The 72,089-nt window shown below is 37.9% G+C and overlaps 1 protein-coding gene and 2 pseudogenes across 1 annotated transcript; all 3 read left to right on the forward strand.

The window, feature by feature from the left end:
- The first annotated feature begins 2,148 nt into the window (after positions 1-2,148).
- On the forward strand, positions 2,149-13,245 carry LOC113838614 (annotated as a pseudogene).
- Positions 13,246-21,277: 8,032 nt separating this feature from the next.
- On the forward strand, positions 21,278-34,525 carry LOC113838613 (annotated as a pseudogene).
- A 33,623-nt stretch (positions 34,526-68,148) lies between these two features.
- Positions 68,149-69,354, forward strand: LOC113838615 (gastrula zinc finger protein XlCGF52.1-like). The gene has a single exon (XM_035453712.1). The coding sequence runs from the start codon at positions 68,149-68,151 to the stop codon at positions 69,352-69,354; it is 1,206 nt and encodes a 401-aa protein (XP_035309603.1).
- Positions 69,355-72,089: the final 2,735 nt, after the last annotated feature.

The following is a 72,089-nucleotide window of genomic DNA, read 5'->3' on the forward strand; positions in this document are numbered from 1 at the left end:
GTAGCCAGTGATGTCTCGTGAAAAGAAACCCAATACAATTTCAATAAATTTCACCCTAAGAACTTGCAAGTAAATGGCCATAGAATTTATTGATGATCCTTTCATCAATGTGTGCTTGTGTGAGGACCACACATATTTGTGCTACACATAACTGTAGAGATATTTCACAAAGATTTTAAATTACTCTCTCAAATTCCTTGCATATGGTCACACGAATTTCTGAAGTAGATTGAAATAGAAGTAGGAGACCTCTTTATTGTGAACTCCATGTGTGTTTCTGTTCCTCCATACTTCACGTGTATACCCACACAACCAGTGGCTTTCAAGTATTGTAAAGTCCAGTTCCCCACTCTCCCTTTTCAATAAGGACAGAATATATGGATTATAAATGGTATCTTTGTATTCTTTGATAAGTGATGCCACAACTAATAGTAATGGCTGGTTACTTCCCCTGTCACTTGCCTGAGTGACAGGTTTTACATGTGAGCATTGGCAACACTTGAGTACAGGGATAGAAGAGATAAGTACCAGCTCATTTTGACCTTATTTAGTCATCATGTGTCTTTTCTCTTTATGTCCTAGTTGTTTATTCTTGGACAATTATTTCACACTTACCTCTTATGCTTTTCTTTCAATAATTTTACTAATTATAGCTGCATATTTTTCCAATGTAGACAGTATACACATGTTGATTTTGTGCAATGCAGGCAGTTGTTTTAAAACACAGCACTTTAGTTCATCAGGCAAATATGACAGCTCAAGTGACTGTTGTTTCTTAAATTTAGTGTGGTGAAGTTAGAGTTTTAGTCACACAAGTTCTAGTCTCAAATTCCCTTGCATTTTACTGAAAATTTCAATGGTACTTTTTCTTTTGGTGATAAGGAATATTTTAAAAGTGACTCCTTCTTTATATATGAGACAGGTACAATTTCTAAATGGAAAAGAGATTGAAATTAACTCTGAGTAAAATATTCAGAATAAGGCAGTGTGTTTGATGTAAGTTGGCCAGATTATATGAAATGACTAAGAACAACTATGAGTTATTAGTTTTTCCCACACATGTGAAGCTAATGTGCTCTTCCAACTGAATTGTTGCTCATTTTTATTACAAAATAGGCAAACATTTCTACACATTTTACACTTTATATTATTCTATTTTACAAACACATAGTAGTGACAATATAAATGTCAGTAGGATGCTAGTGTTGTGTTAATATAACTGTAATGGTAGGCAAAATAAGTTATCTAGTTATCTAGTAGAAAAATATGTTGGTCAGATATACCCAGTGTCAAAATATGACAAGCCTCTGTAAACATGAATAGTTTAACAATACCATAGTGCTTCATGCACTTAATCTCTGCACTCAGGACATACAGCAGGTGTATTCTTGTGCATTTGACACCAGTCTAAACTATAGTAAATTGAAATTCAAAACCATGAGATCTGTGCTCTTGTGTGGGCATTAACATTAATCCTATCATACAGGCAGATGGATGCAGACATTCACATCTTTTACCAAATATGTCTTTGGTGCTTGAATTTATTTAAAAAATAAATATTTAAAAAATATTATTTGCCTGAAATAAATAAACCTGAACTAAAAAAGTGAGCAAGATGAAGATAGACAAAAGGGGATGTGTTAGTTATGTTGCCCACTAATAACAATGAACTGTCAGTCCATAGCCAAATGTTGCCTCATAAAGACCATTGTGTAATCATCAGTCATTCTTTGACATCCTTTTCCAGTTCATTAGTTTTCAGAAGAAAATTATATAAACTGTTTTGCTAACACATCATGTGAATTTTTATGTTACTATACACTTTCAAATCAAAGATGGTCATGTTTACTGTTGGGGCAAAGCCTGTGCCTTTGTCTTTACATTCTGAGGAAGCACTCACAAACCAGAGATGGAAAATGTTTTATTAGGATGACGCAAGGTGAACATATCATTTATAGGTGACCCAGTCTGATGTAATTTGAAGCTTTTTTAGTCTTACAAGTTATTATGTATTTCCAATATGACAACACATTTGTTTCAATATGTGAGGAAGGTCGTGTATACTTTTCAGTACACAACATTCATTGTATTGATTAAAACAATCATCTATTGATCTCTGTCCATATTAAACACTTTACACTTTTACAGAACACCCACTGAGAACTACAACTATGCACTAGCTTTGGCTTATACCATGGATGAGGTCAACAGGAATCCTGATCTATTACCAAATAGATCTTTAGTGTTTGATTTCTCAGAAATTAATTGCATCACTGTGACCAAATTGTACCATATCGAAAGACATTTGGAAAAACATAATGATGATTTCCATAATTATTCCTGTAAGAAAAATATCTCATGTGTTGTGGTGTTTACAGGACCAAACTGGGAAACATCTGTGATAACTGAGTCATTTCTACAACTCCTCAAATCACAACAGGTAAGATTTTTAATGGGTGGCATTTGACTGAAACAAGGTCCCCATTAGTACCATTCCCAGATACTAAAAAGTGTGTTAGCATTGGACTAGCTCTAGATTTATATCAATCATGACTACTATTCAGAGAATGATGTGCATTCCACATTAACCTGTTTGAAATAGAGATGAGGGAGGAAGTAATAGCTAAGGGCATTGGCAAAGGGGTTTTCTAGAACTCTTTGCAGAAAAAAATGTGTTTACGAATTTTTAGGAGTGCATGGTACCTCATGATGCTTCCTGTGTCCTAGACCATACAGCTTACCTATGGACCCTTCCATCAAATCCTGAGTGACCATGAAAGATTTCCCCATCTGTATCAGATGGCCTCCAAGGATACATCTCTAGCCTTGGCCATGGTCTCCGTTATACTTCACTTCAGCTGGAACTGGGTAGGGCTGGTCATCTCAGAAAATGATCAGGGTACCCAATTTCTCTCATATTTGCGAAGAGAGTTGGAAAAAAGTACAGTCTGTTTTGCCTTTGTAAATATGATTCCAATCAACATGCAGTTATACATGTCAAGAGCTGAATTGTATTATAACCAAATCAAGGCGTCATCCACAAATGTTGTTATTATTTATGGTGATTCAGTCAGTACTCTTGCTGTGAGCTTTCAAATGTGGCAATCCAGAGGTTTGAAGAGAATATGGATCATCACTTCCCAGTGGGATGTGACTACAAGTAAAAGAGACTTCATGCTTGACTCATCACATATGACTCTAGCCTTTGCACACCATCATGGTGAGATTTCTGGCTTTAAAAAGTTTGTCCAGACGATGAACCCTCTCAAGTACACAGATGAATACCTTGCAAGGATGGAGTGGATGAACTTTAACTGTGAAGTCTCCACATCCAATTGCACGATACTGAGGAACTACTCATCCAAAGTCTCTATGGAATGGCTATTGTTTCGGACTTTTGAGATGGCCTTTAGTGATGGCCTTTATGACATCTACAATGCTGTGTATGCTCTGGCCCATGCACTGAATGAAATGGTTATTCAACAAGTAGATACTCAGTCAATGGACAATTGGAAAGAACACAATTCTCCCTGCTGGAAGGTAGTATGCTTCTATTGGATTATATTTGTTGATATCAATAACATATATTTAGGAGTCTTTCAGATGCCCAAATTCAGTGGACTTAGAAGTATTTACCTAAATAAAAAGTTATCTGAGCATATTTTTCTGCTGAGGAAGTAATTCTAGAAGTTGGTCAAATTCTCTAATGCAAAGCCAATGGAGCAGGAGACACAATGCTTCAAAGAAATCAGTGATTTAGTTACTGAGCATCTGAATACTATCACCACTATTCTCATACTGTAAACATATCAGTCCATTCTCATGAATCCTCTCCAAGATTAGATGAGATTTTTGTATATTTTTGTTAAATAGGTGGTAATCAATGTAGGGAATGATTTTCATAAGTGTTCTCAATTGAGTCTTTTCCCAACGTCAGCTCTTTAGAACTCATTCAGCATGCTGAGAGTAATTACCCAAGCAATAGTACTATGATTAAGATCTGTGCATATAGGTGTACTCATCATTGTGAAAGTATGTTTGTCACTCTATATGTGTGCATGTTTGTGTTTTTCTGTGCATTTTTATGTGTATATTCCTTCATATGTATGATTTTATAAGTATCTGTCTGCTATCCTGTGGTAGTGAGTATACATTTGTGTTACTGTATGGGTGTTTTCTTTTTCTCTGTGTATCTTTATTTATATATTTGGCAGTGAATATGTCTGTATGTGTCTATGTGTGTATTTATGTGTGCTTACACATATTTATATGTGTATTGTTGTATCTGTGAATATTTGTGTGTCTGTCTGTCTGTTTTTTGATATGGGCACACACTTTTCTGTTTCTTAATGCATCTGTTGGTGTGTGTGTGTGTGTGTGTGTGTGTGTTTGTGTGTGTGTGTGTTTCCCTGTATGTATGTGTCAATATGTGTGTTCCTGTGTATGTGTTTTCTGTGTTTCTGAATGTATGTTTGAATGCATATGCCTGTTTATGTTTGCCTGCTATATGTAAGAATTTCAAGGTGTGTGTGTGTGTGTGTGTGTGTGTGTAAATAAGTTTGTGGCTGTATTTAGAGTGTTATCTCTGGATGGATGTGAGTCTCTCTATCTATATGGGGGTGTATGTGTGTGTATGTTTGAGAGAGTGTTGCATATCTATGTTTGGTGTTTTCATATATGTCTTTGTATTTTGGAGTTTCTTCTGAAGGGACTAAAATTTTAGGAATGTCATGATAGTCTTATTTAGCCATTTGATTTCAACAAGATTTCTTCCCTGGGCACCTTCAATAATGTTGCATTTAATGTAAAATCAAAATGTGTTTTGATTCAAGGAAGGGCACAAACATGCTAGGATTCTGCCTGTCTTTCAGCTGAACTCATTTCTGAAGAAGACCCACTTCACAAATCCTGTTGGGGACAGACTAAATTTGAACCAAAAGGAAAAAATTCAGGAAGAGGTTGACATTTTCCAGATGTGGAATTTCCCACATGGTCTTAGACTTAAGGTGAAGATAGGAAAGTATAGCCCATATTTTCCACATGGTCAACAGCTCCATATATATCAAGACATGATAGAGTTTGCCACAGGAAATATACAGGTGGGTTTGATAAAATTGTATGGATTTCCATTACATGGCAGCAATACTGGCAATTGGGAACATTTGTGCTTCTTTGTAATTTAATGTAATAAGATGTCATATTATGAATTTGGGGAGGCCCTGTGGAGGGCCCTACCCTTTATGGGGAACAGAGGGGGGAAGGGGAGAAGTTAGGTGGAGGACTGGGGGGAGGAGGGATGGGGGAGAAGGGATTGACGTGTGAAATTATAATTTTGTAAAAATTAAATAAAAAATCAGAAAAAGATGTCACATTATAAACCAATATCTAACCCCTTCCTTTATTATTTTTCTTGACTTCTTTTTATGTGACAATTAAGCATTTGAGGATTTCCAACTTGCATAGAATGCATTTTTTCTCATATCAAAACCTGTTTCTGGTTTTAATATGACTATAAGCAAGTTGTAAAAATAATTTAACAATATTTCTAGTTAAGGAAGCAATATTGTTTTGTTATCAGACTGATAATATTACAGGGATTTCCTATGTTGTGCTGAATATTGATGTTGAAAATTAAGATTTTGCAAGGATTAGGTAAAATAAAAATACACAAGTCATGAATTTTACTTATTTAAGTTTTAAACCTTTTTACACAAAGATCCTAATTTGTCAACACATTTAACCATAAATTATCATTTTCATTACCCATATTAGCTATTCTATGAATTGTTTTCTTCTTTTTCTTTCTTTCTTTTGGATGTGACTGTTTTGTTCTAATGTATGCTTGCAAGTGTTATGAGTGTGTTTTATATGGATGACAGTGGAGTTATTTGGGTCCTTTGGAACTGGAGAAAGCTCAGATCCACACAGTGTTTACAGGAAATAAATTGTGAGTGTTATTCATAACCAGGAATTGTTACAAAATTCTCAGCATTATCTCCAGCTCTGAATCATACACTGGAAAGGAAATTTCTCACTGGAGATATCTTGTTAGCTCCCATTAATTACATCATAGTTCATTCAAATAAGGGAGTGCCTAGTTTTCTTCTTTGTAATTGGAGAATTGGTAGTAATAAAAGTGCATTTTGTGGAAATTTGTAAAAGAAACATCCCATTATTGTTCACGGGTATTTTATAAGGATTAAATCTGATGTGGGTGATTTTAAGGTATCCAATTCAAACTTCCTTGTACAAAACAGGTTAATTTGAATGAGTGTAACTACAGGAATGTCATCTAGAATGATCTGAAGGGATATCTCAGGTTTCCTAGATGGTATGAAATTTAGTTTTTTTGCTCTTTCTCAGATTTTGAGGAGAGTGATTCTCAGGAAAAAGAATATATGAGCTGAATATGTATCTACTGAGCTACATATCTATTCAGAGGACAGCAGTGGAATTGCATGTCTATTCTAACTACACCACAGTTGAACATTACAGAAACATCAACTGGAAGAATACTGGGGATTAAAAACAATACAACCAGTGCTCTGCTCCCAGAAATGCAAATTGCAACGCAGAAAAAAACAACAAACAAATATACAGGAAGATATCAAAGCAACAGTATCCCAAATCTTACAGTCATAGCTTTATAGGAGAGTAGGTTCACTGACATATGAACAAGGAATTAAAAGAATTAAAAGAATGATTACAAGAGAGTTCCATATATTAAAAAGGACTCAAATCAATTCTTCAAAAGACAATGAGATCATGAAAACTCTCATGCAATTAGACAGTTAATAATCATTTGACAAAGGATTTCTAGAAAGGCACAAGATAATAAAAAAAGTTCAGAATAAATTATATAAATGTAAAGCAAAAAAATCAAATAGCAACCAGTAAAATTGTCACCAAGAGAATACTTTATGTTAAAGGTAAGATGGAAGACTTTAAGAACAGGAGTAAGAATTAGAAAATTCAAGCTATAACAGAAATAATGCAAAAGGAATAAAGAAAAACATTTGAAATCTTGGCAATATGATTAAAGATCAACTTTACAAACCATGGGCCCGAGAGTAGAAGGGGAGACTTAATTCATCAACATTAAATCAAGTAAATGTAGGTGTAAATTTCCAAAATGCAACATTACATTGTCCATCTAGATGCAATAGTCTCTTAATTACCAAAGATTCGACATCAGAAAAGAAGAAGCCATTGAATTATTTTATTTAAAATTGCTTTTGTGAAAATTGGAGGCTGCATGAGAGAAGCCCCAGTCATAAGAAAGACATCATCTGGATTACAGAATATTATACTGAGAATACTTAAAGGAGGAGAATAAAAGTGATATACTTCAAATAATTAGAGACATACGCTGTAAACCCTGATTATTATACCAAGAAAAATTATCCCTAATAGTAGGAGAGAGAACAAAGTTCAATATGAAAAATATTACATTATGTGTAGCCAATGTGTGAACACTATGAATAATATTAAAATAATAGAAGTACTACTTCAGACTAAAATGCAAGATAATCACAAGAAGTCAAAGGAACATATACCCAGGACGGGAACATCAATCAGAAAATCAGAAACTATTATAAAAGTATCAAATCTTGCAATAACAATAAAAGTACAATAATTTACAAAATTTTCAGTAAGAATTGCATATTACAGGTCACATTTTTGTTTAAAAAACCCCAAACATACCTTTGTTACCTTCATGGGGAAAATATGTGAGAAACCTTCTAAAAAATATTGAAAAGTTTGCAATGGAAGGAAGTTGAAAAAATAAAAACTAGAGAAGAATCTCTTGGACTGACTTGGACGTAATATATCTAAACTAATTACCACCCAAGAAATCTCATCAACAGAACAGAAAGATCAGTCTCAGTAACCAAGATTTCTTCATTCTGAGGAAGTAAGCATGGAAGTTAGGAATAATGTACCACATGAAAAAACTCAAGGACAGAAATCAATTATTATCTACAATTGTGCAGAAAGGACTCTTAATAAAGCACAACATCCATATAGATTGAAAATAAAACCACCAAAGAAACAAAGCCCAACATAGTAGAATGAAAAATCTTGACACATTAAGTTTTCCTGTGGCATAAATATTGACAGTATTGTACTACATGGAATGAAAATCAAAGAATATCCAATAAAGTCAGATGGAGTCACATGTGTGTTGTGGTGCAATTTTATTTCAAGCTCTTTGGACACAGGAACAGGAAACTGTTTTTGTAGGAGGCCTGAAATAAAGAGGGAGTACAGTAAGACAGAGATCCATATGGAACACATAACTTAAGTGAAATGAGCAAAAAAATGGACAAGAACATGCACCGTCTCCACTCTTATTCAAAATAGTCCTGGAAACACTTCAAATTAAAAAAATAAAGGAAAAGATATACAAAAATGAAGGAAAGAAATATAGACTGGTCTAACGAGTTTACATAAACCAAGGCTACACACTGAGACCCTGTTTCAACAACAACAAAAAGACAAAAGGAAGCATTGTAGTTCTCAATATTCATAGAGAACTTGGGATGATTCTGCGCTTAGGGCATGTTTTTTTGACATAGATTTTAACACAAAACAAATGATCCAAAGTGAGCAATCAAGAATTGGGACCCTTCTAATGCAACTTATAGTTGTCCATCACCAGGTTCAAGGTAATCACAGATACTGTATACTTTCTTTTAGTTTAAGAAAACCTTCAATTAAATTTAAACAATATAACTTTTATTATGGTTCCCCTGCATTTGTATTCTGTGTAGGACTTTTTACATTTGGAAACATTCCACCTTCCAGCTCACTAAATATCAAGTCACCACTTTCTCACCGTAAAACAGAGTGGGCTCTGTCCATTCAACTCTTTGCTCTTCACCCTCTGTGTGTCATGCTTTGCAGTAGTATTTTATTGGAGTTGATATGTGTTGTCTGAGATTTTAGGAGATATTCCAGTGTTTCAAATGTTGATGCTTCCTAATTTTGCTATTCAGCTGTTGTGATCAAACAATGACCACAAGTTTATTGAGGTTTTGTCAACATGGCTTATGAGTTACAGTCAATGGAATACTAGGCAGGAATCTGAACACTGCAACCAAAGCATAGACCCTGAAGGAACACTGGTATTTGGCTTTCTGTCCTGGAGTTTATAATAAAGCCCTGCTTATGGACAACACTGCACAATACCCATTAATAAAATGCTTCACGGATAATCCGAGAAAGAGAATTTTTTATTTAAGCTTCTCCATGTCATTTGAAAACTGTACTTTTTGTATTGTGGTCGTGCAGTTGGTGTATATGAAATTATCTTATTAGTATCTAAACATGCTATATAATATAGGTATGAAAATGGTAGATAAATCGTCTGATATCACCATATGTCTAATTTTCCTTAGATGCCACCCTCTGTGTGCAGTGCTGATTGTGGCCCTGGATTCAGAAAATCGTGGCAGGAAGGAATGGCAGTCTGCTGTTTTGAATGCATCCCCTGCCCAGAAAATGAAATCTCTAATGATACAAGTGAGTAATTGAGGCAGTTATAAATCCTTCATATTGATCATTCCCCCCACCCCCCACACTAGGAAGCCGAAGGGGTCTTAAAGGGAATGGCAAAATTCAGTATAATATTTTCCTAAGCTAAGCGTTATAAGACTATGATCATTACCTGTATCCCTGTATAAAATACCTCATGCCTTGACTCACATCTCAACTCTTTGTAAATCAATTTAGGAGGCTTTTTCATAAAGAGACCATTTTTATTATCATTATGCACTGTGGGAGGATTTTACACAAGTTACTTCCTAGTAATTAATGTCCTCAAAATTACATATATATTACATCTTGGTCTTGAATCTTTCAAGACTGTTTAATCATTTTGCCTGTATTCATACCTACATATGTTGAATGCAAACTGATTTCTCTGAGGGGCCCTCAGAAAGCAGAATAGGTCAATGGCTCTGCTTTACTATGTAATTTGGGTGTGAATAATCAAACACAAGTACTCTGTAAAATTAATTGGAAGTAAATTTTTACTTATTCTATTTTCATGAACTTCTTCAAAGAGAAAGTAGAGTACATTCAATATCCAGAGAATTCTGAACAAAACTTCTATTTGATTGAGAATTTACAAAAGTCGGGATAAGTATTGACATAATCTGTAAATTATACTCAATATTTTCATGAACATCACACGGTAATAATTAGCTACAATTATTCAAACAATATTATCACCTAAATACCCCATAGTGGTCAAATGATTATTTATTCAGTATTGACTAAATACAAATTAGGTTATTAGGTTTTCACTGCTTATGCCTGTTATCCTAAATAATGAAAGGAAAGTCCATAAGGGATATGCATGGCCAGTGAGATGACTCAGGAGTTAAATTCATTACCAGTCTCACTGATGACCTTAGCTCATCCTCGGGATCCATATAATAGTAGTAACTCCATGCAGTCTCACAATAATATATTCCAAAGCAATTGAAAATTACCATTAAATGTTTTAAATGTAAAAACACATATGAATAATGAATACTTATGAAAAGCTATCAAAACATCTTTATTATTACTATGATTATGTGCATGTTTATGTGAGATTTGTGGTTATGTGCACATAAGAGACAGTGCTGGTGACAGACATCCAATACCTCTGTAGTTACTTTCACAAGTTTGTGAGACTCCTGAGTTTATAATGAGAATGGAATTCAGGTCTTCTGCGAGAGCAGTACATTATCTCACATTTGAATAAGATTCCAAGTATATAAAAATTACTAAACAAAAAAGTGCATAAAAACATCACTCTAGATAAACCCCTTAAAATACTGGAAGCCCACTATCCCAGTATGCAGTTATCTAGTGATTCGTAGCAAATAGGTTACCGTTTCCCACACTTACTATCATGGTTATTGCAACTTATAAACAGGGTAGTATTAAGCAACACAATGATCTGTGTTAACACTCCTTCTTAATTGCTTTTGTGTTGTCTTTGTCGTGTTGTTTATCAGTATCTAACTCACAATTGGGTCTGTGTCTCACAGCAATCCAAATTAGGAAAGAAGGAAGGTGTTGTCTGTTCTGAAATGAAAATGAATAAAATGTAGGGGCAATTTAGTGCCAAGTATTTACAGATGCTTCTACTTTAAGTGACAGGCTACAAATTCTTCTGAATATGACTTGGGAGTATCTTGTTGTTACTGCCAGAAGAAGACAGAACTAAGCCTGAGTTTATGATATTTATTATATTTGAACATCTCAGGTATCTCTCATCTCTCACTTTCATCCTCCTACTTACCACATATAATACAAATCACTTTCAAATTCCTCAGATCTTCTGTTACTTTTATATGAATATACACCTATAAATATAAACAAGCTCATAAAGTATGCTGATTCATTTTCAGGTACTTTTATTTAAATGTGTCTAAGCCAGATAATTTGACATAGAAAACATAGCAGAGGTCTGGTCTCAATATTTCATAGGGATAGCATTCATAAAAGTAGCAAAGACCTCAGGAAGCACTGAATCCATGGGATCTTAGATTTTAAAAACACTCAGAAAAACTGTGGTTAAAGAATATCATCTGTCAATTCACCAATATAAGTAATTTCTTCATAGCCCCAGAATGTACAACAAAATCTGTGCCTCAGATGTCATGTCACATGATTGCATCAATACAGCTAATAGAAAAAAATCTGTTGCTTTTGTTCAACTCAGTGCTTAGCTGTGGATCTCTGCTTCACTTTCCATAAGCTACTCGATGAAGGCTCTACGATGGTGTTTAATGTAGTCATCAATCTCACTTAATGGGAAGGATATTTAAGGTAACCTCTCCACTATTGCTTAGAATCCTTGTTGTGATAATCCTTGTGGATGGATCGCTGTACAATACCCTCAGGCCATAATTGCTCTTTAAAATTATGATTGCTCCCTCTATTGATGAGTCTCTTTTCTTGCTCTCCTGTATTCATCTCCCTACACAATCTTCCTGATTCCCCATGTTCTTCTCCCCCTCCTCTACTCTCCTGGTCTCTCTGCTACCAGCCTCCCTCCATAACACAATTCATTCAGGAGTTCCCCATTTAGATAATGAGCATTAGAAAATGGAAATGTGTCTATGCAGCAAAACTCTTCAATGGCATCCTCCTCATCAAAATGCAGTAATTATAATTCTTCTTATGTACATGTAATTGAAATGCTCTGTCAAAACATTTATTGAAGGGGAGCTAAGAATACATTACTCTTTCACTCAGATGTGGATCAGTGTGTGAAGTGCCCAGAGGACCAGTTTGCCAACAGAGAGCAGAACCAGTGCATTCCCAAAGCAGTGATATTTCTGAGCTATGAAGACCCTTTGGGAATGGCTCTTGCCTTAATGGCCTTGTGCTTCTCTGCATTCACAGCTCTGGTTCTTGGAGTCTTTGTCAAGCACCATGACACTCCCATTGTGAATGCCAATAACAGGAAGCTCAGTTACATATTGCTCGTCTCACTCTTCTTTTGTTTCCTCTGCCCCTTGCTCTTCATTGGCCATCCAAGCTCAGCTACATGTATGTTGCAGCAAATCACATTTGGAGTTGTATTCACTGTGGCTGTTTCCACTGTGCTGGCCAAAACAGTTACTGTACTTCTGGCTTTCAAAGTCACAGCCCCTGGAAGAAGAATGAGATACTTTCTGGTTTCAGGGGCCCCTAACTACATCATTGCCATCTGTACTCTCATCCAAGTTATTATCTGTTCAGTCTGGTTGGGAGCTTCTCCTCCCTCTGTTAGTATCGATGCCCACTCTGAGCATGGCCACATCATCATTGTGTGCAGCAAGGGTTCAGTTACTGCCTTCTACTGTGTCCTGGGATACCTGGCCTGCCTGGCTCAAGCAAGCTTCACTATGGCTTTCTTGTCCAGGAATTTGCCTAACACATTCAATGAAGCCAAGTTCCTGACATTCAGCATGCTCTTGTTCTGCTGTGTCTGGATCACTTTCCTCCCTGTGTATCATAGTACCAAGGGTAAGGTCATGGTAGCTGTGGAATTTTTCTCCATCTTGGCTTCCAGTGCTGGGATGTTGGGATGCATCTTTGTTCCTAAATGCTACATAATTTTGTTAAGACCAGCAACAAAAATCTCTTCAAAACATCAGGGAAAAATTGCATTCCAGAACTGATATTTCATTAATTCTTTCTAACAAATATATATCGAATTCAAATGTTGATTTACAATGCAATACCTACCTGTTTTAGCATTACTGTCATGGTTTCCTCTAATGATATTGACTTGCTGTATCATGTCTACTTATTCTCTTCTTTGTCTCCTATAATATTTCACTCACTAACTCATTTCATGAGACCTAACAAATTGACCAGGGTGCAGATTAGAATTATTCTTTTCTGCTTTAAAATAAATATGTTCAAAATATATGCAATGTTATTTTTTAAATATAAGAGTGAATAAATAATAAATAACTTTGATGTCAGTAGAGTTTTGACAAAAATATACGAGATATTGGTGATATAGCAAACTTCACTTTTTAGACACAGTTAAAACAGTATTCTGCCTAGTGTGGGTAACAGAAGAAGATACTGATGCATCCTAGGAGTTAGAAGAGTAGAACATAGAAGAGAGAGGATGTTTTGGTAACAGATAGAAAGAATATCAGAGAAGCTTATTAATGCCTCAGCTGTTAATAGTGCTGTTCTTGCAGAGGACCTTAATCAATATGAATGTTCAAAATATTCTTCAGAAACACTTAGAGCAATATATCCAAAGGATTATATGATTATATGGCCTCTTCTGGGATTCAAGGTTACCTGGACTCACAAGTACATGTAAACACACACACACACACACACACACACACACACACACACACACACACACACACACACACACACACACACACACACACACACACACGCCCACACCAAAAATTATATAAGTTTTTAAATATGGAAAATATTTTAATGACTCTGCAGTGGGTTTTGACTTTTCATTCTGTTCTTAAGATCCTGAATTAGAAATATTCTATAGATAAATGATGGGATATGAGAGGAGATGCCTGTGTCTCTGTTCATGCATTTGACATAAGAAACTTCAACTTTTAGTGTACCATAAGAGACACAGCTAGGGATGTCATAAGGGAAGAGCTGCTTGTTAAACTGATGTCTTATCCTATGTATGAATTTTAGATGACACTGACCATCAACATTATCTGCATCTTTCACATTTCTGTTAAAGAAAAACATGGGTCACAATGTATCTTTGTTCTATTAGGAACTACCAAAGACATTTTGTGTAGCATAATTGTTCATGGTTCCCTTAATTGCTACTCATATATACATATCCATCCCCCATTCCCTCGCCCTCCCATTCCCCCATGTTCCCCACCAACACCCACTAACCCACCCCCCAACATCTCCCCAGGTATAGTGAGGCCTCCCACCAGGTAATTTCAAAGTCTGTCAAATCATTTGGGGGGAGGGCCTAGGCCCTCCTTAGAGTATCTGGGCTACAATAGTATCCCTCCATAGGGAATGGGCTCCCAAAGTCCATTGTGCTCTAGGGATAAACACTGGCTCCACCGTTAGAGGTCCTATAGACTGTCTTGGCCTCCTAGCTGGCACCCACATTCAGAGGGCTTGGTTCATCTCAACGCTGTGTTCCCCAGCTTTATAACAAGGGTCTTCATGCTATCAGTAGGTCAGGTCCACTGTTTCTTCAGGTCTCTCCAGTCCCGTCTTGGTCTCTTTGCTCATCCCTCCTTCCTCTCCACAATTGAATTCCAGTAGTGTGGTTCAGTGCTTACCTGTGAGTGTTTGTTTCTGCTTTGAACAGCAACAGGCTGAAGGCTCTCCTTCTTCCTGCCCACAGGCTCCCATTTGGTCAGGGGTCCTTGTCCCCATTACCTTCTTCGAGGGACTATGCAACAGAAATACAAATTACAGAAAACCTACAAACTCATGGAAATCAATAACACCCATTTACACAATTCCTGGTTCGAGGAAGATATAAAAAAAAAGAAATTAAAGATTTCCTAGAATTCAATGAGAATGTGGACAGACACAACATAACCAAACCTATGGGACACTTTGAAAGCAGTGCTAATAGGAAAGTTCATAGCGTTAAGTGCCCATATGAAGGAACAGAATAATCACACTAGAGAACACCACAACTGAAAGCTTTAGAACACAAAGAAGCCAATAGAGCCTGGAGGAGAAGACACCAGGAAATAATCAAATTGAGGGCTGAAGTCAATAAAATGGAAACTAGGAGAACAATACAAAGAATCAATATAACAGAGAGTTGGTTCTTCGAGAAAATCAACAGGATAGACAAACCTTTATCCAAACTTTTACCAACAGCAGAAAGTGAACATAGAAATTAATAAAATCAGGATGAAAACAGTGACATAACAACAGACACAGAAGAAATGCAGAGAATCATCAGGTCATACTTTGAAAACCTATATTCCTTAAAATTCAAAAATCTAAAGGAAATGGACAATTTTCTGGACAAATTTCACTTACCAAAATTAAATCCAGCACAGATAAGCAACTTTTTCTTTCAAGGCAGGGTTTCTCTGTGTAGCTTTGGAGCCTATCCTGGCACTCGATCTGGAGATCAGGCTGGCCTTGAACTCACAGAGATCTGCCTGCCTCTGCCTCCTGAGTGCTGGGATTAAAGGCATGCACCACCAATGCCCAGCTGTAAGCAACTTAAATAGACCTATAAACCCTAATGAAATAGAAGCAGTCATCAGAAATCTCCCAACCAAAAAAAGCCCAGGGCCAGATGGCTTCACTGCAGAATTCTACCAGAAATTCAAGGAACAGCTAATACCAATTTTCCTCAAAGTATTCCACACAATAGAAGCAGAAGGGTCATTGCCAAACTCTTTTTATGAAGCTTCAATAACTTTGATACCCAAGTCTCATAAAGACACAACTAAGGAAGAGAACTACAGACCTGTATCCCTCATGAACATTGATGCAAAAATTCTCAATAAAATATTGGCAAATCCAATCCAAGAACACATTCGAGAAATCATCCATCCCGATCAAGTAGGCTTCATCTCAGGGATGCAAAGAGGTTCAACATACGATAATCCATCAATGTAATCCACCATATAAACAGACTGAGGAAAATTCCACATGATTACCTCACTAGATGCTGAAAAGGCCTTTGACAAAATCCAACACCCCTTTATGATAAAGGTCTTGGAGAAATCAGGGATAACAGGAACATACATCAACATAATAAAAAACAATATACAGCAAGCTGACAGCTAACATCAAATTAAATGGAGAGAAACTCAATGCAATTCCTCTAAAATCAGGGACAAGACAAGGCTGCCCATTCTCTCCATACCTCTTCAATATTGTCCTTGAAGTTCTAGCTAGAATAATGAGACAACAAAAGGAGATCAAGGGAATACAAATTGGAAAGGAAGAAGTCAAAATCTCACTATTTGCAGATGATATGATAGTCTACATAAGTGACCCGAAAAACTCAACCAGGGAACTCCTACAGCTGATAAACACCTTCAGCAAAGTGTCTGGATACAAGATTAACTAAAAAAAAATCTGTAACCCTACTATATACCAATGACACATTGGTGGAGAAAGAAATCAGTCAAACATCACTCTTTACAATTGCCACAAACAACATAAAATACCTTGGGGTAACACTAACCAAAAAAGTGAAAGACCTGTACCATAGGATTTTGACTCTCTAAAGAAAGAAATTAAAGAAGATACCAGAAAATGGAAAGATCTCCCACGGTCTTGGAAAGGTAGGATTAACATAGTAAAAATGGCAATCTTGGCAAAAGCAATCTACAGATTCAATGCAATCCCCATCAAAATCCCAACACAATTCTTCACAGACCTTGAAAGAACAATTCTCAGCTTTATATGAAGAAACAAAAGACCCAGGATAGCCAAACAACCCTGTACAATAGAGGAACTTCTGGAGGTATCACCATCCCCAACTTCAAGCTCCATTACAGAGCTACAGTCCTGAAAACAGCTTGGTATTGACACTAAAATAGACAGGTAGACCAATGGAATAGAGCTGAACACCCTGATATTTACCCACACACCCACAAACACCTGATTTTTGAAAACAATTCAAATTTATATGCTGGAACAAAGAGAACATCTTCACCAAATGTTGCTGGCCAACTGCATGCAGATATGTAGAAGACTAGATATAGACCCAAGCTTATTGACACGCACAAAACTTAAGTCAAAATGGATCAATGACTTCAACATAAACCCACCCACACTAACTCTATTAGAAGACAAAGTGGGAAATACACTTGAATTAATTGGTACAGGAGAGTGCTTCCTGAACATTACACCAGTAGAACAGATACTGAGAACAACAACTGATAAATGGGACCTACTGAAACTGAGAAGCTTCTGTAAGGCAGAGGACACAGTCCACAAGACAAAACTGAAGCCCACAGACTGGGAAAAGATATTCACCAACCCCACATCTGACAGAGGGCTGATCTGCAAAATATTCAAAGAACTCAAGAAGCTAGTCTCTAAAACATGAAACAATCCAATTAAAATGTGGGGTACAGAACTAAATAGACAATTCTCAATAGAGGAATCTAAAATGGCTGAAAGACACATAACAAAGTGTTCAACATCCTTAGCCATCAGGGAAATGAAAATCAAAACAACTCTGAGATACCATCTTACTCCTGTCAGAATGGCAAATATCAAAACCACCAATGACAGTTTATGCTGGAGAGGATGTGGAGAAAAAGGAACACGTCTCCACTGCTGGTGGGAGTGCCAACTTGTACAGCCACTTTGGAAATCAGTATGGTGACTCCTAAAGAAAATGGTAATGAGTCTATTACAAGATCCATTAGATTCTTAGGCACGTATCCCAAAAAAGCACATTCATACAAGGACATCTTTTCAACCATGTTCATAGCAGCACTATTTGTAATAGCCAGAAACTGGAAGCAGCCTAGATGCCCCTCAACTGAAGAATGGATACAGAAAATGTGGTACATTTATACAATGGAGTACTACTCAGCAGAAAAAAATAATGGAATCTTGAAATTTGCAGGAAAATGGATGGAACTAGAAGAAACCAGTCTGAGCAAGGTGACCCAATAACACAAAGACAAATGATATGTACTCACTCATATGTTGATTTTAGACATAGATTAAAGGATTACCAGCCTACAATCCACACTGCAGAGAAACTAGTAAACAAGGAGGACCCTAAGAGAGGCATACATGGTCCCCTGCAGGGGAAAAGGTCAAGATCCCCTGAGCAAATTGAGAGCAAGGGAAGAGGGGGGAGGGAGCTAGGAGAATGAGAAGAGTAGGAGAGGAGGGGTGAGGAGGACTAGTGGGAGCAGAAAGGTTGAGTCAGGGGAAGAATAGAAGATAACAAGAATGGAGATACCATAGTAGAGGGAGACATTTTAGGTTTACAGAGAAATCAAGCACCAGGGAAACGTCTGGGGATCTAAAAAGATGACACCTACTAACAATCTAAGCAACAGAGGAGAGGCTACCTTAAATGCCCTCCCCTGATAATGAGATTGATGACTGACTTATATGCCACCCAATAGCCCTCATCCAGCAGCTGGTGGCAGTAGAAGCCAGCACCCACAACTTATCACTGAACTGAACTGGAATCCAGGTGCAGACAGGATGAGTTAAGAGAAAAGGTGTCCAGACCAGGCTGTGAAACCCAGGGAAACAACTGACCTGAACATCGGGGACTCTTGCCCCAGACTGATAGCTGGGATACCAGCATGGGACTGATCCAGACCCAAGGAACATGGATTTCATTGAAGAATCCTCAGAAATCTACAGGACCTCCTGTAGTAGTTCAATACTTATCCCTAGCATAGGTGTGGACTTTGGGAGCCCATTCCACATAGAGGAATTCTCCCTGAGCCAAGACACATGGGGGTGGGCCTAGGCCCTATCCCAAAGGATATGATAGACCCTGATGACACCCCATGGAAGGCCTCACCATCCATGGGGAGCAGAAAGGATGTGTGATAGGTAGGGTTTTATTTGGGGTGGTGGTGGTAGGGAAGGAAGAGAGGGAGAAAGGAACTGGGGTTGTCATGTAAAACAATTTTGTTTCTAATTCAAATAAAAAATCTAAAAGAAAAAAAGAATTCTTTAAGAAATATTCGACTAACCAAAAAATGATAATTTTTTAGGTCCATCTCTTCTTCATCCTCCGCTTTGGGCTTTTTAGATTTTGCTGCTGTAGAGTCCCTAGATTCTTCTTGTGTCACATAATGGTCTTTCTGTTGTTGAGTGTGTTCTTATTCTGTTGTCTTCCCATCCCTTTTTCCATTGGGTGCAAGCGGGGTGTCTCCCTTTCTCAGGCGGCAGGCGGAGGACAGAGAGCAGTGGGAAACCAAGAATGATGTGCATCTGGACTCAGGGTGGGTCTTCCAGTCTGGGCAGAGGTTTTAAACTGTCATTCACCAATTATATTGAAGATTAAATGAAGAGCTTCTATGTGACTCAGAGATGATTAAAACTAAATATAAAGTTAAATGGATAATATTACTGGGTTCATGGTACAATTAGACAAAATAAAAGTCAGATAAAAGGCATGCAGATTTTGTATGTACACAACAAAATTGCCCTCAGCCTGGAAGAATTAAATGATATCACTAGAGGAATAGGGGATGGAACAGGATATAATCATGTCAAACTCAAAAGTCAGCTTTTGGAAATTAAGATTTTCACCAACTCTAGATGTAGCGCTGTGTGTCTGTGAGTCATTCAGATTGCTTGTCCATCTGTTTGCATCTGTGTATCTCTCTCTCACACCCTCTTTCCCTCTCTCCCTCCTGTCTCTCTCTCTCCCTCTCTCTCTCTCTCCCTCTCTCTCTCTCTCTCTCTCTCTCTCTCTCTCTCTATATATATATATATATATATATATATATATATACACATATGTTTACACACACACACACAATCTGTGTGTGCCTGTGTGTGTGTGACATAAAAATATTTTAGATAAAGAAAAGCAGGTATTATGTGAGTATTGAATAGTCTTGATATAATTGTGGATGGGACTCCTTATGAAGATAATGGGAAGAAAAATACATGAGAAAATATCATCAGTACACTCTCCCACCAACAATAAAGATTCTAGATTGCAAAATAGAGTAGTTGAATATGAAAAGGAAATAAGATTTTACACATTCAAAACATGGTTATTTAACAGTTATTATTTGCTACTAAGACACTTAAGGTCACTCCTGGAATGTAAATTAGCAAAACAATGTAGGAAACGGAATGAAGTAGAAGAATTCGGTCATCACAAGATATCTATGAAAACTGAGGCTCAGAGAGGGATATGGTTGTTTGGAACTCAAATTCTCAATTTATCTTTAATAAATTAATAAAGATTAATAAATTTTAATAAAGATTGTTAATAAAGATCATTAATAAAGATTGTTTGGGAGGCAGAGTGATAGGTTGGATGTAGTGTTTGAAACAAGGCAAAAAGATCTGGTTTTCTCTCTGGATATTTTTCAATATTTAAGAATCAACATTGAACATGCAAATGAATTGTGATTCTGTAATGAGATGGGTGCCCTGTAATTTTGTGATTTGAACTGATTATAGGTTCTCTGGACAATGGAAGTAGAGGTTTTGGTTGGATAGTGTTAACCTGTCACTGGTGTAACTTAGGCCATACAGTGCATATTCTGTGGATGTCAGATGCTCCACAAATTAGGCTGCCTAGCCATGGCAAAGAATTGTTGATGTAATGCCCCATGTGTCACCATGAATTGTGACCTATGTGTCGTTCTTGAATTATTAATTTATGGATTCCCTGTTTGTCATCTGAGAAAATACATTCACCTCATTTTTAATGGTGTTACCAAAAAGTAAGGTAGTCTTGGGACCATATTTTCTAAATATGTGTTCCTCCCAGGGCCCTTATAATCACAAACATGAGTCATGTCATGGAATGAGAGACTGAATATATATATATATATATATATATATATATATATATATATCAACTCATGTTTTCCACATACACTGTGCACCCCAGATGCAGTGCCCCAGGGAAGAGAGTGTTTATTATTCCTCCAGGGGTGAAGAAACACCTGTTAGAAAAAAGAATCACAGATTTGAAAATAGCCTCTCCTTTGGCCTAGAAATAAAAGCAAGTAGGAAAAGTGGTGCCCATTTAATGTGCCTCTCAACATGACACTTCACAATTCATGCTGCCCTGGTGTAGCACAGGACAGAGATGTTCAATTTGACTTTCCTCTTGCTGCTCCTCAACATTCAAATTCATATTGGCAGTTTCATGCAGTCCAGGTGTTTTTGGAAAATGAAGCAGAAGGAAGGCAAGCATGGAGACTTGAAGAAAGGTTGTTTCTTCTCCCCTAGAACAGTGCAGTGGCCAGTGGATAAAGAGTATTTCAACCAAATTTTAAATATACAGTAAGTATTTTTGCATTTCCCACATAAATGCTATCATCAATATTTCAAGGTGGGTCTTAAATCTTCTGCCTTCTTCTATGAAACTCCATACCAACCCATGACCCCAAGCTCTTTTAGAGACTCATTGCTATTTTACTCTTTTTGTTAGCCCAGTGTGTGTTCTGTTTTTCTTCAAGTTAGCCTCCCACTTACAAGTCTGGAAGTAGAAAGAAGGAAGCTGGATCTGCCATTAACCATCACAAAGAGCCCTCCTTTTAACATTGTAGATAGCAAGTAGCCAGTAATGTCTCATCTAAAGAAATCAGATACTATTTCAATGAATTTCATCCTAAGAACATGAAAGTAATTGACTGTAGCTTCTGCTGATGGTTGTTATAACAGTGTGTGCTTGTGTGAAGACCAAAATTGTTTGTGCCATACATAGCTGCAAAGAGATTTCACATAGATATTAAGTAATCCCTCAAATTCCTTGCATGTGGCCACTCTGCTTCCTGAAATTGACTTGAGAATATACTTTTTTTGGAGACAGGGTTTCTCTGTGTAGCTTTGGAGCCTATCCTGGCACTCACTCTGGAGACCAGGCTGGCCTTGAACTTATAGAGATCCACCTGTTTCTGCCTCCCAAGTGCTGGGATTAAAGGTATGTGTCACCAACACCCCGCTGGAGAAAATACTTAAGGGACCTGTCTGTTGTGAGCTCCATTTTCCTTCCTTTTTCCCCATACTTCACTTACACACATGAACAACCACTTGATTTGAAGTATTGCAAAGTCTAGTTCTCTGCTCTCCCTTTACAGTAAAGAAGGAATGAATGTATTTTTAATGATGTTTTGTAGTCTTTACAAACTGAGGCTACAACTTACAGTGATGGCTGTTTACTTTCCTTGTCAATTGCCTCAATAACAGCTGTGACATAGGATATTTGACAACACTTGAGAACAGGGAGCGGAGTTACCTACTAGTTCATCTTTGACCTTATTTAAAAATCATGTGTCTTTTCTCTTTAGGTATAAGTTGTTTAATCTCTGACACTTATATCACTCTTACCTCTTATGTTTCACTTTCAGCACTTTTCTAATTGTAGATGCTTATTTTACCAATGTAGGCACTATACAGATATTGATTTTCTAGAATGCGGGTAGTTGGTTTAAAATACAGCACTTTCTTTCAGTAGGCAAATATGAGAGGTCAAGGCACTGATGTTTGTTGAATTCAGTATAGTGAAGTTGGTGTTTCAGTTGCATAAGTTCTAGTCTCAAATTCCTGTGTTTTTACTGAAAATTTTAATGACACTTTTTTTGGTAATAAGGAGCATTTATAAAGTGACTCTTTTATATACAGAGACATAAGAAAGTTACAATTTTAAATGGAAAACATATTGCATTTAACTCTAAGTAAATCATTTAAAATAAAGTAGTGTGTTTGGTGTATATTAATCATAGTATATAAAATGACTATGAAAATGCATGAGCTATCATTCTTCCCATAAACATTAAAAAAACATGCTATTGTTCTCTTCCAACTGTCTTGTTGTGCATTTTTATTACATAACAATTAAACATTCCCAAACATTTTCTACTTTATATTGTTCTAGTTTATAAAAATGTAATGCTGACAATAAATTCGCAGTGGGATTCCAGTGTTATGTTAGTGTAAATGCAAAGGTAATCAAATGATATTCTGTAGTAGAAAACTATGGTGGTCATATGTGCCCAATTTGAGTCTATGACGTGCCTGTGTAAAAATGACATAGTTGAACAATACCATAGGGAGCATACATACTTTTAATATCTGCGTTCTGGACCTAGAGAATGTGTATCTTGTACATGTGAGACCAAACTACAGTATAGGAAATTGTAATTCAAACCAAGTTTTTTGTGCCCTTCTGTGGCCAAATTTAGTATTAATCTTGTCAAACACACATATTGATGCAGAATATGTATCTTTTATCAAATATGTCTTTGTTGCTTGAGTTTATTTAAAAATAAGTATTAAGGCCGAGGGGTGGTGGTGTACACCTTTAATCCCAGCACTTGGGAGGCCGATGCAGGTGGAACTATGTGAGTTGGAGACCAGCCTTGTCTACAGGAGCCAATTCAGGACTGCCTCCAAAGCCACAGGGAAACCCTGTCTCGAAAAACCAAAATAAATAAATAAGTATTAAAAAGGAATTTGTGCCTGCAGCAGTTAACCTTGAAAGAAAAGCATGAGAGAGGACATGGGACGATATATTAGCTCTATTGTCCACTAATTATCATGAACTGAAAGTCCATAGACAAATGTCACCCCAAAAAGATTATGGTGTACTCTTCTGTGATTCTTTCTCAACCTTAGCCATTTCATTAATTTTTGTAAGAAAATATAAACTCTTTAGCTTACACATCATGTGCATTTTTATATTACTCAATGAGTTCAATAGGAAGATGGCTATGTTTACTATTTGGTCAATGACTATGCCTGGTCTATACCTTCTAAGCAAGCAGTCAAAAGCCAGAGATGGAAGAGGCTTTCTGTGTAAGATGCAAAAGAAACATCTCATTCATGGGAGATGGATCCCCATGGACTTCAAAGCTTTTGCAAGCTTCTAAGTCCTTATGTGTTTCCAACCTCAAAACAGAAGGTATTTGTTTCAGTATTTGAAGGAGGGTAGTCCTTGTATTGACTACAAATGATTGTGTATTTTCTCTGTCCAATTTAAACACATTACCTTTTACAGAACACCAACTGAGAACTACAAGTATGCACTGGCATTGGCTTTTACCCTGGATGAGGTCAACAGGAACCCTGATCTATTACCAAATAAATCCTTAGTATTTGGTTTCTATAACGATAATTGTTTTGGTCTGTCTCAGTTGTACAGTATGAGTCAAATTTTGCGACAAGACCCTGTTTTTTTCCCTAATTATAACTGGGAGGAAGATATCGTGTGTTCTGTGATGCTTACAGGACCAAACTGGGAAACCTCTGCGATACTTCTGGCATACATGGACCTATGGAAATCTCAACAGGTAAGAATTTTATGGGTTGGATTTGATTGAAATGATGACCCCATGGATACCAGTCCCAGATATTAAAAACTGTTAGGAGGTGACTAGACTTGCATTTATGTCAATATATGTAGCTGATGAGTACTATTCAGAGAATGATGGTCTGTCCCCATTTCCTTGTCTGTAATACAAAGAAGGGAAGATGTAATAGCTAAGGGGGTGTTCTAGAACTCTTTGTAAAAATGTTTTTACAAGTTCTTAGGAGTGCATGTTACCTCATGCTGCTCCCTGCATCCTAGGTTATTCATCTTACCTATGGATCCTACCATCCAATCCTAAGTGATCATGAAAAATTTCCCTATCTATACCAAATGGCGCCCAAGCACACATCTCTAGCCTTGGCCATGGTCTCCGTCATACTTCACTTCAGCTGGAACTGGGTAGGGCTGGTCATCTCAGACAATGATCAGGGCACCCAATTTCTCTCATTTTTGAGAAGAGAGTTGGAAAAAAATACAGTCTGTTTTGCCTTTGTCAATATGATTCCAATCAACATGCAGTTATACATATCCAGAGCTGAATTATATTATAATCAAATCAACACATCATCCACAAATGTTGTTATCATTTATGGTGACACAGAAAGTACTCTTGCTTTGAGCTTTCAAATGTGGGAATCCCGAGGTTTACAGAAAATATGGGTCATCACCTCACACTGGGATGTGACTACAAGTATAAGAGACTCCATGATGGACTCATCACATATGACTTTAGCTTTTGTACACCATCATGGTGAGATTTCTGGCTTTAAAGATTTTGTCCAGACAATGAACCCTCTCAAATACACAGATGAATACCTTACAAGGATGGAGTGGATGAAATTTAACTGTGAAGTGTTCACATCTAAATGTAAGACACTGAAAAACTGCTCATTGAATTACCCCATGGAATGGCTAGTGGTTCGGAGTATTGACTTGTCCTTTAGTGATGGAATTTATGACATATACAATGCTGTGTATGCTCTGGCCCATGCACTGCATGAGATGTTTCTTCAGCAAGTAGAATATACAACCATGGACAATGGGAAAGGACATAGTTCTATCTGCTTGAAGGTAATATTTCTTCTATTGTATAATATTTGGTGTCATCAATGTCATATCTTTAGGAGTCTTTCAGATGACCAAACTCAGTGGACTAGGAATTATTTCCCACAAAAGAAAGATGTCTAAGCATTTTTTTTCTGCTTAGAATTTGGTAGAAACCTCTAGTGCAAAGGCAATGCAGCAGAAGATAAAATGCATCAAGGACAAGTAGTGATTTTGTTACAGAGTATCATAACCCCTGTTCTAATATTGTAAACTTTATCAGTCCTTTCTCAAGAACACTCAGTGTTAGTAGATGATGTCTGTGTACATTAATCATAGCAATGTTGTAAATAGTGTAGGGAATGATATTCTTAAGTGTTCTCAACTGAATCTTTCCCCACAATCAGCCTTGGGGATCACAGTTGACATTATGATACTTATTACACAGGCAATATTCCTGTGATTCAGTTCAGTACATACATGTGCATGAATGACTGAAGGTTTCTCACTCTATATGTGTGCATGTTTGTGTGTTTCTGCTCGTGTGTGTGTGTGTGTGTGTGTGTGTGTGTGTGTGTGTGTGCCTCTATCAGTATTGACTATCTTCCTTTGTAATTGATAATAAATTTGTCTGTGTCTTTCTGCATGGGTATTTTTTCCTGTGTGTATATACCTGTGTATACTTGGCAATGAATTTGTCTGCATGAGACTTTTGTATATGTGTGCATTCCCTTATATGTGCTAACACATATGAATATATGCATTATTCTCTCTCTCTCTCTCTCTCTCTCTCTCTCTCTCTCTCTCTCTCTCAATGCTTCTCTCTATTGTGCTTTTCCCTGTATGTATTTGGGTATATATGCATCCCTGTCTATGTTTTTTCAGTGTGTTTGTATGTATGTTTGGATGAATATGCCTATATATTTTTGCCTGCATCTGTATAGGAATTCAAGGCATATATGTATGTGTATGTTTGACAAAAATCTTTGTGGCTGTATATTGTGGTGTCTCTGGATAGACATGAGTCTCTCTTTCTCATATGTGTCTGCGTGTATGAATATATTGCATATTTTGTATGGTGTCTGCATATATGTCTCTTTATGTGTTTGGCAGGTTCTCCTGAGGGAGAACATTATTATATTCATTTAATCCATTTACTTTCACTGAGATGGCTCCCCTGGGCACCTGTAATAATGTTGCCTTTAAGATAAAATCAGAAATTTTTCTTCAAAAAGTGGCAAACAGAATTTAGGATGACGTCTGTCTTACAGCTGAATACATTTCTGAAGAAGACCCAATTCACAAATCCTGTTGGGGACAGAGTGAATATGAACCAAAAAGAAGAACATCAGGAAGAGTATGACATTCTCCATATTTGGAATTTCCCACATGGTCTTAGATTTAAGATTAAGATAGGACAGTTTAGCCCATATTTTCCAACTGGTGAACAGCTCCACGTATATGAGGAAATGATAAAATGGGCCACAGGAAATACACAGGTGGGTCTCACCAAATTGTACTAATTTCCATTACAGAGCAATAACACTGTCAAGTGGGAACATGTGTGCTTCCTTGATACTTAATGTAATAAATTGTCACATATGAGGCAATATCAAGCCTTCTACTTTATGCTTCTTCTTTTCTCCTTTTTGATATGACACTTTATTAATCTTTTGAGGATTTCCAACATGCATATAGTGCATTTTTATGATTTTCAATCCTGATTGTTGTTATAAATATGAATACAAACCAGTTATAAAAATTATTTAATATAAATTCCTGTAAAGTGAGCAATATTCTCTTGGATCATACTGATTAACATACAGCAATTTCTTCCCTTGTTCTGAATCTTGGGTACAGATGTTGAAAAATTAGACTGTTGTAGGATAAAGTAATTAAAATTACACAAATCATACATTTTTATTATTTAATTTTGTTTAATACTTTAAAAAAGAGTTTCTAAATTGTCAACACCTCTAGTCATAGATTAACATTTTCAGGATGTATATTAGATGTTCTATGGATTATTAAGTTGCTTCTTCTTTCTTTTTTCTTTTTTTTTCTGTGGGTATGTGTTTTTGTCCTCAGGTATGCTTGCAACTGCTGTGACTTTGGTTCATATCCAGGACAGAAGAGTTATTTGAGTTATTTGAGTCCCTAGGAAATGATCCACACAGTGACTGCTAACAATCAGTTTTGAGTCCTATTCATGAGCTGGATTTAACTACCTAACACTGAGTCCTGTCTCCAGCTCTGAATCATACACTATAGAAGAATTTTATCACTGGAGATATCTTGCTTGCTCAGATTAATTATTTCATAGTTCATCCAAGATAATAAGGGAGTGTCTAGTTTTCTTCTCTTTATTTGAAACATTGTTAGTAAAAAATGGATTTTGATGAAATTTGTAAATGAAATATTGAATTATTGGTCATGGATATTTTATATGGATGAAGTCAGATGTGTCTTGGTTTAAGTTTTCCAATTCAAACAGCCAAGTACAATTTAGGTTGATTTTTAAAGACTGCAATTTCAGCAAAGTCTTCAAGAAAAATCTGAAGTGATATATCAGGTTACCTGGATATTATGAATTGTAGAGTTTTTGTTCTTTCCCCAAGTGTAAGAAGGGTCATACACAGGGAAAATACCATAAGCTGAAGGTATAGATACTGATCTATATATCCATGTAAAGGGCAGCAATGAAATTGCGTATGTATTCTACCCATACCATGCTTGAGCCTTGCTAAAACATCCACTGGAAAAACACTAGGAATTAAAAACAATTAAACCAGTGCTCTGCTTTCAGAAATGCAAAATAAAATGTAGAAACCAAACAGAAAACAAATATTCAGGATGGTATCAAAGCAACATGGCTCAAAATCTTACAGTCATAAACTTAAAGGAGAGTATGTTCAATGACATACTGAACAAGGAAATAAAAGAATGATCACAAGAGTGTTCCAGAAAAATGAAAGAAACACAAATCACTTCTTGGAAAAGCAATGGGACCATGAAAACTTGTATACAATTAGACAGTTAATGGTAATGTGACAAAGGATTTCTCTAAAGGTACAAAATATTTAAAAAGTTTAAACTAAATTATATAAAGGTAAAGCAAAGAATCAAATAAAAAATCTCAGTTAAAATACTCAGCAAGAGAATATTTTAAGTTGAACACAGGATGGAAAACTTGGAAAACAGGACTAGAACAGAAAATTCAAAATATGACAAAAATATTACAAAAGGGATGAAAATCATAGGACATAAAAGCAATATGAATAAAGATCAAATTTAGAAACCACAGGCACAAGAGGAGAAGGAAACACTAAATTCATCAACATTATATCCAGCAAAATGAGATTTAAATATCCAAAACTACAGCATGATATGTAGCCATATAGATTTGATAGTCATTTAAATACCAAAGATTCAACATCAGAAGGAACCCTTGATTTTTTATTTAAATTTTTATTCTAAAAAAGAATGAAATTTGAATACTGCAGGAGATAAGATCCAGTTGTAAACAGCAGATTCTACTGAGAATACTGTTTTTTAACTTTAGAAGCACTCTTATTTACATATGCATTTCTGCATTCCCTCAAACCCTCCCCACCAACCCACCAACACCCTGCCACCTCCTCCGCAGGGATAGTGAGGCCCTCCATGGGGGACAATGAAACTCCATCATATAATTTGGTGATGGGTCCCGGCCCCTCTTCCTGTATCTGGGCTGCAATAGTATCCCTCCATAGTGAATGGGCACCCAAGGTCCATTTGTGCTCTGGGGATAAATACTAGATCCACTGTTAGAGGTCCCATAGACTGCCCTGTCCTCCTACCTGGCACCCACATTCTGAGGGTTTGGTTCAGTCCAATTCTGGTTCCCCAGCTTTATGACTAGGGTCTCTGTGCTCTCACAAGGTCAGGTCAACTGTTTCTGTGGGTTTTTCCAGCACGGTCTTTGCTCCTTTGCACATCCCACCTCCCTCTCTGGAACTGGATTCCAGGAGTATGTCTCAGTGTTTAGCTTTGGGTACATGTTTCTGCTTTGATCAGCTACTGAATAAAGGCTCCAGGAATGAAGACCAAAGTAGTCATCAATCTAAGAATCCTCTTAAAGTAGGACAGTAATATATTTCAAATACTTAGAGACATATGCTGCCAATCCTGGTTACTACAGCAAGTAATATTACCCCTGATTATAGAAAGAGACAGAACAAAGTTCTTTAATGCAAACAATTACAGAACGCATAACCAATGAAGCAACACTGTGAAAGTACTTAAAGAACTCTTTCAGACAAAGCAACAAGATGTCAAAGGAACATATAGCCATCACTGGAACAACAGTCAGACAACCAGCTATTGGAAAAATACAAAATATTGTGACAGATTATTTTGAAAAAGAGAACTTTTAGCAATAAAAGACAATAATTTACAAGAAGTTTTCAATAACAATTAAATGTTAATGGTCACATTTTCTAATCAAACTGCACAGACAATAATATTGGTTAAAAAAACATTCCTTTGTTGCCTTCATGGGGAAAATAGGTTAGACACCTTCTAAAAAAGTAAATCCAGAGAACAATATCTTAGATGGGCATGCATGTAATAATTCTGGACAAAACACCTCCCAAGAGATCTCAACAGCACAGCCGGAAGATTAGTCTCTACAACCAAGATGACTTCATTTCAAGGATGCAAACATGCTTCAACATATGCAGAAATTAAGAGTAAAACACCACATAAATAAACTCAAGGATAGAATTCAATGATTATCCCCAATTATGCAGAAAGCTCTCTTAGGTAAATCCAAACTTCATTCAGATTTAAAAAAAAAAAACATGAAAGAAAAAATCCTGACAGAATACAATGAGGACAACTTGACATATTAAGGTTTTCTGTGGCAAACATACTGACAACATTGTACCACGTGGAGAGTAAAGTCAAAGAATATCCATTACAGTGATATGGAGTAATGTGTGTCTTGTGGTGCATGTCTTTATTCAGACTCCTGGACAAAGATTCAGGGAGCTCTTTCTTTTTGTAGTAAGTCTCAAATACATGGGGAGCTCAAGCCAAACTGAGATCTGTCAGTAAAATGAGAAGAAAATGGAAAATGGTGTGTATTTTCTCCACTCTTGTTCAAAATAGTCCATAAAAATTATCAAATTAAACAATAAATGAAAAGAAGAGAAATACAAAAATGAAGGAATGAAATTTGTCATGGATAAAGGAGTTTACAAAACAATAGCTAAACAATGAGAATTTGCTTCAACAAAAACAACAGAAAGGGAAGCATTGTAGTTCTCCACACTTGTGGAAAACATGAGATGATTCTGTTCTTAGGAGATGCTTTTCTTTTGACATAGAAGTTAGCACAAAACAAGAGATGCAAAATGAGCAAACAAGAATCAGGAACCTTCTAATTAACATATGGATGACAATCACCAGCATCATGATAATCAAAGATAATACATACATTTTTAAAATTAGGAAATCCTTCAATTAACTTTAAACAAGGTAACTTTTATTGGGGTTCCCCCACATCCCTAGTCTTTGTAGGACTTTTCACATTGGGAAACAATTTACTTCCAGCTCAATAAATATCAAGTCAGCACCTCCTTATGACTGAATACACTGAGCTCTGTCTAAACAGCTCTTTGCTCTCCACACTCTGTATGTCATTATTTGCAGTACTATTTTATTGGAGTTAATTTGTGTTGTCTGAGATTTTAGGAGGTATTTACCTTGTTTCAGATTCCCACTCATCCTATTTCACTTTTCAGTTATTGTCAAGTGATCATAAGTAAAAGGAAGGGGAATGGTTGGCATAGCTCATGATTACAGTCAATGGAAGACCAGGCAGGAATCAGGAGACTGCAGCTAAAGCATAGACCCTGAATGAACAGGGAAAATGGCTTGCTGTCCTTGCATTTATCATAAAACCCTTCGAGGGACCACACCACCAATTAACAATTAATAAAAAGCTCCACATATAGGGTCTCAGACTACTCTGAAAATGAGAATTTTTTATTTAAACTTCTCTGTGTCTTTTAAATCCTGTACTTTTTGTAATGTGGTCACACATTTGGTGTATATAAAATTACCTTATTAATGTCTACACAGGCTACATAACATAGGTATGAAAGGAATAGGTGAAACTTTTGTTATCACCATGTGTCTCATTTTCCTCAGATGCCACCCTCTGTGTGCAGTGCTGATTGTGATCCTGGATTCAGAAAATTCTGGCAGGAGGGAATGGCAGTCTGCTGTTTCAAATGCCAACCCTGCCCAGAAAATGAAATCTCTAATGAGACAAGTGAGTATTCAGGCAGTTATAAAGCATTCATTTTGATCATTCCTCTCAGCCTCCACACTGGGAAGCCAAAGGGGTCTGAAAGGGAATTGCACAAACACAATGTAATATTTGCCTATTTAAGCTTTATAAAAATATGAGCATTAGCTCTGTCCCTGTGTCAAAATTCCTGTGCCTTGAACCACTTCTTGACTCGTTGTAAATTCACGGCAGGTGGCCTTTTCTCAAAGATGCTCTTTTGTTAAACAATGTGCAGTCAGAGAGAATTTTACAAAAGGCCCTTCCACAACTTATAAATAGGGAACTACTAATCAACACAACATTATGTGTAAACACTCTGTCTTAAGGGCTCTTGTATCATCTACTTAATGCTGTTTTTCAGTATCTGCTTCACAACTGAGTACATCCACTGAGTCTGGGTCTCACAGAGATTGAAACTAGGGGAGGAGGAAGGTGTTTTCTATTCTCTAATGGAACAGAATCAAGATGTAGGGGCATTTTAGTGCTAAGTATGGACAGATGGTTCTACTTTGAGTGACAGGCTACAGCTTCTTCTGGATAAGACTCAGGAAGTTTCTGCTGATACTGCCAGAAGACTGAACTAAGGCCGCATTTATGATAACTTTTATTTTTGCACTTCCCAAACATTATTCATCCCTCACTTTCATGCTGCTACTTGCCCCATGTAATCCCAATAAGTTTTAAATCATCAGATATTTTGATAATTATATATGAATACACCTATGACTACATACACAATCATACAAAGTGCTGATTTCATTTAAAGGTGCTTTTATTTAAATGTGTTTGAGCCTGAAAATGTAAAATTGATAATGTATCAGAGGTCAGGTCCCAGTATAACACACAGTCTTCATATCTCCTGGGGACAGCATTCATAGAAATGACGAAGACAAGGCCTCAGGAGGCACTGAATCCATGGGATGTTGGCTTTTAAAAACACTCAGAAAAGGTGTGGTTACAGAAACAGCTAACCTGAACAACGGGGAGCTTACAGACACCAGACTGATAGCTGGGAAACCAGCATAGGATGAACACAGACCCCTTGAATATGGGTGTCAGTTAGGAGGCCTGGACAGGGGAACAGTATTTATCCCTAGTACATGAATGGACTTTGGGAGCCCATTCTACATAGAGGGAAACTCTCTCAGCCTAGACATATAAGGGTGGGGGGCTAGGCCCTGTTCAAAATGATATGACAGACTTTGAATATCCCACAAGAAAAGCCTAACCCTCCCTGCGGAGCGGAAAGAGGATGGGATACGGGATTGGATGGGGGTAGAGGAGGAGTGGAGGGAGAGGGAACTGGGATTGACATGTAAAATAAGCTTGTTCCTACTTTAAACTTAAACAAAGGAAAAAAATGCTGTGGTTAATGAATTTAGCATGTGTGAATTCACCAATATATGTCATTTCTTCATAGCTCCCAGAATGCAGTAAAAATCCTGTGCTTCTTGATATCATGTGACATGATGGCATCAATACACCTAAATAGACAAAATAATTACTTTTGCTATGGTTCCCACAGATATAAAGAAAATTATGAAATGAGAGAATTTCTATGCAACAAGGTCTTTCTATGACATTCTTGGCAACAAAATATAAACGTTGCAAAGTTTCTTATGTACATGTAATTGAAATGCCCTATCAATAAAAATGCTGAAGGTGAATTAATGGTACACTACTCTTGTCCTCAGACATGGATCAGTGTGTGAAGTGCCCAGATGACCAGTATGCCAATATAGAGCAGAACCAATGTATGCACAAAGAAGTGATATTTCTGTCCTATGAAGATCATTTGGGGATCACTCTTGGCTTAATTGCCTCGTGCTTCTCTGCATTCACAACTATGGTGCTTGGAGTCTTTGTCAAGCACCATGACACTCCCATTGTGAAGGCAAATAATCAGAAGCTTAGTTACATCTTGCTCATCTCACTCTTCTTTTGTTTCCTCTGCTCCTTCCTCTTCATTGGCCATCCAAACACAGCTACATGCATCTTTCAGCAAATCACATTTGGAGTTGTATTCACTGTGGCTGTTTCCACTGTGTTGGCCAAAACAGTTACTGTGATTCTGGCTTTCAAAGTCACAGCCCCTGATAGAAGAATGAGATATTTCCTGATTTCAGGGGCCCCTAACTACATCATTGCCATCTGTACTCTCATCCAAGTTATTATCTGTTCAGTCTGGTTGGGAGTTTCTCCTCCTTCTGTTAGTATTGATGCCCACTCTGAGCATGGCCAGATCATCATTGTGTGCAGCAAGGGTTCTGTCACTGCCTTCTACTGTGTCCTGGGATACCTGGCCTGCCTGGCTCAGGTGAGCTTCATTGTGGCTTTCTTGTCCAGGAATTTGCCTAATACATTCAATGAAGCCAAGTTCTTGACATTCAGCATGCTCTTGTTCTGCTGTGTCCGGGTCACTTTCCTCCCTGTGTACCATAGTACCAAGGGTAAAGTCATGGTAGCTGTGGAAATTTTCTCCATCTTGGCTTCCAGTGCTGGGATGCTGGGATGCATTTTTGTTCCCAAGTGCTTCATAATTTTGTTTAGACCAGCAAGAAAAATCTCTTCCAAATATCAGGGGAAAATCACCTTCCAGAACTGAATATTTTATTAGTTCTAACTCACAAGTATATATTTAGCTCATATCTAGCAAATATTCAATCATAATGCAAGACCTATCTCTTTTAGAATGATTCTCACTGTTTCCTCTTATAATATAGGCTAGTGGTATCATGTCTACTACTGTTGTCTACATTGTTTCCTATACTCTTTCACTCAGTTAATGATTTCTGAAATCTTAGGCATTGGGCAATAATGCAGATTTGAAATATTATTTTCTACTTAAAATACAAAACTGTTCGAAATATTTGCTATGTTCTTATAAAATATCTGAGTGGATGAATAACTTTTTTGGCAGCAGAGTGCTATTGGCACAATACAAGATATTTTTGAGACAGAGATCCTTGATTTGCAGACATATTTAGAACAATGTTCCTTCTTGTGGGGGGAAAGGAGGAAGATCCTGATGCCCCCAAGGCGTTAGAAAAGTAGTACATGGAAGAAAAAGTGACATTTTGATAAACATATAGAAAGACTTTTACAGAAGCTTGAGTGATGCCTCAGCAGTTAATACCATGTGATGTTCTTGTTGAGAATACTAATCAATCTGTATCTTCAAAATTCTCTTTAGGACTTCATAGAGCAATATATCCAAAGGATCAGATAGTCTCTTCTGGGCTTCAAGTTTACCTTTGCATGTAAACACACACACACACACACACACACACACACACACACACACACACACACACAATTATATAAGTTTTCAAATATTGGAAAAACATTAAAGACTCTGATTTGTGTTTTACCTTTTCAAATTGCTCTTAATATATCAGAATTAGATATAATCTACAGATGAAGGATGGAATTTAGAAGAGATGTCCGGGTCTATTTACATGCATTTGACATAAGAACCTTCAATTTTTAGTGCTCCATAAGATGCACAGTGAGAACCAATAGGGGAAAGACAGCTTGATATATTGATGTCTTGTAGGTATGAATTTTACATGACACTAATCATCAAAATTCTAAGCATCTGTCACATTTCTATTAAAGAAAAACATGGGTTTTAATACAGCTCTGTTATACCAGGAACTACCAAAGTCATTTTTTAGTAGCATAAATATCCCTGGTTCCAGGTTATAAGAGTTTATTTCTGTTACAAAAATAGTTTTACTTTCATTTTCAACTTAAGGTGTGTTCTAATACACATGCAATAGGTACAGGGACCAGAATATTGCCTTTACTCCTAAAAACTGGCATTTCGAATATTACTAGTATACGTTTGGTTACTGAGATGTGAATCTAGGAACTCCAGAATAACAGGCACGGCTATTAAGTGATTTTATTAGATTTCAGTTGGTTATTGATGTTTAACAGTTTCAGGCTTACTTCTTTTCATGAGTGTTAAAGTGTTGGGGTCATTAGAGTTACCGATGAAGGACCAAAAATTCAAATGAATAAAGGTTTAATAACTTAGCCCCTGAAAAGTGAACTTCTAATGCCTGGGAATGTCATGGCTGGTACCTGAGTTAACCCTCCACCAGTTAGGTCAAACTTCCTTTCTGCTAATTGCTGGTCATAAGTTTGTAAATATCCACGGCCCAGGGGATAACGGACAGACCCTGTGACACCATAACCCTTGCAATCCAGTATACTGTCTTATCTTGCTCAAATGTATCTTGCTTAAAATATATAGGCACTGCTTTACTCTGTACTTTGAATGACCTTAAGTAACCATGGAGACTCTGAAATTTGTGGTCTTCAACCTTATGATCTGACCCTTTAAAGACTACTGATTTTGGCCTGTTGGCATCTCATTTCCCTGCCATGGAGAGTGAACCAAGATGGCCACCTTGAACAATAAAAAGAAAACTTTTGCATATTCATTAGAATTGTTGACTCTTTGGGTTGGTGTCTTTGGATCTGAGAACCTGGCACAACAATTGATAGTAAGGGAATGTGACCCTGCCTTTCAATTAGGGTGAGTCCTATCTGTAAACATTGTAAACCAATATATATTCATATCATGAGGAAGCTATACATCATGAAATTTGTCATGAAAATTTATTAAATTCTATTTTTGCTTCCAAATTTTTAAACTGCTAGGTTAGTGATAGAAACATGGCTTAGCTTTGAAGAACTTGGGCTGGTTTTTGCATTGGGCTTATATTAGGTTTCTAGTAGCCATATCATTGCTCACAAGTGAGTGTATCTCATATTATAGAAAATTTGAATTGCATAGGCACAATGATTGTATGTGGTACGTACATATGTATGCAGGAAAGAAACTCATACATAAACCTATAGAGAGAGGAAGGGCACAGTTGATCATTGCAATACCTGTTTAAAATGCTTAATAATCAGTAAAAAAATTCTGGTGTGTGCAGCATCAAAAGATCTAGTAATATTTTAAATCTGGTCTATTAAACTTTCCACTGACCCTTTCTCAGATATCACATGTAGGTCAAAATTTAACTATTAAACAATTGATATTGTTTGAACCCCACAAATCCCTATCCCTTCCCTTTTCTGCTTCCCAGGGAGTGTGAGGCCTTCCATGGGAGATCTTCAAAGTTTGTCATAGCATTTGTAGCAGAGCCTAGACCCCACCTGGTGTGTCTAGGCTGAGAGAGTATCCCTGTATATGGAGTGGGCTCTTAGACTCCATTTGTGTATTAAGGATAAATACTGATCCACTACCAGAGGCCCCATAGATTAACCAGGTTACCAAGTCCCATGTGCAGATGTTGGAGTGACATGCCAGCAGGAACATTTCCTGGTGACTTTCTAGAGTGGCTGACAAAATAAGAAGCAAAAATGAGGACAAAACAACAGACACCTGATGGGGGAAGTCCTTCTCTGTCGATGTTTGTCATACTGGTTGAAAAATAAAGCCTTGTTGGATGATAGGGAAGCAATATACTTGGGACTAGGAGTCTAGGAGGATTCTGGGAAATGTAGGAAAGAGACAGTCACCATGTGATTCTGGGAAGAGAGGCTGCATGTAGCTGACATCCTGTATAAGATAAGTCTTTATAAAATATATAGATTAATGACTATGGTTGATACTTAAGACAGATATAGCTAGTAAGAAATCCTCATCATTGGTCAGCAGCACTGTAACTCTTATTAATCTCTGTGTGTTATTTGAGGGGCCCTTTTATGGTGGCGGAACTCAGGCAGCTGCCAAAAAGAGTTATCATTACAGACACCTAGAAAATACAAAGAAGCATTAGAACACAATTAAGCCTATACTTTACCTACCTAGAAAATCTAAAACAATGGATAATTTCCTCAACACATACCACTTACCAAAGATAAATGAAGATCAGATAAACAGTTTACATTGATCTAAAACCAGTAGTAAAATAGAAACACTCCTTATAAGTACACTCCAACCCAAATCCCATCACAGATGGTTTTAGCACAGAGTTCCATCATGCCTGGTCCCCCTGCAGGTAGGGCTGGGGAAGTGCCAGTCCACTCTGTCTTTCCTGGGCTGAGCTGAATGGTGAGGGGAAAAACTCAGATCCCCCCTCCTAAGCACCAAGGAAAAATACAAACTGATTCTGGATACTTGTTGAAGCAGGATCTTCCTTTATCCCAACAGGCAGGAACTTATATAAGGGTTGAGCTAGAGGATGGATTAAGGTGACATTAGGGGCAAGGGCCAAAAATATTCCACCAAGCTGGCAGGTAGTTAGGCAGGGGACAGTCTTAAATCAAGCCTTGTTGAGTCACTACCCCATGGAGGTTACAGGCTAGAGACAGGTCACCAAACTCTAGCCAGACTCAGAAGGTTACACTGGGCTTCACATCTGAGCCATTATAGGCCCAACATATCAGACTTTCAAGGAAGAGTTAATGCCACCAATATTTACATTATTTCACAAAACAGAAACAGAAGGACATTGATCAGTTCATCTTATGAGGATAAATTTACCCTGAAACCCAAGCCACATAAGGACCCACCAGAGAAACACAGACTAATTTCCACTATGAACAGAGATGCAAAAATACTTAAAATGCTCAAAGATTTAATTGATCAACACATCAACAAGACCATCCTCCAAGATCAAGAAGGCTCCTTCCAAGATATTCACAGATTGTTCTAGATATGAAAAATAGTCAATGTAATCTACCAGCTTATAAAGTTAAAAGGGAAAACCCCATATTATTGTGAAGTGTCTAAATTTTTATTGAATAGAGTAATTAGGGCAGTATAAAGGGGGTTTTTGACTGCTGGACTTCAATGCTTAGATAACTTGAGCTAGGAAGTGAGCTTCAGCAGGAGGAAGCAGCAGAATAAAGGAACTGAACTTGGTGGCTAGCATTAGGAATATAGTATAACAGTGTTTTTATTAGGAAGATGGAACTATATCCCATGCTTTTGAATTACCAAAGAAAAAATGACCATCCTTGATCAATCCATCTTATGAGGCTAAATCTACCCTGAAACCCAAACTATATAAGGACCCTACAGAGAAAGTGAATCACAATCTTGAAAGGACAATTGTCAACTTCATACAGAAAAAAGAAAAACCCAGGTTAACTAAAACAATCCTGAGCAATAAAAAACTACTGTATGTACGCTTCCAGATTTTAAGGTGTACTATAGAGATACAGTTATAAAACTCCATGATATTGGCTTAAAAACAGACTACGTATCAATGGTCTTGAACTGAATGCCCAGACATGAATTTATACACCTATGAACAACCATGTTTGGATAAAGAAGTCAGAAACACAAAATGGAAAAATTATACATTTCAACCAATAAAACTGGTATTTCTGGATGTCAGCATGCAGAAGAATGCACATAGATCTATATCTAACACCAAACAAAGCTAAAGTGTTAGTAGATCAAAGACCTCACACTAAAACCTGATACATTAAACCTGAAAGAAAAGAAAGTGCAGTATAGCCTTGAATTCATTGTCACAGGTGGTGACAATAACACAGAACATGCAGGCACTAAGATCAACAATTAATAAATGGGACCTCTTGAAACTGAACAGCTTCTCTAAGGCAAAATATACTGTCATTCAGTCAAAGCAGCAGCCTGAATAATGGTTAACTATTATTACCAACTACATATCTGGTAGAAGATTACTATGCAAAGCAAAAAATGCAAGAAAGTAAACATAAACTCCAAATAATATAAAAAAACAGGTATAGATCTAAACAGTTAATTCTCCTTAGCAGGAATTCAGCGATCTCAGAAACACTTAAGGTAGTGTTCAAATTCCTTTTCCACCAGGAAAAATGCAAATCAAGAGTACTTTGAGATTCCATCTTAAATCTACAAGAATATCTAAGATTAATAACTCAAGTAAGAATTCAAGCGAACCTGGATGCCGAATAGGGGGAATTTTCCTTCATTACTAGAGTGCTAACTTGTCCAGCCACTATGGAAATCAATATAGGCAGAACCACACAGAGTGGAAATCTATCAAACTCAAGATCCATCTATACCACTCTTGGTCATATACCTTAATGACCCTTCACCTACCACAAGGGCACTTGCTTAAACATGTTCACTTATGGTCTGTTTATAAAAGCCAGAAACACAAGTTGTTAGCAAATGTCATCATAAAACTTGCAGGCAAATATGTAGATCCAGAAAAACATCATCCTGAGTAATACAACTGTAGAGTGAAAGGGCCAGACCTAGAAACACAACCTGACCCTGAAACCAGAGACAAAGACACATGCTTTGGCCCTGACACCAGAACTAGTAAATGAAACACATCTTGTAACTAGAGCCAAAGGATTAAACGGGTCCAGTGAAAGTAACACACTGTGTTCCTGAAACCAGAGCCATATAAACACACTCTGCCCCTAACCAACTCAGCAGGAAAACCAACCAATCACTCCAAGGAAGACCTACCAGGTCATAACATGAACTCCAGTAATATCTGAGATTGTCAAGCTCTGGGATTGAAATCTGACAATTGCCACCCTCAAAAATCTTCACCATGAAAAATCTCTATCCATAAGAAGCTCTATACAAGCTATGTACCTGTTCAGTTGGGGACTGATAATTTCTGCCCTTGGAGAGGCAGCCACATTCTTGAATTCCTCCCTGCCAATTAATCTCTTGACTGAGTTGTGAGTGATGAGCTTCTTACACCCAGTAGAGTGAACCAGAGAAATAACTCCTTTTGCAGGAGCAGGAGCAGAACTGCTGCATTTCTCTGCAAGCTGCCTTATCACAGTGGAGCAGAGAAGAGAAGAAATGACTCTCCCAGAGAGGAGCAGAGCTTCTATATCTCTGTGAAGAGACATCCATTGAAGAACTGAGCTGTTATTGCCCTCTTGGAGAGACACAGAACTGCTACATTCCTATGGGGAGATTTTTCTCCACCAGAACAGAACAGTAGATATTGTCTGACATCTGTTTGTCAGGATACCTTTAATTTCTGCTGTAGGTATAGCCTGGCTTCCAATGGCCTGGATATTTTTATCTTCAAGGCTGTAAAACCCACATGTATAGACTGTACTCTGAGAGCCATGGTAATATTCCTTTCTAAGCTACAGCTGTAGCCTGTCTTGTGAGAACCAGCATAATTTCCCTTAAGAACTATAACACTTACAGATGTAGCCTGCCTTCAGAGAACCAGGAAATCTTTCCCTTCAGAGGTGTAACCCTTTCAAGCATGCCCTGGCTTGTGATAGTCAATATATCTTTCCCTTCTGACCTATACCACTTGAAAGTATTGCCTGAAAACTTTCAGCCAGTATACCTTTCACCTCAGAACTGTAACACTGACAGTAACTGAGACCCAGAAAGATCAATATCTTATGTATGATCTGTGGATAGTACCCATCAATTAAATGATAACCAAGCTACAATTGATTGTCTTGTAGAGGTTAATTCTGGAGAAATTGACTAAAGTCATATCCGTTTGTTCCAGGTGTTAGTATTTAGGCATCTATACAGGTTTGTCCTTGGGGTTCTGATAGGATAAGCCCTCAGCTGCAGCCACTAAAAGCACCACCGATGCAAATTCACTATGTTCCCTTTTACAAGGGTCCTGTCCTCCTCCCATCCTACACTATCTCTTACTCTCTGCCTCCCATGTCTCTCTCTGTCGATCTTTCCTGTCTCCCGCTACTCCTGTCCCCAGAGGCTGGTCTCTTTCCTCCTGTTTTTCTCCATTTTATGATTCCATTCCCTAACAAAAATCCCCTCCACTTGAACCCTGTTTCATGCATCTTTCTCTCTGGGGACAGTTTTCTTAAATTACAACACCTGGGATGTGGTAACAGAATATAATTTATGAGTGGATTGAGGGTGGGTGTAGACTCAAACAGCAAGATAGATTTTGGTGTGTGAGGAGAAATAAGGGGGAAGGAGGAAATGTACAACATGACTGGCAAAATCCACCAGTGTTTGTGGTTTGGTAAGAATACATAATGTAGTGGACACTTCATGAAATATATGAAGGTGATATGAATGAATTCTACGAACAATGAGGTAGATAGCATCCCAGGTGCTTATATCTACACAGCGAATGAACCTTCCTGTAAAAGGACTGGGTTGCATTCAATTGAGTCATTGGCCAAGGTGGTCCTGAGAAAATCCTCAGACAAACCAGCCTCCTGTTAAGACAATAGTTTCCTCTCCACAAACTGACAAGGCCCTTTAGCTGAAGACAATACCTACAGAACCCATTAACATGTAAAAGTAAAGCTGTTATCTACGTAGAACTTTAACCTAATGTTCCAGTGTCTTTATTATCGGAAAGTATTCTTCAGTTACCAAAAAGGAAACATTAACACCAACACAGCCACAGAATATTCAATGACTACAAAAACTTAGATGCCACTGGTGGCAAAAATCTTGAGGGAGAAATAAACCTATGTGTAATTTGTCCTAAGGCACATTCCACAAGATGTAACCCTTATTTAGCACTCCATAGATGACCTAGAGCTGAAGATCAGATAGGCCAGAGATGAGAGTAAGAACAAATACTACTAGTCTAATAAAAAACATGTTCTTCAGTAATTAAAACAGTATTTAACCATACTGCACAAATGGGCTTTTTAGGAGCCCATTTCCTATGGAGGGATACCCTCTCAGCCTAGGGGAGGGCCTAAGTCTTGCCAAAATGATGTGTCAGACTTTGATTATCCTTCATGGGTGGCCTCACTCTCCCTGGGGAGTGGATGGTGGGGGAAAATAGGTATTGTTGGGAGTAAGTCAGAGTGAATTGGGATTGGTATGTAAAATAAGATTGTTTTGAATTTAAATAAAAATTTATTTCAGAAAACAAAAAATCAAGAATAAAAAGTACTGATGACTCTTCACTATATTCTGATATACTCATGGATCAGAAACACATACAGCCATCACCATTGTGGCTTCCTCCTATCGCCAACAGAAACAAACACAGAGATCCACAGCAAGATATTATGCAGAGAGAAAGAGAGCACCTGGAAGACACATCTTTAAGTTGGGTGTATCTATATTATCCCTACCCTTAGAGCTCAAGGAAACCCTCAGAAGAGGAGTCAGTAGGAATGTGTGAACCAAAGGGCATGGATGACACCAGGAGTACAAGATTTTCTAAAGCAGCTGACCAAAACTTATATGAACACAAAGGGGCTGAAGTATCAAACAAAGGCCGTATATTGGTCTAATTCAGATCCTGTGCACATACCTTATAGCTTTCATATTAGCACTTTTATGTGCTAATTTCTGTGCCTGTGTATAAGTGGACCTATGTTTCTTGTGCTTTCCTTGGGGTTCTTTTCCTCATGTTGCTTTTCCTTGTCCATCTTTAATGTGATAGGTTTTGTTTTGTCTTCTTATACTTCATTGTCTTAAGAAGTGTCTGTGATAAAATGTGAGTAAAAGTTTTTTCTTTTTCTTTAAAATTAGTAATGTATAGTTCTTTCCTTTCAAATATGTATCCTTAGTGTATTAGTTCACAGAGGTAAGAATAGGTGGTTGGATCCTCTAGAACTGAATTTATGAAAGCTTGTGGATATACATGTGAATGCTGCGAATAGAACCCAAGTCCTCTGGAAGAACAGTCAATGATTTTGACCATGTTGTTCCAGTCCCAGTAATGCTCATCTTTATAACCAGTATTTTATTTTTTGTTGCCTGTTTTGAATACAAAACTTTGTTAGTATGAAATTACATTCAGCTGCTTTAGCTATCAAAAATGAAAATACTGGTTTCAATGACAATCCTAAATCCCTGTGAGAATGGATGGCATCAAAGATGACCAAAAACAAATGAGCCAGTGGGAATTTTGGGGAATGTCCAGAGTACATCTAGTGTGAGGAAAAACTGAAGGAGACAGCATAGTTAGTACTTCACAGATGATTTTGTTAATATATGTACTACTATGTTATTTTCAATCATGTATCTAAGGCTGCTTTCTGAAGCTACGTAAGTCAGCATAGCACATAAACAGTTACTTGTCCATTTTTATCACACCATTATTCAGAATACTAAGGACATGGAATCAATCTGCCTGCTTGCCAACAAATGAGCAAACAAAGAAATACTATCATTTAAATTTTTGTTTCAATTCATACATGCATAGTTCATTATTGCTATTGGCAATGTATTCTTAGATTTTTGAAATTTTTATTCAATGAATTATCTCACTTAAATATATATAAACTGAATTTTTATTGTCAAACAACCAAATATACAGAAGTTTAAATAAATAGTTTCCATGAAATTCAAAATGATTGAAGCAAAGGATAAATTCAAATGAATTTTATTACTGGGCCCAGGCTTCTATTACAATATTAGAAGTCAGATAAAAGACATGCATAGGTTATATATCTACAACAGGTTTGCACTAAGCTGGGAAGAATTAAATGATAGCAGTGATAGGGGTTGTAACAGTAACTTGGCATGTAAAGCTCAGGAGTAGGCGTGAGGAAATTAAGACTTTCACATAATTACTTTCTACTAAGATACTCAGCATAAAACTTCTTAAAGCCACTACTAAAATGTAAATGAGAAACACTGTAGGAAATCAAAGATGAAGTAAAATTAATTGATCTTCACAAGGAATCTGTCAAAACTGGGGAGGAGAGAGGGAGATCCGGGTTTGGAACTCAAATTCTCATTTTAACTTCTCATTAATGATGAGTTCAGAGGAGGAGTGATGGGTCTTATGCTGTATTTGAAATAAGACACAAAGGTTTTGTTTACTTTCTGGGTAATGTTAAATATTTAAAAATCAAAATTTAACATGTAAATGAACTGTGATTCTGTGATGAGCTGAATAGTTTTGAATACAAGATGACTTAGGAAACATTATGAGTTGACCAGATTATTTGTTCTCCAGACAATGGAAACACAGGTTTTGTTGGGATATTCTATATCTGTACCTGGTGTAACATAGGTCATTCATTGGATACTCAATTAGTCTTCCTCACCGTGGTATGGATTGGTGATGCGATACCCAGTGTATAACCATGAATTCTGACTTTGAGTGTCTTTCTTCAAACATTAATTTATGCATGCACTGTGAGTCATCTAACAATATCCACTGACTTCATTTTTAACCATGTTCACAAAAATTCAGGTAGTCTTAGAAACAATTTTCCTGAAAATGTCTTTCTCTCAGGGTCATTATATCTACCAAATGAGTGATGCCATGGAAGGAGATAATGAGCTATCCCCATATGTATGTAATAACTCATGTTTTTCACATGTACTGTGGACCTCAGATACAGAGCCCCAGGGAAAAGAATGTCCAATTCCTCCAGGGGTGAGGAAACACATGGGGAAAAAGGAATCATGGATTTGAATAACCTCATTTGGCCAAAAAATAAAAGCAGGTAGGAATAAGAGGGTGTTCATTTATTACATAACATTTCACAATTTATGCTGTAAATGTACATAACATTTCACAATTTATGCTGCCCTAGTATGGCACAGAACAGAAATGTTAGTTTTTATTTTCCTTTTATTGCTCCTGAACCTTCCACTTCTCATGGCCAGGTTCATTAATCCCAGGTGTTTTCAGAAAATGAAGCAGAATGAAGAAAAGGGTGGACACTTGAAGACAGGTTGTGTCTTCATTCCCCAAACAATGCAATGGTCAGTGGAGACAGAGTATGTAAACAAAATGTTCCGTATGCAGCTAAGTATTTTTGTATTTTCCATGGAAATGTCATCAGAATATTTCATGATGGCTCTTGAGTCTTCTGTCCTGTTCTCTCAACACCCACTGAAATAAATGCCCCCAAATTCTGTTAGAGATCCATTGTGATTTCAGCATTTTTAAATTTTTCAGTGTGTATTCTGTGTTTCTTCCAGTTATCTTCCCACTTACCAGGCTGGAATTGGACCGAAGGAGGCAGTCTCTATCATGATCCATCAGAATGAGCGCTCCTCTTGACATTGTCCATATAATAGTCGACAGTGATCGCTCATCAAAAGAACACACACACACTTTCAATAAACTTCATCCTAAGAGCTTGGAAGTAAATGACCCTAGAGTCTGATGATGATCCTTTCATCAGTTTATACTTGCGTGAGGACCACAGATATTTGTGTCACACATAGCTGCAGAGAGAATTCACAGAGATATTAAGTCACTCCTTCAAATTCCTTGAATATGGCCTTTCAGCTTCCTGAAGGTGACTTAAGAATGGAAATAGAGGACATGTTTGTTGTGAGCTTGATATGTGCTACTGTTTCTTCATACTTCACTTATATACATGAACAACGATTGACTTTTTAGTATTAAATAGTCTAGTTCTCACTCTCTCTTTACATAAAGGAAGGAAAGTACGGGTGATAAATGACTTTTTGTATTCTTTGAAAGGTGGCGATACAACTAACAGTAATGGCTGGTTACTTCCTTTGTCACTTGTGTGAATGACAGTTGTGGCATGTGATAGTTGACAATATTTGAGAACAGGGATAGGGGAGATAACTCTTAGATCATCTTTACCCATATTTAAAAATAATACTTTTTTAAGATTTTATTTATTTATTATGTATACAACATTCTGCTTCCACATATATCTGCACACCAGAAGTGGACACCAGATCTCATTACAGATGGTTGTGAGTCACCATATGGTTGCTGGAAATTGAACTCAGGACCTCTGGAAGAGCAGTCAGTGCTCTTAACCTCCGAACCATCTCTCCAGCCCCCAAGAATAATATGTCTTAAACTGGGAAATATCCTTGAATTAATTGGTACAGGAGAATGCTTCCTGAACATTACACCAGTAGCACAGACCCTGAGATCAACAATTAATAAATGGGACCTGCTTAAATTGGGAAGCTTCTGTAAGGCAAAGGACACTGTCAACAAGACAAAACAACAGCCCACAGATTGGAAAAAGATATTCATCAACCCCACTGCCGACAGAGGGCTGGTCTCCAAAATTTACAAAGAACTCAAGAAGCTAGTCTACAAAACACAAAATAATCCAATGAAAAAGTGGGGTACAGAACTAAATAGACAATTCTCAATAGAGGAATCTAAAATGGCTGAAAGACAGATAAGAAAGTGTTGAAAATCCTTAGCCATCAAGGAAATGCAAATCAAAACAACTCTGAGATACCATCTTACACCTGTCAGAATGGCTAAAATCAAAAACACCAATGACAGTATATGCTGGAGAGGATGTGGAGAAAGGGAAACACTCCTCCACTGCTGGTAGAAGTGCCAACTTGTACAGCCACTTTAGAAATCAGTATGGCAACTCCTCAGGAAAATGGGACTCAGTCTACCACAAGATCCAGCAATTCCACTCTTAGGTATATACCCAAAAGAAGCACACTCATACAACAAGGACATCTGTTCAACTATGTTCATAGCAGCATTATTTGTAATAGACAGAACCTGGAAAGAACATAGTTTCCCCTCAACTGAAGAATGGATAGAAAAAATGTGGTACATTTACACAATGTTGTACTACTCACCTGAAAAAAAACTGGAATAATGGAATTCACAGGCAAATGGATAGAACTGGAAGAAACCAATCTGATCGAGGTAACACAAAAAGACAGGCATGGTATGTACTCACTCATATATGTGTTTTTTAGACATAGAGTAAATGATTCCCAGCCTGCATGCAGTCCACGCTGCTGGAGAGGCTGGTAAACAAGGAGGACCCTAAGAGAGACATACATGGTTCCCTGGAGACACGAAAAGGGACAAGGTCTCCTGAGCAAATTAAGAGCATGTCAGAAGGGAGAGGGAGCTAGGAAAATGAAAAGGGGAGAAAAAGAGAGGTGAGGAAGATATGATGGGGCAGGGATGTTGAGTTGGGGAAAGAACAGAAGAGACTGAGATAAGAGATAATATAATAGAGGGAGACATTATAGGTTTAAAGAGATATCAGGCACTAGGAAAATGTCTGGAGACCTTCAAAGATGACACCAACTAACAATCTAAGCAACAGAACAGAGGCTACCTTAAATGCCCTCTGCTGATAATGCTATTGATAACTAATTCATATGACATAGTTTAGCCTTCATCCTGCAGCTGGTGGAAGTAGAAGCAAAAACCAACAGCTAAGCCTTGAACTGAACTGAAATCCAGTTGCAGAGAAGGAGGACTGATGAGCAAAGGTATCCATACAAGGCTGGTGAAACCCACAGAAATAGCTGACCTGAACTGATCAGTCTGTTCCTCAGATTGATAGCTGGGTTACCAGCATGGGACTGATCTAGACACCATGAACGTCTGTTTCAGTGAGGAGACCTTGGAAATCTATAGAACCTCCTGTAGTAGTTCAGTACTTATCCCTAGCATAGGTGTGGACTTTGGGAGCCCAGTCCACATAGATGGATACTCCCTGAGCCAAGACACATGGGGGTTGGCCTAGGCCCTATCCCTAAGGATATGGTAGACTCTGATGACCCCCTATGGAAAGCCTCACCCTCCCTGGGGAGCAGAAAGGATATGTGATAGGTAGGATTTTATTTGGGGGGGTGGTAGGGGAGGAGGGGAGGGGGAGGTAACTGGGATTGACATGTAAAACAATCTTGTTTCTAATTCAAATTTTAAAAAAATCAAATAAAAAAGGAATAAACAAATCTTAAGAGAAATATTTCAAGACCGAAAAACTGAAATACAGAAAATAAAGAAAGTGCAATCTGATGGAATGCTAGAAATACAAAAGCTGGGTAAACAATCATGAACTACAGATGCAAGCATAACCAACAGAATACAAGAGATAGAACAGAGACTCTCAGGCATTGAAGATACACAACGAGAAACAGACTCATCGACCAAAGAAAATCTTAAGTCCAACAAATTCCTAACACAAAACATTCAGGTAATATGGGTCACTGTTGTAGGGAGAAACCCTGATTATAGGTATCGCTGCCCATGCCTGCTTGGGCATGGTCTCAGTTACATGATGGTTGAGGTCTTTCTGCATATATGTTTGTCTTAATGGTTTATAAATAAAGCACTGTTGTCCAATAGTAAACATACAGGGAAGCAAGTTAGGTGGGACTAGGAGAGAAGGATTCTGGGAAATGTAGGAAAGGGAGAGAGTTGCCGTGTGATCCCAGAAAGAGAAGACACATTAGGCTGGTGTCCTCAGTAAGATAAGTCCTGATAAAAAATATATAGATTAGTAGTTATGGTTGATAATTAAGACTGAGGTAGCAAATAAGAAATCCTAGTCATTGGAAAGCAGCTATAAGACTCTGTGTGTCATTTGGGGGCCCTAATGTGGCAGCAGAACCCAGGCGGCTGTCGGAAAGAATTATACTTACAGTTATATAACAAGTGTTTAAGAAGAAGGGAGGCAAACACTAGGCTCTCTCACTTGGGTGAGCTGACTGGGAAGCATTTGTGGGTCCATCCTGCTCAGGTGCAAACTTGGTCACTGGTTCCCTTTCATGAGTATTTTCCCCTAATAAACTACCAGTTATTAAGCTGTCGCTGACTCCACTTTGTAATCATCAATATCTGGTGTCAGAAGGATGTTTCTCTCCCATGCCCTCTGGCCTTTTTCTGATTAGAGCCTCATCCGAGGTCTCCAGGACGGCCCTGCATTCCCAACCCTTGCTGTTCCCTCATCCCTTATCGGCCCCGCTGAGTGTTTTTTCTGCAGGTCTCCCAACCTGAGGATCCAGAGGAAGCAAGAACACCCACTGCCACCTCCTGGGGTCTGTTTCCCAGCCTAGGTGGGGCTTCTGCCAGCTGCCCTTCCGCAGGTTTTCCCATCCCGTGCCCCCTCCCCTTCCATTTCACCACCACAGGCACTGTCGTGGCTGGATACCACCTCAGTGCCCAGAAGTGGCTACTGCCCTGTGCTTTTCCAAAACCCTTCCCTTCTGACTGTTTATGGGCCTAACCAATGCCTCTCTTGTTTGGTTTAGAAACCAGACCCATAGAGAGAAATTGATGCCATGGTCAAAAATTCAAGCTTGGGAGTTATATGTCAGAGGAGAGTACCTACTGTTGGTTTGTTATTGATGCTTTTGTTAATCTGTCCTCTAAATGTACATGTTTAGAATTATATTTTACTACTCTCAAACTTGGTGAAAAAAGTCTCCTCTTGCAGTTTGGGGTGGGTAATGCAGAGACTCATAACTGTTCAGAAGTACTAAGGATAAGCAACGGCATAAGACTGGGGTATATTTGATTACCTTACAGCTGAGGGTGGGACCCACAATGCTCCATTACCTCCAAGAGGGTCTGCTGACAATTAATGAAATCTATTACTTTCATCATTTTTGTGGAGGAAGAACTTTCCAATTTTCTTCATTAAAAATGAAACTGTGCATTTCCTCAAGTATTTCTCCATTTTTTAAAAAAAAATTTTAAAAAGATTGAATTTCTCAGTGTAGTTCTGGTAGTCTTGCAATTTGAACTATGAAACCTGCTAAAATTATGCACCACTGAGCGAACAATGGCTGGAAATTTTATTTATTTAAAGGATAACAGTCTTATTTGATTTACCATTCCCAGCTCCCTCACTCTCTCCAGTTCTCCCACATGACCCTCCATCTCCCCATTCTACGCCCATACTCCCATGAGAGAGGATGAGATCTTCCATGGCAGATTATCAAAGGCTGTCACATCAGTTGGGACAGTACCCAGGCCCTTCTTTAAGTTAGATAAGGATATGTCCATAAGATTAGAGAGGTACTATGCACATGATATTCCTGGGGAAGCTTAGAAGCAGTAGTCCTGGGAGAAGTCATAAATTGTTCATAAGAATTCCTATCACTCCAATATCCCCAATGTGTACAAATATGAACCACACAAAGCAGGCAACATGTGAAGATCAAAGTCTAAAGTCAGGTCCAGGGCACCATATAGCTCAGCTTTACTGTATCTTGTTGAAAATGCTGGGCTGGATCTCTGGCTTACACCATGCCCATCAGAAGTGGCTGCACTAACATGGACAGTTTCTCCTTTTACATTTTCTCACCTTCTATTTTAAGGTTTAATTCTACTATGAAGATTTTGAATGTGAGCAAAAGATGAGACATTTTTGGAGCAGTTTTTGTTTTTAATTTTGGGTGGGATTTGCTTTTGTCAGCAATTTGAGCCTTAAGCAAAGGATTTATCAAACTGAATAAGTTTGGTGGCTATAATTTCTAATCCTCAATGACATATAGGTTTATATATGGGAACAATTCATGTGGCTTATTAGAAATAAGAGTGGTTTGATGTACAGCACAATTAAAATCTTGGCCACATTTTTATGTTACTCTATTTTGTCATTATTATTATTATAACTAAACCTGGGTATGAAGTTCTGACAGCTGTAGAACTGATTATGTAGACCAGGATGCCCTCAGACTCCACAGAGATGTTCTTGTCGATGCCTACCAAGTCCTGGGATTGAAGGTGTGTATCAAATAGCATGGCATTATTCTCAATTTTGGATGATAATCCAGACATATATCACACAAATGTGTTTAAGTTCAGATTCAGGTAATATGATACACTCTTCTGACCTCCACAGTCATCATCAAACAGCAGTGCACAGAAATTCTTGTAGACAAGGTACTGAGACAGAATAGAACTAATTCACACAGTTAGTTTTACAAAATTTTATTTCAATATGCATTATTTTATAAGTTTAAACCTTCAGTAAAGGGCCGGGCATTGGTGGTGCATGCCTTTAATCCAAGCACTTGGGAGGCAGAGTCAGTTGGATCTCTATGAGTTTGAGACCAGCCTGGTCTACAAGAGCTAGTTTCAGGACAGCATCTGAAGACACAGAGAATCCTGTCTCAAAAAACCAAAAAATAGAGAAAAAGCAACAACAAAAAACAAAAAACAATTTCAGTAAAGGTGTTGAAAAGTTACTTATCTTTATGTTTCCAGTATGTACACCTGGGACTTGTAATTCAAGAATACTGTATAAGAGCGATGTCACATGATTTATAATGGTGTTTTCTGATATCTTTTAATGTTTGAAAGGTTGATATAAGATACACTACAGTCTTAACATTTGTGAAGTTTCTGATAAGATAAGAGCAGCGACCACACATCTTCTTACAATCCTTATATCTGTAAAACTTCAGTCCAGTGTGCACTCTCTGATGTGTTCTAAGACTTCATGTAGGCAAAGGATTCATCACTTTCCAGACATTTTTAATATTTCTCTATCAGAATGGACCCTCAGATATGTACTACATTTTACTTGAAGGAAAATAAATTGTCTCATTTTGGACATATGTAAGGCTACTTTTCAATATAGTCACTGAGGTTTTCTAAGATTTAAATTCTAGATAAAGGACAAGACGTATTCTCCATATTTGTAAGGTTTCTATCCAGTATGGATTTTCTGATACTTAATAAGGTGTTTGCTTGTAGCAAGATGTTTGTCACACTCTTCAAATTTGTAAGATCTCTGTCCAGTATGAATTTTCTGATGTTCTCTTAAGATTTGTGGATGCAGTAAAAGATTTGTCACGTTGCTGGCTTTTTTAAGGTTTCTGTCTGGTGAATTCGCTGATGCTGTGTGAGAGTTGACCTCGCAGTAAAGGATTTCTCACAATCCATACACTTGTGAGGCTTTTCTCCCGTATGGATTCTACGGTGCTCTATAAGATTTGGCCTAAAAGTAAAGGATTTGCCACAGTCTTCACATGTGTAAGGCTTTTCTCCTGTATGAATTCTCTGATGCAGTGTAAGCTTGCACTTTGTAACAAAAGATTTGTCACAATCCTTACATGTGTAAGGCTTTTCTCCTGTATGAATTCTCTGATGAACTGTTAGAGTTGTTTTCTTTGTAAAGGATTTGTGACAGTCTTTACATTTGTAAGGCTTCTCTGCTGTATGAATATTCAGATGCAGTGTGAGATATGACTTCACATTAAAGGATTTCTTACAGTCGTTACACGTGTAAGGCTTCTTTCCTGTATGAATTCTCTGATGCTGTATGTTTTGACTTCACTATAAAGGATTTGTCACAGTCGTTACATATGTGAGGCTTTTCTCCTGTATGTATTTTCTGATGCAGTATAAGACTTGACCTTGTAGTGAAGGATTTGTCACAGTCGTTACATTTGTAAGGCTTCTGTCCTGTATGAATCCTCATATGAATTGTAAGATTTGAACTCACATTAAAGGACTTGTTACAGTTCTTACATGTGTAAGGCTTCTCTCCGGTATGAATTCTCTCATGTTTTGTAAGACTTGACTTCATAGCAAACGATTTGTCACAGTACTTACATGTGTAAGGCTTCTCTCCTGTATGAATTCTGTGGTGCACAGTGAGGTATGAGGCAGTACTGAAGCATTTCTTACATTTCTCACACTGGTGTGGCTTCTTCCCAATGAGAACCGGTTGTTGAATAGAACTGTCTGTAGTGTCAAAACATTGATCACATTCTCCATGCCTGTGCACTTCCTTCACAGTGTTGAGTCTCTGATGCTGACTACTGTTTGAAGACATATTTAAGGATTTCTCACTGTCTTCAGAATCAGAAGGTTCTTCTTCAGTGTGCCTGCTTTCATTTCTATCTGTATTTAATAATTCAAGGGGGTCATCTCCATTATTACTGATTATGTAGTTGTTAGAGTTTTCTGTAATTTCACTTATTCTATATAGTGCACATGTGGAGGGGTCATGAAGAATTTTCCCAAACTGATTACACTGACAAGACTCCATTTCAGTCTTCCCTTGTTGATGGACAGGATCTTGTATGTAATAGTTTTCTGGAAAATGAGTAAGGTCATATTAGGAGGGATGGTTCCAAGATGAAACATGATAAATGATGTCTCTCTATATTTTCTCTTAAAATAAATCAACCCCCAAGAATTTAGACATTTTTCTACTATTAATTGAATGTGTAACCACCAAATAAGAGTGATAATCTGCAATGTTTGTAAATCATAACAGATATCTCATCCTTATTAAAAATGTGTAATGGCACAAGATGGATCAGGAAAGTGAAGAATCAAAAATTAGCATAGGGATTCAGATAATTGAGTCACTAAATTATCATACATGTCTCTATGTTTTAATAATTCTTCTCAGAAATTGATGAAGAACAGTATTATCCAATCCTTCACTCTCAGTACTCATACTTATTACGGGATACGCAGTGAAAAGGTGTGTTCAAAATATCAAATTCCTCAAGACTTACTGAAATGCATCATAGGGTTTATTTTTGTCTCTGGGATATCATATTAGATTCTCTAAAACCAATATAAGAAAGGACAATATTCTGCCAAACAATGGGCTGAGTTCAACTGAGACAGGGGTATCAAATGCAAGTATTTCTTATTTCTATTATCTACTATCTGACACCCCTATCTTACTGTGTGTCTTAACTTTACTGATGGGTTTATTCTCAATTCTTGTCTGTGCACCAATTCCTAAGAGTATTTTCCAGAAAGGTGTTTGTTTATCATCTACTGGAAAAAAATATGGATTGAATAGGAAGGCAGAAATCAAGGAAGACAATAAAAGAATAATCTGACTTCACGATCCCATATTATTTTTATAATTTGTAAAATTATTCTAATCTGGTGTCAAGATCATTTAATCAAATTGAATTTTGTATTAGTATTTTCATCAAAACACAGGCGTTTTAGCCTCCTATTTTAATAGTTACAACAGACAGAATGCATCCTGGGTCCAGGACGCTATGCTAAGTTAAATGATCACCCATACTTAGAAGTTCAAAGGAATATGAGAAACAAATTTTCAACTCTTGCTTTTTCTTTTACAATAAGCCATTACTGTTGTCTTTCTCAAATCCTAGGCCAGATTACACTGCTCTTATCTGCATTACAGGGGAATTTCACTTGTACTTGAAGGTGACCATGGCTACTTTGGTATCTTGTCCTGTGAAGTAGTCCATGACCCATACTCAAGTTTTTACAAAGAATACAGAGCTCTAACACAGTACTCTGCTCAGTACATTGACAGAACCCACAGTGTCAGAATATAGGGATGTTTTCCAGTTGCTGTTTCCTGTCAGAATCTTCAGCAAAATTAAGGGAATTTTAACTTAGCACAATGAGTCTTTCTAAGAATGGTACCACAACAGGTACAACTATGAACATGAGGCTTTAAGATATGCTATAAATATGATATGATATTAAGTCTGTGAATGCATTATAGACTCAATATGAGGGATGCATGACAACTTTAACATGGAAAATGGAAAGAAAAATACTAAGAAAGCATAATTTTCTACTACCAAACTTTCCCTAGGGTCATGGTGCTCCTATGGCAATTATACAGTGACATTACTACCATTAATGCCAATACATGCAAGCCACTAGTTAGAAGTTGTAAAAGGAAATGTTCTTACCGACAGAGACCACATTGTTGTAATTCTCCAACATCACATTAATGTACAAAGTCCTCTGAGCAGAGTCCAGACACTCCCATTCCTCTTGGGAGAATTCCAGCTTCACATCCTTGAATGTCAACAGACCCTGAAAAAATGACTTGTTTGACTATGTGCCCAAGTGACTCCTATTGCATTTACAGTAGCAAAGTATTATAACCATGCTAACTCTCTATCAACAGATGAATGAATAAAGAAAATGGTATAGGTATGAAGTAGAATACAATTCATTTGAAGAGAAAACTGCAGTAAAAACAGCAGGAAAATGGGTGGACTCAGAATGTGTAAAATTAAGTGACCCACACAGTGTCAGAACGTAACACATTTCCCTCATATGAATAAACTAGTCAATAATATGTGCAATTGAGACATGATGTACATGGGTGCATAGCAGACCATGGAGAAAAAAGAAAAGAAAGGTAGAATATGAGTGTTAAGGTGGGACTGAACACAGGTAATGAACACCACTTAGGAAAAGGCATAAATCTAAGACCTTTTCTAGCTATAATTCTATCACAGTTATTTTTTCTGTTTTACTGATAGATAAATTTATTTAAAATATATATTCAATAAAAAATGTAAAACCCTTTTTGAAAGACTGCAGTGCATCTGTTCTCAATGACTATTCTAACTACATAAAGTATGTTGATTAATGCAGTATTTGGGTCTGGTTAATTTTAATGTGTGTGTGTGTGTGTGTGTGTGTGTGTGTGTGTGTGTGTGTTTTGTTGTTGGCTTATGACAATTCTCCTAATAATTTTAATTTATTATCAACAGCAAAAGATAAATGCATGTAACATCTGAATATATAACATTTCTAGAAAGGTGGACTGCACATGACACTGACCTGGGACATGGTTACTGGAGAATCAGCCATTTCTGTTTGTCTTCCGTAAATTCCTCTTTCATTATTAATGGCTAGATAGATGGCTTTCTGTCCTTCATAAGAGGGATCAACACAAAAAAGGAAAGAAATTAATAGACAGTCTTTACAGAACAAATAAAACCCACATAAAAACACCCAAGCAACCCAACGTGGCCAGGTGTCCAGACAATGTTTACAAATTTAGCAGAGCCTGGAATGAGATTTAAAGCTTGAAGAGAAAATCAGTATCAACCATACTATTACAAAGATAAAGAGCCTATCATAAATCTAATGGAGACATAAGGCCGTTACAAGATAGAAAGATAGGCTGGAATTGTAGACCAAGCTAGTAGAGAGGTAGGAGGTGAGACTGGCCAGTGGTTGGAATGTACATGCACAAACACAGAGTGAGTTTGTGTGTATACAAAAGGAGAATAAGTTTGGGGATAGAGGAATAATAGGCAGAAGAAATATAGGAAACAGTGATCTGAAAGGGGGGAAATGGGATACCTGGGTGTGTCTGTGTGCAAACAATCAGTGGAGAAGGGCAGACACAAACACAGAAGTAGAGAGTAAGATAACAGTAAGGATGTCTGAAAATATCATAAGGATTCTATTATCATCTACAAATATGCCTATAATAAATAAAAGTCTCTGTAAACCTATAGAGGTAGATGATAAATGATAATTTACTTCTTCACCACATAAGGCTCCACTAAAGAGCAATGGAGTTTCTATTAGGACCATGCTCTCTTAGCAGGTTGCATGCATTGACCCTCCTTCTGTGAGAAGTCCACAATCACACTACCAGATGTCAAAAGGCCACAGAATAGAACACAACAGGTATTGTAACCAGAAATCTAATTAGTCTTACTAAAACCAGAGTCAGATGCAAATGTTGAAAACTCAGAGAAATAAAGGAGCTAACCACTACTGAGAATGCTTACCTCAACTGAATCCTCCTGCCCAAGGAAGAGAACCAGTTTCTACGAGTCCTCAGACAGAAAGGGCTGATCTTATGTTTGCTCCTACCTTATATACCTCTCTCCATCCAGCCCAATTAAGTCCTGTCTCCACCTCCCTAGTTCTGGGATTAAAGGTGTGAGCTCTATTTCCTTTTGAGTCTGATGAAATCTCAGGTAGCCTGAGGTGACCTTGAACTGCTGTCTCCTTTTTTCCACATCCTATGGGCTGGGATTAAAGGTGTGGGCCTCCAGTGCCTGAGCTCCATAGATTACTAATCCCTACCTCTCAACTCATATTTTCAGGTAAACTTTATTTGTTAGGGAATACACAAAATATCACTACAAGCTTCAACAGTAGTTTTCATGCACAAGTTCAATCTAAGTATTTGGGAGACTCAGGTAGGTGGAACTCTTGAGGTCCAGTACAGCCTGTTCTACTTGGTGAGCCTTAGGTAAAACAGGGAATAACTTGAGTTCAGGTATCAATCACAGCAAACTCAAGAAGCATAATTAACAATTTGTTCATGTATGCATGAACAGAGTGCTTATTTTGGACCGAGGAGCCAAAAGACTCTCATAGAGATTTTTTTATGTGGATGAGTTATGGTAATTACTCAAAAAATGCTTTCTGCCAGGTTCTGGTGGCACATGCCTTTAATCCCAACACTAGGGGTGGGGAGAGGGGATAGAAGCAGTTGGATCTCTGCATTTGAGACCAGCCTGGTCTACAAGAGCTAGTTCCAGGAGAGCCTCCAAAGCCACAGAGAAACCCTGTCTCAAAAAACCAAAATCAAACAAAACAATAAAGTGCTTTCTAATTTTATCCTATGGTATAGGATCTTTTTTTTTTTCTTTCTTCTCCACCTCCTGGGGACATGGTTTCTCTGTTTAATCAAACCTATCCTTACACTCCCAAAGTTGACCAGGCTGGTAATGAAATCGACTTTCCACCTGCCTCTGCTTCCCAAATGCTGGGATTAAAGGCTGGTATCAGCGTGTCAGCACCACCTGTTTTGTAATTACTTTTCTAACTGGGAAAATACAGTGATCTGCCTAGGGAGTGGTGGTGCACGCCTTTAATCCCAGCACTTGGGAGACAGAGGCATGTGGATCTCAGTGAGTTTGAAGCCACCCTGGTCTTCATAGAAATTTCCAGGATAGGCTCTAAATCAATACAGAAAAACACTGTCAAAAAGAAAGGAAGAAAGAAAGAAAGAAAGAAAGAAAGAAAGAAAAAAAGAAAGAGAGAGAGAAAGAGAGAAAGAAAGAAAAAAGGAAGAAAGAAAGAAAGAAAGAAAGAAAGAAAGAAAGAAAGAAAAGAAAAGACTGTGAACCAATACCATGAAACTGAATACTGTGTTATTCCAGGCTCTAAGATGCAACATTAAGAACTCAGCACAAGAAGACACATTTCTTTTTCTTTTTTTTTTCTGAGACAATTTCTTGCTGTGAAGCCCTGGTTTACACAGAATACACTATGGAGATGCGGAATAGCCTACAAGTCATTGAGATCAACCTGTCTTTGCCTCACCAGTGCTGGGATTACAGATATTTCCCACCAAGCAGTCAAAGACACTTTACAGAATGCAGTATTTACATAAAAGAATGCTAAAGTTTCAGATTGAAATTTAATGGTGGGCAAAAAATTCACTTTCAAATTTCAGTGTTTACAACCCTGTCTGTAAAACTCAAAAAACCTTTCCTTTGAACTCAATTATATTTGAAAGTTGGGAAGGATAAATCCCCATATTTATGTGCCACTCTCTTGAGTAGAGAAACAGATTAACAGCACCCAGGTCTGTACCAGAAATTCCGAACATTGCCGGCCTGGAAGTTCCATCTCGGGCATGGTCTTTGACACTTTGCTCTTTATCTTACATTGAAACATCTCACTCCTCACTCACTTGGTATCCCAAAATCCAATTACTGATAATTCTCTAGCTTCTTACACTCTGCAGTCTTTCTCTTCAACCATCTAAAGTCTAACTCCCTCCCAACTTCTCTTTATAGCTGATTCTTCTTGCAACAATGCACAAGTCCCTCCCACTGTCTCAGATTGTCTTCCACACAGGTTAATTCCATCATGCCCTAGACCGGCTTCACACAGCCTAGCCACATGCTTGCTGCCAGCCTTGAGCAGAAATGAGTGTAGGAGGATGCTGCCAGTCAGTATCTGACCCACACCTTGGGTCTGAACACTTCAGTTAAAATCAGGTAGCCTTACCTCAACCTAATTGCCAAATTTCTGGGCTTCAATGACACCAAACAATAAGAAGCTAAATTCTGATGCCACCATCCCTTCCCTTAACAGAAATTGACAAGTCAAATCCAAATATTGCAATTGTGACTTGGGGAGAGATAAGTAAGGAACTTATCTTGAAAAGAAATAGGAGTCTCAAGAAGTCAGTGGTCAGAACTTAGCTAACAGCCCAGGGCTGAGATCATCCTGAACTGTCCTCGCCACTCTATGGAGGCCTTGTCATGTTACTAACTCTGGAACAAGATTGTCTTCTGTGACTCATGTTAAGGTGTTTAGACATATAAACACAAACATATACATGAACCCTACCAACTCCAGGGTGAATGCAGAGACTCTTGACTCTATCAGGAAATAAATAAGGTATGTGCAATGACATTTTGTTTGTAATCTAACAAATAATGCTTTTTTGATGATCAGAAAAGAAAAGAGGCAAACCCCTAGCTCTTACCTCTATCTCAGTCAAAATGGGCAATCCTGTCTCAAGGAATCCTCAGAATGCAGTGCTCTCCAGCAATTCTCAGACTGCACTTCTCCTGTCTCCTCCTGCCTTATATTCCTCTCTCCAATCTCTCTTCAGTCCTGTGCCCACCCACCTTGTGTTGGGATTAAAAGCTTGTGATTCAAATTGCTAGGATCAATGGTTTAGGCTCCCTTTTTCTTTTTGTCTGATTCTTTCTTGTGTAGGCCATGTTGTCCTTGACCTTACAGAGATCCATCTGCCTCTGTCTCCTGAGTTCTGAGATTAAAGGTGTGGCCTTGCTTCTATGACTAACTAGTGGCTTAGGTGTGTGGCTAACCAGTGGCTGTGATCTTAACCGGGAATGGGCCTTAATAGTGGATTAGCTCTGCACTCTGATGTTCAGCCAATCTTTTTTGTGAGATTAGAAACAAAATATCACTACATTTGCTCACTTTGTCTAAAATTAAAAAGTCAAAACTAATATATTATTCAGGCAATATTCATTTGTTTGATTACAAACAAAATGTAGGTCCTCAGTCTTACAATCAAGCCTGAGGTAAGTCTGTCCCCAAATTCCCCCATCACACCCTTCTTGTTTCTGCCTGAGCTCCTACCTCTGAACAAGAGTGGACTAGCCCAGACCAGATCTTGACACACCACACCCTTCTCTGACCACTGCACTCTGCCCTCCAGCTGCCACCTGAGCCTGACCCTGCTGGCTGAGCTGGAGCCTTCCGCCTGCCCACTGAGAAAGGGAAAACCCCACCTACACCCACTGGAAGGAGGGATGAGATGACAACAGAATAAGAACCCACTCACACAACAATAAAGATCAACATGACACAACCAGAATCAAGGGACTCCACACCAGCAAGAAATAAAAAGCCCAAAGCAAATGAATGGAACTAGAAGAAACCATCCCCAGTGAGGTAACCCAATCACAAAAAGTTAAATATGGAATGTCCTCACACATTTTTTATTTTTAGACATATAGCAAAGGATCACTAGCCTACAGTCCACACTGCCAGAAGAGCTAGGAAACAAGGAGGATCCCAAGAGAAGATTGCATAGACCCTGGAAGTAGGGGATGGGAAAAAAATCCCTGACCAAACTGGAGCCCGGTGGCAGGGAGAGGAAGGAGAGTCTTCATCAAGTTGCTGTTCGAAGCAGAAACAGACACCCACAACTGACCACTGAAACATACTACTTGGATTCAGTTGTGGAGAAGGAGGAGGCTTGAGCACAGCAGCCAACTCAGGGATGGAGAGACCCACAGAAACAGTGGAACTGACCTACGGATATAATGGAGACACTAGTCATAAAGCAGGGGAAATAGCATTGGACCAAAACAAGCCCTCTAAATGTGGGTATCAGCAAGGAGTTCAAGACAGTCTATGGGTCCTCTAACAGTGGAGATAGTCTTTATCCCTAGAGCACAAAGGGACCTGAGGAGCGCATTCATTATGGAGGGATGCTATTGCAGCCCAGATACATCAAGGAGGAACTAGAACCTCCTGCAAACATATGACAGAGTTTGAAGGTCCTTGGTAGTGGGCCTCACTATCCCTGGGGAGGAGTCTGGGGTGGGTTAGAGTGGGTGGGGTGGGGAACATGGGAAGATGAGAGGGAAAGGGAATGGGGGGTGGATATGTAAATATGAGTAATTAAAAATAATTTTTAAAAGAACTAACAAAAAATGTCTACATGTTTGGGTTTCATGGCCTAAAAATGTCACATACGCCTTCAGACTGTGTGGCTCTGGGAACAATGAGGAAGAGGAGGAAGAAAGAAATAAGGGGAAGAGGAGGAAGGCTAAGACATGCCACTCTCTAAACTCCATACAGCTGTTGTAATCAGTAACCAACAGCAGCTGTACTGACCTGTATTGACCTCACACTAGACTACACTCAGTCTAGGAAAGGGAAAAGCTCACAGAGCCTCACATTTATCCCTCAAATGCTCTCTTTGAATTCATTAGGAGAGGATTCATTGGTTTTAGCTGTAGTCCTCTCCAGAGCCCAAGCTCCAACACATACATCCAAATCCACAAAAGTCCCTGGTTAATCCAGTGGGTCTCAAGCAAAATCAATAGAGAGGAAATATTAGAGAGATTGGTTGGGATTGTGGAGAAGGGTAGTATTGAGTTAGGTGGTAGGAGTGCAGAGTATTTGAAGTGTGTATGCACAAAAACACAATGTATTTATATGCATAAGTGTGGGTGGGAAATAGTCAATAATAGAAAGTTTGATTTTGGATCAAGGTTTCTCTGTGTACACTGGCAGTCCTGGAAATTTCTTTGTAGATAATGCTGGCCTACTACCCCAGATATCTGCTACCTCTGCCATATGAGTGTTGGATTTAGTGGCATACACCATCCTATCTGGCTCAGATTTTTTAAATGACCATACAGTCATATCAGTCTGCATTTTCTTTTTGGTTGCATAAGTTTTTTGTTTTGTTTTTTCATTCCGGAGGCTGTGTTTGCCTAGGTAACAGCCTAAGATGTCCTGGGACACCCTTTATACCAAAGGATGACCTTGATCTCACTGACATCCACCTACCACTGTTCTGGAATGCTGGGATGAAAGAAGTATACCACCACACTCAGCAGATTATCTGATTACATATCACAAAAACTCAGAGATAGGTGGAAATCTTCATTTTCCATGTGTTTGATAGTTTGTTTTGTTGGTTTTGGTTGTTTTGTTTTAATAAACGGTTTCACTGTGTAGTCCTGACTGTCATGGAACTCTGAAAAACTTGCAGATTTTAGCTCCTGAGTACTGCGACTGAAGGCTTGTGCCACCACCATCTACATGTCAAAAGTCTTTCAAGGAACTTTTCTGTTAGTTATTCTCTTGAGTTCTGAGACAATCCTGTCAATGTGATCATAAGGTTGTTTTAAGTGTTCCATTTTATACATCCTTCAGTCTCAGTCTACTGATTTAACATATTTATTTCAGGGTGGTTACATTTTAAGTGTCATAGTCATGTTCTTCATTTAGAGATTCCCATGTAGTGTTACAGAAGTCTTTAATGTCCAGGTTAGCAGGCTATTGATCACAATTTCAGGGTCATGACATTAAAAGGTGAAATATGCCTGACTTTAAGGGGCCAGCCAAAACCTGAAGAAGGCATCCTTTAAATCCAGGACCGTGTACCATTGTTGGTCAGGGGGCAGCGTGCTGATTAGGGTGTAGAGGTTAGGCATTGTAGGGTGAATGTCTGTTACCCTTTTGTTAACCTCTCTCGCATCCTGAACTGGCTGGTTATCATTGGTGTGACTTTTTTTTACTGGTAGTAGGGGGTACTCCAAGTTGACTGCATATGCCTCAACACCACGAGCTCTATAGCCCTGTGTATGGGGTGCAATCCCTTCCTTTGCTTCATGGGGCATGGTGTATTAGCAGACCTTAACTGGGTCTGCCCCCGACTTGATTTCAATGTAAATTGGAGTCCGACATCATGCCAGCCACATGACCCCTTTCTGCCCAGGCTAGGGGGTATTTCTTTTTTTAAATAATTTATTTATTTTTATTTTGTGTGCATTGTTGCTTTGTCTGCATGTATGTCTGTTTGAGAGTGTAAGATCTCTGAAATTGGAGTTACAGACATTTGTGAGCTGCCATGTGGGTGCTGGGAATTGAATCTGGGTTCTCGAGAAGAGCAGTTGGTGCTCTTGATCGATGAGCCATCTCTCTCAAGACACCTAGGGGGTATTTCTAAAGACAGTCTTTTATATAAGGTTCAGGTTATTGACTCTTGGTGGATTCAATATTCCTTGGTCAAGTTACTTGTGACCAGGACTTGAACTGACCTCCGGTCTTGGTGGAGTAGAGTGGCCCCTTTATTGAAAAAGTTGATCTGGGCTTTCATTTTAGAAAGCAGATCTCGGGCCAAGAGGGGATAGGGAGATTCTGATATTATTAGGAAGGAATGGATTGCCTGTCCCATTTCTAATTCCACTTTTCTTCGGGTAGCCCATGAGGAGAGTTTTGTTCATTCCACTCCTTGGACCCAGGTAGACATGGACCCTCCTGGTTTTAGTAGGACTGAGTTTTCCACTCCTTTGTCTACCATGAAGTCAACTGCTTTCCCCTCCACTTTTAGGGTTACTCTGGGCTCAGGGAGGGGGCCAAGCCCTGTCACCCTCAATCACTGTTCCCAGTGTATGCCAGTAGGACCTGGGCATTTTGGGGGTTTCTGGTCCTTTCCCCACAGTCCTTGTCCCCAGGCGGTGGAGAAGAAGGAAAAAAATCCTATACCATAGGATAAGCACTCTGTTCATGCATATATGAACAAATTGTTAATTTTGCTTCTTGAGTTTGCTGTGATTGATACCTGGACTCAAGTTATTCCCTGTCTTGCCCAAGGCTCACCATGTAGAACAGGCTGTACTGGACCTCAAGAGTTCCACCTACCTGAGTCTCCCAAATACTTAGATTGAACTTGTGCATGAAAACTACTGTTGAAGCTTGTAGTGATATTTTGTGTATTCCCTAACAAATAAAGTTTACCTGAAAATATGAGTTGAGAGGTAGGGATTAGTAATCTATGGAGCTCAGGCACTGGAGGCCCACACCTTTAATCCCAGCCAATAGGATGTGGAAAAAAGGAGACAGCAGTTCAAGGTCACCTCAGGCTACCTGAGATTTCATCAGACTCCAAAGGAAAAAGAGCTCACACCTTTAATTCTAGTACTGGCGAGTCACACACCTTTAATCCCAGAACTAGGGAGGTGGAGACAGGACTTAATTGGGCTGGATGGAGAGAGGTATATAAGGTAGGAGCAAACATAAACTCAGCCCTTTCTGTCTGAGGACTCGTAGAAACTGGTTCTCTTCCTTGGGCAGGAGGATTCAGTTGAGGTAAGCATTCTCAGTAGTGGTTAGCTCCTTTATTTCTCTGAGTTTTCAACATTTGCATCTGACTCTGGTTTTAGTAAGACTAATTAGAATTCTGGTTACAATACCTGTTGTGTTCTATTCTGTGGCCTTTTGACATCTGGTAGTGTGATTGTGGACTTCTCACAAAAGGAGGGTCAATGCATGCAGCCTGCTAAGAGGTCATGGTCCTAATAGAAACTCCATTGCTCTTTAGTGGAGCCTTATGTGGTGAAGAAGTAAATTATCATTTTACCTCTAGCTCTATAGGTTTATAGAGACTTATATTTATTATAGGCATATTTGTAGATGATAATAGAATCCTTATGACATTTTCAGACATCCTTACTGTTATCTTACTCTCTACATCTGTGTTTGTGTCTGCCCTTCTCCACTGATTGTTTGCACACAGACAAACACAGGTATCCCATTTCCCCCCTTTCAGATCACTGTTTCCTATTTTTCTTCTGCCTATTATTCCTCTATCCCCAAACGGATTCTCCTTTTGTATACACACAAACTCACTCTGTGTTTGTGCATGTACATTCCAAACACTGGCCAGTCTCACCTCCTACCTCTCTACTAGCCTGGTCTACAATTCCAGCCTATCTCTCTATCTTGTAATGGCCTTATGTCTCCATTAGGTTTATGATAGGCTTTTTATCTTTGTAATAGTATGGTTGATACTGATTTTCTCTTCAAGCTTTAAATCTCATTCCAGGCTCTGCTAAATTTGTAAACATTGTCTGGACACCTGGCCACGTTGGGTTGCTTGGGTGTATTTATGTGGGTTTTATTTGTTCTGTAAAGACTGTCTATTAATTTCTTTCCTTTTTTGTGTTGATCCCTCTTATGAAGGACAGAAAGCCATCTATCTAGCCATTAATACTGAAAGAGAAATTTACGGAAGACAAACAGAAATGGCTGATTCTCCAGTAGCCATGTCCCAGGTCAGTGTCATGTGCAGTCCACCTTTCTAGAAATGTTATATATTCAGATGTTACATGCATTTATCTTTTGCTGTTGATAATAAATTAAAATTATTAGGAGAATTGTCATAAGCCAACAACAAAACACACACACACACACACACACACACACACACATTAAAATTAACCAGACCCAAATACTGCATTAATCAACATACTTTATGTAGTTAGAATAGTCATTGAGAACAGATGCACTGCAGTCTTTCAAAAAGGGTTTTACATTTTTTATTGAATATATATTTTAAATAAATTTATCTATCAGTAAAACAGAAAAAATAACTGTGATAGAATTGTAGCTAGAAAAGGTCTTAGATTTATGCCTTTTCCTAAGTGGTGTTCATTACCTGTGTTCAGTCCCACCTCAACACTCATATTCTACCTTTCTTTTCTTTTTTCTCCATGGTCTGCCATGCACCCATGTACATCATGTCTCAATTGCACACATTATTGACTAGTTTATTCATATGAGGGAAATGTGTTACTTTCTGACACTGTGTGGGTCACTTAATTTTACACATTCTGAGTCCACCCATTTTCCTGCTGTTTTTACTGCAGTTTTCTCTTCAAATGAATTGTATTCTACTTCATACCTATACCATTTTCTTTATTCATTCACCTGTTGATAGAGAGTTAGCATGGTTATAATACTTTGCTACTGTAAATGCAATAGGAGTCACTTGGGCACATAGTCAACAAGTCATTTTTTCAGGGTCTGTTGACATTCAAGGATGTGGAGCTGGACTTCTCCCAAGAGGAATGGGAGTGTCTGGACTCTGCTCAGAGGACTTTGTACATTAATGTGATGTTGGAGAATTACAACAATGTGGTCTCTGTCGGTAAGAACATTTCCTTTTACAACTTCTAACTAGTGGCTTGCATGTATTGGCATTAATGGTAGTAATGTCACTGTATAATTGCCATAGGAGCACCATGACCCTAGGGAAAGTTTGGTAGTAGAAAATTATGCTTTCTTAGTATTTTTCTTTCCATTTTCCATGTTAAAATTGTCATGCATCCCTCATATTGATTCTATAATGCATTCACAGACTTAATATCATATCATATTTATAGCATATCTTAAAGCCTCATGTTCGTAGTTGTACCTGTCGTGGTACCATTCTTAGAAAGACTCATTGTGCTAAGTTAAAATTCCCTTAATTTTGCTGAAGATTCTGACAGGAAACAGCAACTGGAAAACATCCCTATATTCTGACACTGTGGGTTCTGTCAATGTACTGAGCAGAGTACTGTGTTAGAGCTCTGTATTCTTTGTAAAAACTTGAGTATGGGTCATGGACTACTTCACAGGACAAGATACCAAAGTAGCCATGGTCACCTTCAAGTACAAGTGAAATTCCCCTGTAATGCACATAAGAGCAGTGTAGTCTGGCCTAGGATTTGAGAAAGACAACAGTAATGGCTTATTGTAAAAGAAAAAGCAAGAGTTGAAAATTTGTTTCTCATATTCCTTTGAACTTCTAAGTATGGGTGATCATTTAACTTAGCATAGCGTCCTGGACCCAGGATGCATTCTGTCTGTTGTAACTATTAAAATAGGAGGCTAAAACGCCTGTGTTTTGATGAAAATACTAATACAAAATTCAATTTGATTAAATGATCTTGACACCAGATTAGAATAATTTTACAAATTATAAAAATAATATGGGATCGTGAAGTCAGATTATTCTTTTATTGTCTTCCTTGATTTCTGCCTTCCTATTCAATCCATATTTTTTTCCAGTAGATGATAAACAAACACCTTTCTGGAAAATACTCTTAGGAATTGGTGCACAGACAAGAATTGAGAATAAACCCATCAGTAAAGTTAAGACACACAGTAAGATAGGGGTGTCAGATAGTAGATAATAGAAATAAGAAATACTTGCATTTGATACCCCTGTCTCAGTTGAACTCAGCCCATTGTTTGGCAGAATATTGTCCTTTCTTATATTGGTTTTAGAGAATCTAATATGATATCCCAGAGACAAAAATAAACCCTATGATGCATTTCAGTAAGTCTTGAGGAATTTGATATTTTGAACACACCTTTTCACTGCGTATCCCGTAATAAGTATGAGTACTGAGAGTGAAGGATTGGATAATACTGTTGTTCATCAATTTCTGAGAAGAATTATTAAAACATAGAGACATGTATGATAATTTAATGACTCAATTATCTGAATCCCTATGCTAATTTTTGATTCTTCACTTTCCTGATCCATCTTGTGCCATTACACATTTTTAATAAGGATGAGATATCTGTTATGATTTACAAACATTGCAGATTATCACTCTTATTTGGTGGTTACACATTCAATTAATAGTAGAAAAATGTCTAAATTCTTGGGGGTTGATTTATTTTAAGAGAAAATATAGAGAGACATCATTTATCATGTTTCATCTTGGAACCATCCCTCCTAATATGACCTTACTCATTTTCCAGAAAACTATTACATACAAGATCCTGTCCATCAACAAGGGAAGACCGAAATGGAGTCTTGTCAGTGTAATCAGTTTGGGAAAATTCTTCATGACCCCTCCACATGTGCACTATATAGAATAAGTGAAATTACAGAAAACTCTAACAACTACATAATCAGTAATAATGGAGATGACCCCCTTGAATTATTAAATACAGATACAAATGAAAGCAGGCACACTGAAGAAGAACCTTCCGATTCTGAAGACAGTGAGAAATCCTTAATTATGTCTTCAAACAGTAGTCAGCATCAGAGACTCAACACTGTGAAGGAAGTGCACAGGCATGGAGAATGTGATCAACGTTTTGACACGACAGACAGTTCTATTCAACAACCGGTTCTCATTGGGAAGAAGCCACACCAGTGTGAGAAATGTAAGAAATGCTTCAGTACTGCCTCATACCTCACTGTGCACCACAGAATTCATACAGGAGAGAAGCCTTACACATGTAAGTACTGTGACAAATCGTTTGCTATGAAGTCAAGTCTTACAAAACATGAGAGAATTCATACCGGAGAGAAGCCTTACACATGTAAGAACTGTAACAAGTCCTTTAATGTGAGTTCAAATCTTACAATTCATATGAGGATTCATACAGGACAGAAGCCTTACAAATGTAACGACTGTGACAAATCCTTCACTACAAGGTCAAGTCTTATACTGCATCAGAGAATACATACAGGAGAAAAGCCTCACATATGTAACGACTGTGACAAATCCTTTATAGTGAAGTCAAAACTTATACAGCATCAGAGAATTCATACAGGAAAGAAGCCTTACACGTGTAACGACTGTAAGAAATCCTTTAATGTGAAGTCATATCTCACACTGCATCTGAATATTCATACAGCAGAGAAGCCTTACAAATGTAAAGACTGTCACAAATCCTTTACAAAGAAAACAACTCTAACAGTTCATCAGAGAATTCATACAGGAGAAAAGCCTTACACATGTAAGGATTGTGACAAATCTTTTGTTACAAAGTGCAAGCTTACACTGCATCAGAGAATTCATACAGGAGAAAAGCCTTACACATGTGAAGACTGTGGCAAATCCTTTACTTTTAGGCCAAATCTTATAGAGCACCGTAGAATCCATACGGGAGAAAAGCCTCACAAGTGTATGGATTATGAGAAATCCTTTACTGCGAGGTCAACTCTCACACAGCATCAGCGAATTCACCAGACAGAAACCTTAAAAAAGCCAGCAACGTGACAAATCTTTTACTGCATCCACAAATCTTAAGAGAACATCAGAAAATTCATACTGGACAGAGATCTTACAAATTTGAAGAGTGTGACAAACATCTTGCTACAAGCACACACCTTATTAAGTATCAGAAAATCCATACTGGATAGAAACCTTACAAATATGGAGAATACGTCTTGTCCTTTATCTAGAATTTAAATCTTAGAAAACCTCAGTGACTATATTGAAAAGTAGCCTTACATATGTCCAAAATGAGACAATTTATTTTCCTTCAAGTAAAATGTAGTACATATCTGAGGGTCCATTCTGATAGAGAAATATTAAAAATGTCTGGAAAGTGATGAATCCTTTGCCTACATGAAGTCTTAGAACACATCAGAGAGTTCACACTGGACTGAAGTTTTACAGATATAAGGATTGTAAGAAGATGTGTGGTCGCTGCTCTTATCTTATCAGAAACTTCACAAATGTTAAGACTGTAGTGTATCTTATATCAACCTTTCAAACATTAAAAGATATCAGAAAACACCATTATAAATCATGTGACATCGCTCTTATACAGTATTCTTGAATTACAAGTCCCAGGTGTACATACTGGAAACATAAAGATAAGTAACTTTTCAACACCTTTACTGAAATTGTTTTTTGTTTTTTGTTGTTGCTTTTTCTCTATTTTTTGGTTTTTTGAGACAGGATTCTCTGTGTCTTCAGATGCTGTCCTGAAACTAGCTCTTGTAGACCAGGCTGGTCTCAAACTCATAGAGATCCAACTGACTCTGCCTCCCAAGTGCTTGGATTACAGGCATGCACCACCAATGCCCGGCCCTTTACTGAAGGTTTAAACTTATAAAATAATGCATATTGAAATAAAATTTTGTAAAACTAACTGTGTGAATTAGTTCTATTCTGTCTCAGTACCTTGTCTACAAGAATTTCTGTGCACTGCTGTTTGATGATGACTGTGGAGGTCAGAAGAGTGTATCATATTACCTGAATCTGAACTTAAACACATTTGTGTGATATATGTCTGGATTATCATCCAAAATTGAGAATAATGCCATGCTATTTGATACACACCTTCAATCCCAGGACTTGGTAGGCATCGACAAGAACATCTCTGTGGAGTCTGAGGGCATCCTGGTCTACATAATCAGTTCTACAGCTGTCAGAACTTCATACCCAGGTTTAGTTATAATAATAATAATGACAAAATAGAGTAACATAAAAATGTGGCCAAGATTTTAATTGTGCTGTACATCAAACCACTCTTATTTCTAATAAGCCACATGAATTGTTCCCATATATAAACCTATATGTCATTGAGGATTAGAAATTATAGCCACCAAACTTATTCAGTTTGATAAATCCTTTGCTTAAGGCTCAAATTGCTGACAAAAGCAAATCCCACCCAAAATTAAAAACAAAAACTGCTCCAAAAATGTCTCATCTTTTGCTCACATTCAAAATCTTCATAGTAGAATTAAACCTTAAAATAGAAGGTGAGAAAATGTAAAAGGAGAAACTGTCCATGTTAGTGCAGCCACTTCTGATTGGCATGGTGTAAGTCAGAGATCCAGCCCAGCATTTTCAACAAGATACAGTAAAGCTGAGCTATATGGTGCCCTGGACCTGACTTTAGACTTTGATCTTCACATGTTGCCTGCTTTGTGTGGTTCATATTTGTACACATTGGGGATATTGGAGTGATAGGAATTCTTATGAACAATTTATGACTTCTCCCAGGACTACTGCTTCTAAGCTTCCCCAGGAATATCATGTGCATAGTACCTCTCTAATCTTATGGACATATCCTTATCTAACTTAAAGAAGGGCCTGGGTACTGTCCCAACTGATGTGACAGCCTTTGATAATCTGCCATGGAAGATCTCATCCTCTCTCATGGGAGTATGGGCGTAGAATGGGGAGATGGAGGGTCATGTGGGAGAACTGGAGAGAGTGAGGGAGCTGGGAATGGTAAATCAAATAAGACTGTTATCCTTTAAATAAATAAAATTTCCAGCCATTGTTCGCTCAGTGGTGCATAATTTTAGCAGGTTTCATAGTTCAAATTGCAAGACTACCAGAACTACACTGAGAAATTCAATCTTTTTAAAAATTTTTTTAAAAAATGGAGAAATACTTGAGGAAATGCACAGTTTCATTTTTAATGAAGAAAATTGGAAAGTTCTTCCTCCACAAAAATGATGAAAGTAATAGATTTCATTAATTGTCAGCAGACTCTCTTGGAGGTAATGGAGCATTGTGGGTCCCACCCTCAGCTGTAAGGTAATCAAATATACCCCAGTCTTACGCCGTTGCTTATCCTTAGTACTTCTGAACAGTTATGAGTCTCTGCATTACCCACCCCAAACTGCAAGAGGAGACTTTTTTCACCAAGTTTGAGAGTAGTAAAATATAATTCTAAACATGTACATTTAGAGGACAGATTAACAAAAGCATCAATAACAAACCAACAGTAGGTACTCTCCTCTGACATATAACTCCCAAGCTTGAATTTTTGACCATGGCATCAATTTCTCTCTATGGGTCTGGTTTCTAAACCAAACAAGAGAGGCATTGGTTAGGCCCATAAACAGTCAGAAGGGAAGGGTTTTGGAAAAGCACAGGGCAGTAGCCACTTCTGGGCACTGAGGTGGTATCCAGCCACGACAGTGCCTGTGGTGGTGAAATGGAAGGGGAGGGGGCACGGGATGGGAAAACCTGCGGAAGGGCAGCTGGCA

Source organism: Cricetulus griseus, unplaced genomic scaffold (genome assembly GCF_003668045.3).
Source record: "Cricetulus griseus strain 17A/GY unplaced genomic scaffold, alternate assembly CriGri-PICRH-1.0 unplaced_scaffold_134, whole genome shotgun sequence".
In the NCBI taxonomy this organism is placed as follows: Eukaryota; Metazoa; Chordata; class Mammalia; order Rodentia; family Cricetidae; genus Cricetulus; species Cricetulus griseus.

Excerpts from the sequence above, each read along its gene's own strand:
- LOC113838615 (XM_035453712.1), top strand. The coding sequence starts at position 68,149 with ATGGAGTCTTGTCAGTGTAATCAGTTTGGGAAAATTCTTCATGACCCC.